We start from the raw sequence: 72,089 nt of genomic DNA, 5'->3' as shown, positions 1-72,089 counted from the left end.
TTTCCATGGTACACCAAATCATAGATGGAAAAAAAACATGGGAAAATATCACATAATATCTTATCTTGATTCTCTCCAATAGAGAAATCAACCCAAACTTTCTCATTAACAAATAAATACATTTTGTCCTTTGTTCACCCATGTGACTTTATATGGGTATGCATGAGGGATCTTTATTAATTTGAGTTTTTGAACAACCTCCTCTAATATGATATCATTAATTGATCTTGAGGCTACAATGACATTACAAAATTTACCAAGTACCTTGCACTTCATCCTAAAGAGTGCCCTTCTTTGTTTAGGTTCTTCCTTGCTAGGTTCTTTGAGAAAAACCTTTCTAAACATCAAATTTTTCCCTCTTTTTGAATCTAGATTCACCTATAAATTTGTTGTGCTTTTGTCCTCCTTTTGGGCATATTTAATCTTCTGTCCACTTTGTGAGGATGATGCCTTATCAAGGCACCTATAAGCTAGATGACCAATCTGCCCACAATGGTAACACTTCATATTAGAAAAATGTGAACCTTTGCCAAAATTACATGATCTACCTCTATCACCACCATTAAAACACCTTCCCCTATTGTATTTACCTCTACCACTTGAATCACTTCTTTGTTCAATCATCTTGGAGTCTCCTTGGTTCTTGGGTTCTTTACTTCTACCACTATATACACCCCTATGTCCTCTAGAGTCTCTTCCTCTTCCTCTACCCCTCAATTTTTAATCTTGTTTCTTTTTTATTTTTCTCTTCCTCCCTTAGTACCAACTTAAAGCACTTATGAACAATAGTAGGGGTCCATAATATGATCTCTTCTTGGATACTCCACCTCAATCCACCTAATTACCTCACCACCTTGATGCTTTCCTCTTCTTGAACCTTAGATCTCAAGAAAAAAGTTTGAAACTCTTTAGTGTAGGAGGCAACATCCATGTGTTTTTCTTCAAGCTCTGACTCTTCTTATGTAATTGAATCTCATAGTCTTCATGTATATAGTTGTCTCTAATTTTAGCCAATATAGCCTTTCAATTTTTTATTGGCTTCTTACCTCCTCTTTCCCTCTCCTCTTGAAGGAATTTCCACTAGTTAGGACTGGTCCCCTGAACCTTGATTTGGAAACTTTCATCTTTTGGGGATCTGTCATTACCTCACATTCAAAGTGATTTTCCATTCCCTCAATCCATTTTATGACTAGATCTACATCCATTTTCAAGTAAATAGGGATATCCCCTCAAGATCCTTTCCACCCAATGCTTTGATGGCCTTAAGGAAGGGTTCTTCTTGTAATGGAGGATTAGGTTTAGGTACAAAATCCTCTTCATCCACTTCCTCACCCTTGTCTTCACTATCTTCTAATTTCTCTTTCACCTTGTCAATTGCCTATGTACCTTCATCAAATTTTGTCTTCATAGCCTCTAGGGCTTCCTCTATGAGTCTATTATTCTCCCTTTTCTATTTCACTTCTCTATCTAGCTCTAAATTTGTCACCATGGTGGTTTCTCCCACTAACTCACTTCCAAAGTCTGACATACAACTAGCCCAAACCTTTCAAGTTCTGATACCAATTTCATGGGGAGAATCTCAACTATGGTCATATTCTCCTCTAGGAAACTTCTAGGCTTCTTCCTAAGCATATTAGGGTTCCTTTTCTTACCTTATCTTAGGAGGAATCTTCTTTCTATTATCCTTCTCCTTTGATCCTCACCTATCAATTGTTCACTTCTTCAACTCTACTTAATCCTTAGCAATTAGTGAATCAACTCCATCATGTAAAAACCTAGGGTTTTTTCTTATGTGAAATGGTGTGTAATGGATTCTTTCCTAATCAATTCCATAGTTTTAATGGTCATCTTGACTCCAAGACCCATGGTTTCATTAACGATCTCTTCAAACCTCGGTAGAAGGCTAATAGTGTAGAAGTTGTGAAAACCAACTTCATAGATTGCCAAAATCACCTGCATGCAAATAACCTACTGAAGAGAAACCAAAAAATAGAGGAAAAAGCAAAGCCTGAAAAAATTCAACAAGATGAGATAAAAATTGTCTATCAAGATTGATTGAATGAATGCTTGAAAAAATAATTACAAGAGTTCAACCTTAAAGGTGAACGAAATCCCTAAAGCCTTAAAAAGCTAGGTTGCATAATATAATTAATATAAAATATTAATTATATGCACCTAAAAGCAAGCTTAAGAACTAGAGTAATAAATCACTTAATCAACTAAATCAAGATGATCTAATTAGTAAGTGAAATAAAATAATTACTCTAACTCCCCCCCTTAAGCAAAGCTCGGGAGGAAGCTAACCTATCAAAGCTATGAAAGAAGGAAAATGGGTCCCGACAACAAGGCCTGACCAGGTACCCAAAACAAGAAAATCTCTATAAACTAGAGACAAAGGAGAAAACCCGATGGGAAAAACCCCTCTCCAAAAAGAGATGGCAAAGAATGTTCCAGAAGATAGGAACAAAGAGAAGATCATGAAGAAAACCACTAAAGTAGAAGAAGCCACAAACCCTGTTAGAAAGAAACTATTGATTTGAAGATCCTCCACGCAAATAGAAGGCACAAATTGAGAATGTCTATATGGTAGGTGATCCATCTCACTGAAATGCATAGGTAGCCAGCCACTATAATCGACTAGTATATAGGATCAAATATTGAATACATAGCTCACTCCAACAAACCATCAAACCAAGGAAGCATTAGAACCAACAATATAACCCCCTCTTAATGTAGACAGGGTGAGGTGACAGGAAACTGAAAAGATAGGCCAAAAATCTCCTACAACACAGGAACCAAACACATTGAGAGTGAGGTATAGACACCTATAAAGGCATGTGTCACTGACACTACATGAGGCAAAAAGAGGAAGAGGGCACAAAACTGGCAAACAACTATCCCCCCCCCCCCCCCCCATGGCACTTTATAAAATAGTGTGAGTACAACAAACCACAATGATGAAAAGGATCCTAAAATGCAAGAGTGGCACTTTATCTCAATGTGTTTGTATAAAGATGCTTACAATGAATATCAACAATGATCAAAACTAAAAAAAGCTAATACAAAAGATAGTACAGCCCAAAAGAAGAGATCCCATTCCAAGAAAATGATCCCTAGACCTGAAACACCCAAGATATCCATCATAGAGAAAAAATGCTAAAAAAATGATAGAAAGGGGATGGGGTAGAATTTGGAAGAAATTACATCATTTCTAAAAATTAAACAGAACCAGCTTTCCAAAAATATCACGTTTTCAAAAAACGGAGATGGGACGCACAAGAAATGCTTGCCGGAGTCAAAAAATAGAACTTTGGGCTTCAACTAAAAAAATAGGAAATTAAATTGCATCAAAACCAAAAAACTCCTACACCACTATCTCCATCTCGAAACCAGCTTTTTGGTGCTTCTTTCAGATCAGAAAAAGACCTTTGTACGCTCAAGATATGGCCAAAAAATTGCAAGTAGGTAAAAAAGGACCTGGAGAGTGCCTGCAGGGTTGATGATGTAGTGTTGATGTCATGCTAACATCAACATCTCACGGCAAAAAATTTGACGACCTACTTTCCTTTGCAACAAAAAAATATGCCATGTGGCATCCACATAACAGTGCTGACTGGACAGCTAACATGGCAGGTGCCACGTGGCAACTGTACACATGTCAGCAGCGGATTAGTGTTGAATCTGCCAAAAATTCCATGCAGGTTGCGATGGTGGCAGGGCAGGGAAGTGTGGTGGTCATAGAGGCAGTAGATTCCAGCGTCACTACCTAGAGGGTGGTGGGCGGGCGATGCAACGGTGGCCATAGGGGCGATGGCTAGGCCGTGGTGGCATGCCGGTGGCGGTTGCGTGTGAGCCGAGCATAGGTAGGTCTTCGGTGGCACGCGGGTGGTCGCTGGGCTAAGCTGTCCAAAACAATTTTTTTTAAAAAATCATAATAAATGCGTCCGGACGGCCTCCCGAGGGGCAAAAAAAATTTTTTTGACACTACAGAAGCCAAAAAAGAAAAATTTTATATGGATCCTAATTGTAAACAGCCTTTCAGATCTAATGGCAGTGTCTGTTTGGGCCCAAAGTGTTCTGAAAAATTGCTCTTCCTCCTGATTGAAGAAAAAACCTTTAAAAAGATGGGGTTTCTAACTTTGAATTGTAGCTTCAAAAAATCTTCGAACAAGAAGCAACGAGGAGGCTCTGATACCATGTAGAAGTTGTGAAAAACAACTTCACAAATTGCCAAAATCACCTGCATGCAAATAACCTGCTGAAGAGAAACCAAAAAATAGAGAAAAAAGTGGAGCTTGGAAAAACTCAACAAGATGAGAGAAAAATTGTCTATCAAGATTGATTGAATGAATGCTTGAAAAAAGAATTACAAGAGTTCAACCTTAAAGGTGAACGAAAGCCCTAAAGCCTAAAAAAGCTAGGTTACACAATATAATTAATATAAAATATTAATTATATGCACCTAAAAGCAAGCTTAAGAACTAGAGTAATAAATCACTTAATCAATTAAATCAAGATGATCTAATTAATAAGTGAAAAAAAAAAATTACTCTAACAAGTAGGACTAATTCTCAATTATGTCTCCTAATTTACCTTTTCTATAATAACTCTTCAAAATCCTTAATGAGGGCCTAAATCTAACTATGGATTTAGATACCCTTTTGGATGCACTTTAAGATTTTGCTAGTCTTAGTTCTCCATCCTATCCATACACCCACTATCCAAAAAACCTTTATTTTAAAGGGTTTCTAAGAACCGTGAAAAAATAAAATCAAAACTACCTCAAATTGCATATGTACAAGATATTTATAGTTCTTTATTGGAACTCAAGTTAGAGAAATTCTTTGTTTGCTCATCCTAGACAAGGTAGTGAACCTATCACTGTGAAAAGAATTGACAAGCACCTGTCAAAACTTAAAATCTTGAAATCTTGAAACCAAATTGAAAGATAAGAAACTAGTAATAAAACTCTAAAAAATCATATAGACAAGAATCCCAAATTAATCCATTAATGTGTGGATGATGGCCTTTCAAAGATGATTGAGACAAGTTTAATGTTATATCTTATTGCTTCAAACATCAAATCCATATAATATCACCTCCAACCCTTCTCTTAGACTTGGAATAGGCTTATGTACCTATGACACACACATGCAAACTATTTCTATGGGCTCCAAGTGAATTTTGGGTGAATTACACTTGTTTGTGCAAATGTTGACAATGTTGTCATGACAACTTTGCAAAGTTGCAAAGTTGTCATGAGCAAGTTTACACTATTTTACATTTCAAGACCTCCAGACTTCAAACCCAAACCAAAAAAACCTAGTTTGATCAAATTCTACAATAAACACATTTTCACACATTTTTAACTCTCCTAGAGGTTAGGCCAATGTTTAACCAACTTGGGCCTTTACAAACTTGTGCAATTATAGCTCCTATTGATATTTTATTTGACACAAAATTTGACAAAATCAGACATGCCTATCAACCTATTAACATAGAATCATTAACACACTAGGGAATTTATCTTAGCCCTTATTCTATGGTAGTTGTCTATAACCACCTACAATCCAAATTTTTTTAAATCTTTGCTAAGATCCTAGGTGCTCATACACCAGTAAGTATTCCAATGTCCCTAGATCTTATTGCATAACCAAACTTAGGATCAAATACATTTAAGTAAAAAACTAAACACATTACAACATTGGATTTAATATGGTGAGGAATATTATTTAACACCTTTGTAAATATAGCATTCAAATCTTAAAAAATTTCAGTTGAATTCCTTTGTATTGTTGTAATCTCTCCCAATTCGTACTTAGAATTAATCTTATCACCATAGTTTTTGTTGAAAATTATTTGAAATTACTTCCAATTTTCAATATGACAATAAAATAGAACTTTGTACCATTTTATATTATAATCAATAAGTGACTACATAAAAAAAATCATTATTACATCTTCATGTTCAACTAAAACAAATCAAAGACATCTCAAATCTTCTAATGTGATCTTCACTAGATATACCATTGTTACTAGAAAACATAGGAATCTCATATCTCAAGGAATTATTAATATGATTCAAATAACCTATGATACCAATGAATTTAGTTTGAACATACATATAAAAATGCATCTAGGGTCTCATAAAAGAGTTATAAGTATAATTTTTTTGGTGGTGTATTATTTTTAAGTTTAATAAAAAAAGATTTATTAGGTTGTAAATCTTGTCACACAAGGGAAAGTTCAAGATTTAACTATTGAGAATTTAAGTTCATGAGTTGGTGCAATAATTACTGGTACTATTGTTTTTATTGTTTTAGATTACGGTAAAAATAGGTTTTGAAGGGACCCCGAAACCCTTTCACATCCTCAAAAAAGGAAAAACAAGCCATCCAAAATGAAAGAGCCCATAAACCTACTATAAAGTAGATCCAAAATTAGGTTTTACAAGGACCTAAAACCACTAAAAAAGTCCAGATAAAGTACCCAGGTTTTACAAGGACCTGGAACCTACAGTACAAGATAAAAACTAAAAGCCAAAAAAAAGGACCAAACACAAGAACCAAAAGTGCTAGCTAGCAAACAAGACCTCAATAGGAACTCAACCAGAAAAGAAGACTTGAGAAACTATTGCAGTTTCATTATCATCTTCACATCCTCCTTACCAATCTTAGCCATGTCGTGGATGGAGTTAGCAGCCAAAGAAGTAGCAGAAATCAAAGCTTTCTTCCTCAAACTTTTTATTGTCCTCTTGCTTGGGCCCTCCAAAGATATGGTTCCTTCATTAACTCTTTTTCCCAATGTCGATGCAGCTACACAGATGCTTGAGGTTACTTGCTCAATTTTTGTTCCACTTTCCCTGATGAGCACTCTAAGATTCTACTCATAATCCTTTAGTTTTTTTGGGATGTCTCCCATTTACACCTCCATGTTTTTAATAATAGCTCGGTCAGTGTCTTGGTTTTTTTGCAAGGTATCCACTTTCTTCTTCAGCCCCATTATTTCATTATATAACCAAGAATTGACTTGAAGGAAAGAATCAACTTTTTGTTTAGTAGAGTGAAGAAAGGAGAGTTTGGTTTCCCTCACCGAGGAGTCACCCTCATCATCAACAGTGGTGTGTGGTAAGAGGCCAACTTTATCTATATGAATCCCTCTATCCAACGGTTCCTCCTCACTAGACACTACTTGAATATGGTGGCTCTGGCCCTCCTTATCATGTCCCTTAGTCTCCTTAACAGGAGTGAAAGCTTTCCCCATGTTTTCCTCCTCACTCAAGATGGCTAGATCATCTTTTAAATTTACTTTCTCTTTATCACCTCCCCTAGACACGATATGAGTGTCCTCATTTTCAGACTTGCTCTATTCTGAATTCACCTTAGCAGTATCCTCCTCTCTCCCATCCTCATTTTTTTCTTTCAAATCCAGGTAACCATCTAGGTTAGAGCTAAACTCCCCAACATCCATCCCCTCCTCTTCCTCAGGGGCATCCTTATCTAAGCCTTCGATGCTCTCCACCTCTATATCCTCTTCCTCAATTTGTCTTTGAGAGTTGGAGGGTTTCAATTTAGCCTTAATTTTCTATTTACCATTCTCATCTGTTTTACCTTTTACAAGATTAAGACTCTTATGCTTACCAGTGGATGGAGATGAAGCAATGGACTTATTTTTACAAAAACCCTCAATGAGTAAAACCAAACCTTCATGTAATATAGGTCAAGACCGTTTCTTTTTATGGGCATTCAAACTTTGGAGCAAAGAAAACTGCAAATAGAAAGGGAAGGAAATTTTTTCCTTGTACTTGAAATGGTTAAGAAAGACAAAGTGGAATTTATACACCCTTTTATTTCTTCCATCAAGGATGAAGTACTCATGAACACAACCAAGCACATCATGGCATATACCTTTTATTTTTTGCACATCATAGAAGTTGCCATTCTTTTCCAATAGCAATTCCTCTTCTTCCATCTTCAAGAATTTTTTGTAGGCCACATTGGAAATGTTGGTCTGCTTCAAAAAATTGATGCCATTCATGAGGAGGCTAGTGACCTTGGCAATGAATTCCTCCATAAGCTTTACACACACTCCATGTAAAGTAACTTTTTGTCCACCCAATTTTTAAAGAAGGCAGTGGTGACATGGGGTTTAATCCATGCAACCACTCTAGGTAGCTTACCACCTTCCATTTCTGGAGGATCTTTCGAACGTCCTGCCTAGCCTTCCAATCATCACATTTTTTGGGTTCCTGCTTCCTCGGTTCACCTCTCATATTGTAGAGCAAACAAAAAACCAAAGACACCTAGATATCAATAGTAGAGAGGTGGAAGTGAGACTAGTTATTTGTGACACGATATCGAGGATGCCTTTTTGAGGATATGTGTAGAGAGTGCATAGCCTTCACATGAATGTACCTCCTTGGGAATGGTAATCTGATAGTCATAAGGCCACTCCCACAAATCATTAAATTTCTAATCCAAGCAAATCTTTCCCACTCTAGAATGAATAACATCATAATTAATAATTGCTTTAAGATCCACATGTTTGTTTAAGTCATCGAGCCACCTCATCTTTTTCCCCATTTGAACTGTGTGATTAGCTATCCTATCAGCAACCTCCTTGGCTTCTCTATAAGTATGGAAAATGACCACCTTTTCAAAATTTTGAAATAGGGTTTTGATTTTCATAACCGTTGCCTCTATAGAACAAGAGATAGAATTTTTATTATTAAGAATATTTATAATTTTTAGAGAATCCCCTTCCAACCATAATTTGGAGTACCCCAAATCGACAGCTAAAATAGTGGTATAAAGGGCAGTAGCAGCTTTAGCAATATGACTATTCGAGTGACCAATAGGGACAGCAACAACATCAATAATATTTCCCATATGATCTCTAAGAACACCTCCACATCTTGCTCTTCTCGGGTTATCCTTAGCTGCTCCATCAAAATTTCCTTTGATCCATCTACTAGGAGGAACAAACCATTTTATAATCAATCTAGGATTATCAATTTTCAACTTAAATCCTTGAGATCTTAAAGGGTGATCAAGTTGGAAGGTCTGAGTAGGCTCCCTCTAGGACATAATATTCTCCTTGAAGGCTCTGATGATATTCTAACCAAGCACCCATCCTGGAATATCTTTATTTCTGAATATCCTGTTATTCCTTTCTTTCCAAATGCCCCACCAAAAGTGGGGTAGGGTAAGTTTCCAAAGAAATTTGGCATCAGGATCCTTTGAGGGGCATCTCCAACTCTTGAAAGCAAGATCCACATTGTTTTGAAGTACCCATGTCATGCCCCAAAAATTCAAAATCTTAGTCCAGACTTCTTGGGTATAAGAGCAACTCAAAAACATATGATCTCTATCTTCAAGTCCCTTTCTACATAAAGAACACCTGTTAACCAAATTTATACCTCTTTTTTGTAAGTTATCAAGAGTCAAAATTTTGTTTTGGAGAAGATTCCAAAAGAAAATGTTAATTTTGGGAATGAGACCCTTAATCCAAGCTTGAGACTAGAGGGGTTGGTTATTCTTATCCTTAGGAGCAAAGATAGAAGAGACTTTAAATTTCCCACTAGGGTCAGCATGCCAGATAATCTCATCCTCCATATAAGGGTAAAGAGAAATAGCATTAAGGGATAATTGGATATTACTAAAGCCATGACTTACATCAGTTAAATTCACCCATGAATCATTCTGCTAGTAATGAAAAACAAGAAGGCCAAATCTCTGCTTGCATCAATCAATTAAGGCCCTGTCATTAAAATCTTCAGTCAAAGGGTGATCCATAAGCCAGATATCTTCCCAAAATTTAACTTTAAGTCCATTACCAACTTTCCAGGATCATCCTTTTTTTAAAGTTTTCTTGGTCCCCTGAACAGCTCCCCATATGGAGTAAGAGTGAATAACATCAAGAGATTCAAGGAAATTGGGAAGGGAGTAAGCATTGAAGAGATACTTATCTTTCCAAATGGAACTCCATTCTTTATTGTCATGGTAAACTCTCCACCCCTATTTAGCTAGAAGGGCTTTATTCAAACTACTGGTTTTCTGAATTCCTAATCCCCCTTCACTGTGAGGTTTACAAACTTGGTCCCAAGCAGTTAAAGGCATTCTCATTTTATCCTCTGAGCTAGACCATAAGAATTTTCTTTGAATTTTATCAATTGACTCAGAAAATTTAAAAGGAATTCTGAAAAGACTTAAAGCATAAGTAGGAATGCTTTAGAGATAGGCTTTGAGAAGAGTTAACTTACTAGCTTGGCTTAAAAGAATTCCTTTCCATCCTGCTAACTTTTTGCTTAATTTTTTAATAAGATCTTCCCAGAAAACATCAGGGACCTTCAATCCTAGGGGGAGCCCCAAGTAAGAGGAATGGAGAGAACCAATAGAACATCCCAAGATTATAGCAATTTTAACTTGTTTGTGGATAGGGGTGTTAATGAAGAACACATCACTTTTTCTCTAGTTAACCCCTTGTCTGGAAGTTATAGAATATAAGTTAATAGTCTGCTTTAAAATCCTAGCTTCCTTCACTTTAGCCTTACCCATGAAGATGGTATCATCAACAAATTGTCCATGGGAACAAGTTAACGGTTAAGAAGAAGGTTGTAAACCCTTGAGCAAACCTCTTTGGACCAATTCCCCAAAAAATCTCCCCAAAAAATCAACCATAATAACAAAAAGGATGGGGGATAAAGGTTCACCTTGTCGTAGCCCTCGAGAAGGAAAAAAGAAGGGAGAGGAGCTACCATTAACCAAGACCATAATTGAGGTAGTAGATACCAATTGGTGGATCAAACCCACAACCTTATGATGAAAGCCAAAAGCAAGCAAAATATTACATAGGAAAGACCAATTCACTCTATCATAGGCCTTAGCAATGTCCACTTTCATAATGAAGCCCTAATTGTTAGAACAAGATAAGGAATGAATATTCTCATGAGCAGAGATGATAGAGTTAAGGATTTATCTACCAAGGACAAATCCATTCTGTTGATCAGCAATAATCAACGGGATCACCAAAAAAAGTTTGGAAGTGAGAACTTTGGAAATAATTTTATAGAAAGAGTTACAAAGGTTGATCAGATGAAACTGATCCAGAGAATCAACCCCAACTTTCTTAGGAATAAGGCACAGAAAAGTGGAGTTGATTTCTTTGAGCAATTGTTTAGCTCCATAGAATTCCTTAACAGCATCACAAACATCTTTACCAACCACTTTTCAAAGCTTTTGGAAGAAGAACATAGGGAATCCATTAGGGCCAGGGGCTTTATCTCCTCCCAGAGAGCTAACAACCTTGAGAATTTCATCATCCTTAGGAATTGAACATAACATTTTATTTTGATCCTTAGTAATCAATGGAGGAATCACTTTGAGGAATTCAGCATGACTTTCCACATTAATGTTAGAATCAGCCATCATAAGGGAAGAGAAAAAAGTCACCATCTCATTCATGATAGCCTTGTCTTCAACAATTTTCACATCACCCATTTTAAGATATGAAATGCAAGTTTTGGCCCTGTGCTTTAGAGTGGAAAGATGGAAAAACTTAGTATTTTTATCCACTTCTCTCAACCATAACAATCAGGATCTCTGTCTACAAAAGATTTCTTCTTTAGTGATGATGTCATGGTATTAGACAAGCTTTTCATTCTCTTCAAGGAGGAGTTCAGAGTTATAACCTTCCTTCTATATTTTTTCTTGTATATTGAGAATATCCTCCTTAATAGAAGTTTTGTTCTCAAAAATGTTCCCAAAGCTGTTCTTATTCCATTTTTTGACTTCCCTTTTAACATATTTGAGCTTGGAAGCAATTCTAAAGAGGGCAGTGCCTTCATACTCTATATTCCACCATTCTTTCAATTTGGTTTCAAATTGAGGGTGTTGCATCCACATCTTCTCAAATCTAAAAGGAAATTTCTTCTTGAGATTAATCTTCTCAACAATGAATATAAGGGGAAAATGATCCGATCTAATTTTTTGACAAGCCTCTAGTTTACAAATGAAGTCTTTAGTCCAATCAAGAGAAATAAGAGCACAGTCAAGCCTAGCCTGAATACATTCATTACCAACTCTCTTGTTGCTCCATGTGTATTGGATACCATAGAGGTCCAAATCCATTAAGCCTTCATTATTGATGAATTTCTTTAGATCCAATCTTCCTTCCAACTAAGTAGCATTCCCTCCCATTTTCTCATGGTCATAAAGAGGGATCTTAAAATCTTCCATAATGATCCATCGACCAGAATAGTTTTTTCTTTTAAAATTAGAAACAAAATCCCAGACCTTTTTCCTTGAAAGCTTTGAGTTTGGAGCATAAATATTCACAATATACCACTCTTCCTTCTAGTCTGAACTAGAAATTTTGGCTATCATAAGGTGTTTACTAGCAAACAAGATTGTTCCAGAGAAACAGTTCTTCCATAACATCAAAGTTCCCCCTAATGCCCCTTTTGAACTACTAGCTTTTAAAGAATAGTTATTAAAAGCTTTAATTTGTTCCGCTTTCTCTTTATTCATCTTAGTCTCTTAAACCAGGAGAAAATCAAGCTTTTGTTCTCTAACAAAATTCCTAACAATGTCCAGTTTATGAGTACTATTCAACCCCCTAATATTCCAGGTCATAATCTTCATATCCATTTTTTAGGATAAAAATCTAGAATAGTTGCATGTCTTCCATCAGCAATATTCTGCATACTTTCTAACTCTCTATTTTTCTTCATAGATCTTCTTCCAGGATTACCTAGGGATCCAACATCCGGTTTTACCTTAGTGTGTTCATCTGTTCTTTTCCCAAAAAAATTTGGATAAGAAATAGGAGGTTTTGCCTTGATATGTTGATCTATTCTGCTGCTTCTAATCTCTACCCCCTTGATATTGCTCTTTTTTTCAACCCTTTTCCTTTGGATTGGTTTATGAGTTGAGCCATTTTCTTTTGCATCATTTAGAGGAGGAGGTTCCACCATAGAAGGGACTTTTTCTATCTAGGTTTGCATCCGAATTGCCCTAGATTAAGAAGAAGGAAGAATTTCTTCCTTAGATAAATTTCCAATATCAACCAAGATTTCACCATCCTCAAGTACAGTTTTATCATCAATAGCTCCCCATTGTTCTTCTATCCTTTGGTAAATAACAATTTGTTTAGAGATATTTTCTTGATTTTCCAATTCTTTTTCAGGTATGCTAGTTTTAGATTCTAAACTGGGACCTTCTTTCTTAGAGTTGGTTTCCTCAGAAGCGAGCTCTTTCTCTACCTTAGCTTGTGGAGTTTGAAATTTTTTATTGATTTTTTGTTCTTGGCTTTGGCCTTCTTTGGGTTTCCAAACTTTCTTGTGCTGAAACTTGTTCTTTTTCCTTTCCAAACAACTGCTAGCCTAATTTTTACTTTTAGAGGGACAATTTTTAACCAAATGCCCCTGCTTCTTACAAGCATAGCAAGAATTAGGCAAATCTTCAAACAGGATTTCTTGAGTTCTTTTACCCAACTTGGAGATTAGATCCACCTTTACTAGGAGGTGGTTCAAGTTTTCCACCTTAACAAAAAGTCTAGCACAATGAAGTTTGGATCTAGAAGCCGTAGCATTATCCATAGCCACTAGTTCACCAAAGGAACTAGCGATGCTCTTAAAGATATCTTCATGCCAGAATTCAAGAGGGAGACCAGGGAGTCTGGCCCAAATGGGAGTGGTTAAGAAGAATGAGTCTAAAAGATCCATATTGGGTTCCCATTTTTTAATGGTAAGAGAACTTTTGCCAAAAGACCACGACCCTCCACAAAGAACTCTATTCATGTCTTCTTTATAGTTAAAGATAAACAAAAAGAAGCCATTCAGCATGGGGGCAACATCTACCTCTCCTCTAATAACCCATTTCCTTTTCACCATCTTTCTAAGAGTTTCAATATTAGGTCTAGTGCCTAAAAATTACCCACCAAAGTGAAATCCATGGAAGACACAAAAAAATCAACTAAGGGGTCTGGGATAAAAAGTTGAAACTCACCTTTCTCCTAGCAGGTCTTCATAGTCACCGGTGGAAAGAGAAACTTTCCAGTTAGTTTCTTTACAAACAAGGATGACCAGGATTTTCCCTCCAAGGCCCCTTGCTTCTGTCCTCCAAATGTCTTTTCCTTGAAAGAGACAACATTTTCTTTTTCCTTCTCAAGATCCTGTCCCGACACATGAGAGGCAGAATGGGATCCCAAAGGTGGGACACGAACCCCACACAAAAGTTCAAAATCTCTCAAAGACATTCCATTGTCCTCCTCAACCAAAGATTCTAACCTCATAAACTTCTCAACATTCTTTGTCATTCCCCTAGGGTCAGTACTGCTAGCCAGATTCTCCCCGACTAGTTTCCCACCTGCAAGTGATCCAGCTAATTCAAATTCTATGAGAGCTACAAAACCTATCATGACCCCATTAGTTATCACTATTTTTTTTATTGTTGCATCTTTTGATACACCATATTTTACATGGGATCAACTAGTTGAAGACTATACACTTGATTTGTGTCACACTCTAAACCATTCTATCCAAACGATTCCATGAGTTGGAATGCTCGAATGCCAGCTTAGAGCTCCCTATCCATGGAGTGCAAGAGATTATATTTCAAGAATAAGAAGGCTCTCATATGAGCCTTAGAGATACTCTTCTTGCTAGTAAACCATGCAATGGGAGGTTCCAAAGACAAGATGCAAGAATGCAAATGTCCCAAGGAGTTCCTCAAGAATGCAATGCAAATGAAAATTAAGATAGAATGAGATGCAAAGTGCAGCTATTCTAAGCATGGATGAGAGTGTTACAATCCAAATATTAAGCTATGTGAGATAGATTATTGTAAAATAGAAACTAAACTAACATGCAACATGAATCTAAGCTAAAATGCTATGGTATGAGAGAATGTAGACAAGAAATAGAAGTTCTCCACAAAGCTCCAAAGAAACCTGTTAGAAAACCTGCAGCATAACAATGTTCAAAAGATGGATCATGGATGGGGAAAGCTCTCTCCCTTTTAAAGATGTATGGACGGTGGAGATCAAGATGAAGATGGTGGATGATCAATGGTGGAATTTGAAAATCGGAGTGATCCATGTGCACACACAAATCAACCAATAGAATATAAGTTGACTTGTCATATAAGACAAAAAGTCTCACAAGCCTTTTCTTTTAATTGTAAAATAGAAAAAGGACTTTATGTGTGCACTTTAAGTGGGTTAGAAGAATGGGGTCTTTTATTTAATTAAAAGGGGACATGTTCTTTTAATCAAATAATGAACTTAGGATAGCATAGTCAAACTATAGGTTATAATCAAATAAATTGATTATTAGCAATTTGGTCTAGGTAAATGATTAAATTAATTTAGCCAAAATGCTGAGAAGGGGGCTAATAGTCTAGATGACCATTTTTAGGTGATTACAAAGACCTGGCATGGGAATAGAGAAATTTGAGGGATAAAAATATGTGGGATTTGCAAATGTATAGGTGGCATTCGAGGAGAAATATTTGTTTTTAATTTTGGGTTTGGTACATAAGCACCATCACTCCTAGTTAATATTTCAATTACATTAGGCTCACAGCTTTGTTGAGTGATTGAATTTGACATCTTTTTCTTTGCCTTCCATCTTAGGTAGTTCTTCTAGTTCCTTTATTCTCTTATTGATTTTTTCTTTCATTAGTAACATCTTGTGTATAGTATATTCCACCTCAATTTCCTTTAACTCCTCCTTAAGTTCCTTATTAGTGAGCTCCCTAATTTTTATTTTTGGGGTGGTCTTGAAGGTCCCCCAATATAATTTTTCATTTAACCTCATAAAAGGAGACAATACAAGAATCCCTCACTTTAGGTTCTCATTTTCAATGTTATTTAGTATGATTTTATATATTTTCTTAGGTTGAACCCCTAATTTGGTCATCTCCTCATCTTTAGATGTTCCTTTTGAGTCTTTAATGCTTCCCCATCTAATTTAGCCATCAGTTTTAACCTAAGGCTAAACTCACTAACTGCCCCAACCTAAGACTCTAAAATATTTAGGGGTTTTCAGGGGTTCATTATGAGAGTTAACTTTTATACCCCATGATCTTATTGACATAAACTTGATTACCATCATCTTCATAATAAATTAACCATCCCCTCTTTGTATATCAGAGAATCACTTATGAGCTTGAGGAGATAACTCTTCACTAGAAGAAATAGAAAAACTAATATCCTCCATTAGACGGACATATTTAGATTCAACAAAGAAAGACATGTTTCTACCACTTGCAAGAGGGATTACCTCTTAATTCTTACTATTTTCATTTTTGTGCATCACCATCAATCTCTTTGTGTGGTTTCCCCTAGTAGGAAGACCTTTTTTCACTCATCACTGCTTCTATGAAAAAAAAGATTTTGAAAAAAAAAAACCTTTTCACTTTTACACCAAACTAAACTATTACTTATGTCACAAATTCATGTTTTAGCTAGAATTGAAACCATAGAGTCATCACTGACATGTAAAAAAATAAATATTTGAAAACTTCACACATAGAAAATCAAAGTCTTTCCTATGATTCTAAATCTTTGCATAGACTAAACCAATAGTAGAAAAATTGCAAAAGGAAACCAAAGATACACATTCACTTTTTAATGTGTTATCATTTCACCTAGAAAACTTTTCAACACATCTCCAATAGAGCCTCCATTGATGTTGATGTTTTTTCTTGCAAACCCAAATTCTAACATATTCTCAATATTCACTATGACTACCAGAGAAATACGATGTAACCTAAAATAATTTATCCACAAACAAGGGACAAGTGAATTGTAAAAATATAAATTTTGCTAACCTTCTACACTTTGAGCTACATTAAAACATGGGTGTACCTTCAAAACCATCCACTATTCCAAATAATAATCTTAAAATTCCTTGTAGATATAAAACCATGAATAACTTTGTAAGACTTCAAATAAATTATTTAATAAAATAACTAATAGAAAAATATATAGATTTTGATGTTTCACGCCTAATCCAATTGGGAAATAGAGTCATTTAAAGGAAAAATATATATTCAATGAATCGATAGCCAGGCTTTCTTTCAACACATCACATAACAACCTACACATAACATGCCTTGAATATAAACTCATTAATTCTAGAGACAACTATCATCAATTTTGTAATAAATTTAAACCCTCACAATTATTATTCATGCAAATTTAATTCCTTTCTTGAAAGATAGAAAAATATAAGAAATTTGTCACTAATCTACAAAGACAAATTTAAATAAATCCTTTATTTATATTCAATTCATAAAGAGTTTATATTTGATAAAAAGAGATACTATCAAATTTTAATTCTCATATGACTATCAAAAATCACACATGCTTCTTACAAAAATATAAAACATTGAATACATATGACTCGATTAGCTTGATTGACTTTGCATAGAAAAAAAAATGGGAACCTTTGTAAAGTGGTATTGGAATTATTTTATAGGAAAATGAATGCAACAAGCTTCATACCACTTTATAATAAAATTTAAAAATAACAAAAAATAACCCATGAGTGATTAGAAAAAAATAAATATTCAACTTCATATGTCATACCAATTGGAAAAAACTTGAAAGGTTACTACAACTAGAAATGGGAAAAGGACATAAAAAAATACTTTAGATATTCAAATCAACTTGTCTTCTAAAAGTGTTGTTCATATACAAGTGTAAAACAAAACTCAAGGTTCCTAAGGTTTAAATTAATCTCCTCTTAACAAACCTCATGTCATGTCACCAAAATAAATAAGAAAAGACAAACAAGTGTTGATCAGTTATCATTTTGGACCTTCTTTCCATTAGTTAATATCTCTCATTTACAAAACCTCTTTATTAGAAGGCTGGTCAAAAAATTTCAAATCTTTAGATTGACTAACCAATTCTATCCATGCGGTATTTGTAATAGCCCTTGTATATTTACTAAACTTCATGAAATCTACCTCAATTCTAAACATTGCATCCAAAATTAAACTTAGAAATATCCACATTATTGTCTATATTGAGTATTATTTAAGTATTCATCATAATTTTATCAAAATCTCCTCTCCACATCATAATAGTCTTTAAATCATTTTCTTTTACATAAATTGATGGCACTAAATAATGATATCCCTCAAAAATTATTTGCAGCTTACTAAAATTCTTTTAAATTTAAAAATGGAAAATAAAGAATGAAAAAAAATATCTTTTCTTTGGTCTCATGAATCTTATGAGGTTTATCATCATTGCATACCATTAAAAGTTCTAACCTTTCCATCAATAAACTTATCCATAACCAAATATTGAACATAGGCTCAAGAGAAGTAATAATCTCATAACAAACCTTTCTTTTTGTTATAAGGACACATGGTGTCCATATACACTATCCAATTTTCTTACCAAAATACAACTCTATGTTGTAAGACCTCCATTAAAACAAAAAATCACCTAGCCTTAACAACCTCTTAAAAATACTCAATTTTACCTACATATACCTCTAACTTCAAATTAACATTATTTAGGAAAGAAACACTAGTGGAAACAAGTGGAACATTGCTTGGTGATTCAATAATCTCAATGATAGTAGAAACCCTCTCACTTAACTGTAGATGCATCTCGAAGTCAATACTTATCATTACTTCTTCTTCATATTTTTTGGAAAGAGTGATCCATCACTTGATACATCTCTACATGCCTTCTCTTAAGATCTTAGTCTTAGACCTATTCAAAAAAGAGAATTGTGACAACATGTTGGGTACCTCATAATTTGATGAGTTCATAATGTTGACAATGATTTGGTTACCTCTCCTCTTACCCTCAATATTTACCATTTGAGATTTCCATGTAGTAGGGGCCAAAGACCATATAGAAAAAAAAATTGATTTAGGATCAAACCCTAGTCCCCTCATGAGATTTTTGATCTGATTTTGGTTTTAACAAGGTAGTGACAAAACACTTAAGTCATTACCTAGCAGAAACTTAGTGCAAGCTGAGCACACAGTGTATGCCAAGCATAAAGTTCCAAAAAATTCATGTTGAGCAATATGATAGTTAATGTCAAGCACTAGTATGTGCCAAGCAGTGTATGTGTGCTGAGTCATTCAGGTGCCAAGCCAACATAAGGAACCAAGAAAACTAGTATATGTGCTAAGTGATTTAGGTGTCATGTAAATAGTGGATGTCAAGTTGTTTAGAAGCTTAGTTACAACATTAAGCATATAGTAAAGGCCGAGTATTGGAGCCTTTGGATGATGAGTGAATAGTCAAAGACATAGTTATTTGCAATAACATAAACTACTATGTAAACTATTTTGGGTCGATATTAGCATTATTTTGTGATTGTAGACAAAAAAAATGCACTTTCAAAAAAAAAGAACCTGAAAAAGTGACTAGATGTGCCCGTACGGAGCTTCTGAAGTTGCAAAATGCAGGATTATGTAGGTATAGTCACCAAAAACTACAATTTCTGCAAAATCTATGCACCAAAACTAGAAAACAATACCACCACTAGAAATTTAGGGAATTCTACCTGATTTCAAAAAAAATTGCACCTGAATTGGAGTCTAGATGTCCAAGATACGAGCTCACAAAGTCAGGCTGCCAAATTGAAAAGCAATCTGGAGAGGGGTCTGAAGGAGAAACTGCAAGTTTAAATTTTATGATCAAACAGTCATCAACATAGTTAGAAAATGCCTAGAAATGATGGTCAAATGATTGTCAAATTTAATCAGGTGTTCTACTAACGTCAACAAAAATTTGCGCACTCGAGTGACTGGATACATGGTAGAACAAAACTAATGTGTCAAGTCTTATGTGTTTGCATGGTGAATGTGGAATGAGAACTTGGCTATGGGTGGGACATTAGGTTGTAGTTTTCCAAAAATGTCTACAACTTGCGCCCGAAAACCAGCGGTGAGTACCGAAAAAAGTACTGCGCGCGAGCGAGAAAATCCCTCGCCGGGAATTTGGGCAGCTGCCAAGAGAGTGAAAAATGGATCTACAATGGAATATCTATAGGATGGGTGGAATAACTACTACACTAGGGACTTCAGACCATCGTCGGAAAGTGCAAGCATGAAAAATGAGACAGGGTGCTAGAAAACGTAAAATAGGCACCTTTTGCCGAGAAGCTTTACAGGTAGTAAAGACAAAACCATAGCTACTAGATATGTTGTGCACGACACCAAAAGACTCTATATACAGCGATGGCCAGAGAAGGTAGCATTTGAGCCAAGAAACCCACGCTGATATTACTGTGCGAGCCAGAGTTTGGAAAGTTTAGTCCCACATATTGTGGGTAGGCACTCTCAAGGTTATAAAAGAAATAGGTCACGCTCATAAATCAAACAAGCAGTGGCTCATGGACCTACCTATTGATGCCCTCACCAAAAATGTTGTTTCAATCGCTGATGATAAGGGGGATAGTCACCGGTGGAGGTTTAGTTGCCCGATTTGGTAGGTACAACCTTTGTCGATTTACAGAGGTATGACCAATATGGTTTCAAAAGAATATACCCTGCAACATAAATAAATTCCTCCAAATTGGCAGATTCAGGGTGTCACTACCTGGGTCTGTCAAAAAAAATTTCTCTGATGGGTGCCCGAGGGAAAAATTATTTTTTGAAAAATGTTGACAAAAATTAAATTGCAGAGAAATTAGAAAATGCAAATCTGAATAAAATAAAATAAATTTGCGAAAAATGACCATACCCGTACTGCAAATCGAAACTTCGGGTTTCGATTTGCAAAAAAAAATTTCCTCATGATTGACTTTGAGCCAAGGTAGCCAAGCTTATAGTCAATTTTCACTAGTTCAACATTTTGAACACAATGGAGAGGTCAAATTTGATGTTGGACACTCCCAATTTCTGCAGCACTCCAGATTTGGGCTGAGATGATGAAGCAAGTGGTCTTGAATGGCTATGTGATGAGAAAATCTCCAAGTTGCTCTAATACCATGTAAGAATTTTTCTAAGGGAAAATTTCACCCAGGAACTAAGAACTCAAACATGAGCACATAGTAGACTAAAGAGAGAGAGAGAGAGAGAGAGTATGATTAGAATAACAATGTATTCAATAATTGATTCATTAGAGTACACTAGGAGTGACTGAATATAAAGGCCTCAAGAGAGCTTCTAGAATGCATAGAAGTTAGCATCATGATGTGTCATACAACCAAGCACATGTCCACTAGATATGGTTTATCCTCCATTAAGCATGGAAGAAAGTGCGGTGATGAGAGGATAAGCCTACAAGGGTGGGATACGCAAAACAGTGTTGTAGACACCATGTGCTTAAATAGAGTTGCATACTCCTGTGTTGTCTACATGACAACTCAAAAGGTGTGCAAACTCCTAAGTGTCTCACAAATAAAAATAATAAAATAATGCATTAACCTAAGTAAACTTAAGTAAGTGTAATAAGTGAATACTTATTTACACCAACACTCTTCGAGTGACTTGATGATGTCTCCTTCAACTAGAGAAGTGAAGACTAGGGGCATGATCTAGTTCCAATGATCCAAAGCATCCATATAAAGAGGGGTTTCCACTATAAGAGCCTCCATATCATATTGGATAGCCATGTGTACCTCATTACTTTTATATGGATAAATTGGTATGATTGGTTCTTCTCCTTGCTTGTTGGACTGAACTCTTTATGCTACAATAAACACTGATACTTGTCCTACTAAGTGAATGTATGGGTCACTGTGAGTATACTTAGCACACTTCTGTCTTAGGTTATGAATGCAAGATTTGTTGCAAATAGAATACTTACCAATTACTTAGCATAAGAAGGATCTCTTGTGTGTCTAGTGTTTTTGCATGCAAGACACATTATGGTCATCCTAGTGTTTATTCTTTGATGCTCATGTTAACTAGCTACATTAAAAGGGACAAATGTTTGGGTCATTCTGGGTTCTTGTGCCTTGAATTCTTACATTTAATCCTAAAAAAACTAGAACATGTGTCATACTCATATTTCTATTATTACAATGTTAGTAGGAGTTGTATGACGTATGGGATTTAGCTAAATTCTTAGTGATGATAATTGTTGAATTTTGGTAATTAGACCTCAAGTTGCATCTAGTCTAAGGTTGCATCTAGCATAAGGTTGCATTGCATAAGCAAATGGTCCAATTGTAGATCTACTTGCATCCTTTGTGACAAGGGATTGCTAGCTTCTTCAAAATATCATGCTTCTCCTAGCTACACAAGTGTTTGGTTCTTTAGTTTGTCCTCTCTATCTTCATGGAATACTTATCACTATCAAACAAAAAATAAAACATTACATGAGATGTTATTTTTTTCACATTTTACATTACGTACATACTATCATGATTAATCTCATATACACTAGATTCATACATTATATCAAATTTTTATTCATGCATCACATCATATTTGTATTCATAATCATAGCATAAAACATCTCATGCACAAGAGACATGGATGGGGTTAGTGCATGCTTGTATATTTTCTTCACATATGGGCATGGGAGCACCTGCTAGTTACTAGACCAATTTTTGTCAATGATTGATAGTCTATGGAGTTGTATATTTGTAGATATAGAGGCCAGCTGACCCAGACAACTCTGGGGAAGACTAAGCAATGGATGGCATGGTTGGATGATTTGGTGGCCATAGTTTGGAGACCATGGAGAGAGATAAAGGTCTCAAATGATGCATAGGTAGAGCTTAGATACATGTTTTCCTCCCAACCATTGATTGGTCATTCAATATTAGTCATTGAAAGGTTTCCCTTGACTTGTGGGTGGTGACAATATGATCATCCATAGGATATTTCATAGGAGTATTGTTCATACATGTAACTAGTGATAGATGTAGATCATGGTTGGTCACCTAGATTAGACCAAGGAAAATTGATGATTGACATATGCACCATAGTGGTTGTCTAGTGGAACTATCTACTGGTAATAATGCATAGAGGGATGAGTCTCACATATCAAGCTTATTTTATGATTCATCCTTTCCCTAGGTTCATAGATCTAGTGGGGATGGCCACACTGATCTAGCTTGTACAAGTACCCCATGCACCACCATAGTAGCCCTAACAAGTGGGAGTGAGACATAGGATAGGCTAGGTGTAGATTCTACCTCAGAAAATGAGAGTAGACCCACATGTTGGTGGGAGTGGGACTAGGCAAAGGAGACATGAGGAGAGATGGAATCTCTAGGACCCATTAGAGGTGAATTGTAGAGACATCGCATAGAGGAGCAAAGCATGGTTGAGTAGCTAGCTGAGTAGGGAGGTGAGGAGATATAGGACTAGCCTAATGTAGGGACCCAGGGTAGAGATGTCATAGCATAGATACAAGAGGCCCTTAGGACATCCAGAGAGTGGATACAGACTACGCAGTGGCACCTAGGAGAGCTACAAATATAGGTGGCTATGAGAGACTCTTGGATCATGGATTGAGAGTGTAAGATATGTGGGCTACAAGAGTAGTTAGAGCTAGAAAATAGAGATTTGAGCAGTAGTAGGATGAGATCTGGCTGCAGTTTTCTAGGGCAACTTACTATTTTGTGGCACACATGATAGTTGTTCCAAATGAGGTTGAGAAGGTGCCTTGATTTTGTAGCAAGACCTTATATGCTTCCTCCTCCTCCTCTACCACTAGGGGGAGGTGAGGGGGAAGGAGAGAGTTAGATTCATTTTTCCCTAGTTTTGGTCTAGCTATGTATCAATTGGTGTGCCAGCATTGTTTTGTATCATTTTTTAGATTGATAGCACTTAAGTAGCTTCCAATTTTGCATAGATGTACACTTTATATATATATATATATATATATATATATATATATATATATATATATATATATATATATATATATATATATGAGATTTCAATTTGAATACCTTCACATGTGTCACTTACTATCTTTTTAACTTGTTGTGCATGAGATGTTTTATGCTATAATTATGAATACAAATATGATGTGATGCATGAATGAAAATTTGATATAATGTATGAATCTAGTGTATATGAGATTAATCATGATAGTATGTATCTAATGCAAAATGTGAGCAAACTAACATCTCATGAAATGTTTCATTTTTTGTTTAATAGTGATAAGTATTCCATGAAGATAGATAGGACAAACCAAAGAACCAAACACTTGTGTAGCTAGGAGAAGCATGATATTTTGAAGAAGCCAGTAATCCCTTGTCACAAAGGATACAAGTAGATCTACAATTGGACCATGTACTTATGCAATGCAACCTTAGACTAGATGCAACCTTAGACTAGATGTAACCTAAGTTCTGGTTACCAAAATTCAACAATTATCATCACTAAGAATTTAGTTGAATCGCATATGTCATACAACTCCCACTAACATTGTAATCATAGAAATATGAATATGACACATGTTCTAGTTTTGTCAAGATTAAATGTAAACATTCAAGGCACAAGAAGCCAAAATGACCCAAACATTTTTCCCTTTTAATGTAGCTAGTTAACATAAGCATCAAAGCATAAACACTAGGATGACCATAATGTGTCTTGCATACAAACACACCAGACACACAACAGATCCTTCTTATGCTAAGTAATTAGTAAGTATTCTATCTGCAACAACTCTTTCACTCATAACGTAAGATAGAAGTGTGCTAAGTATACTCACAGTGACCTATACATTCACTTAGCAGGACAAGTATCAGTGTTTATTGTAGCATAAAGAGTTCACTCCAACAAGCAAGGAGAAGAACCAATCATACCAATTTATCTATATAAAAGGAGTTGAGGTACACATAGCTATCCAATATGAGATGGAGGCTCTTATAGTGGATACCCCTCTTTATATGGGTGCTTTGGAACAGTGGAACTAGATCATGCCCCTAGTCTTCACTTATCTAGTTGAAGGAGACATTATCAAGTCACTCGAAGAGACATGATAAAGAAAAAGTAGAAAAAAAAAGAAGAAAACGTCAGCATATCCCAAACAATTTTATCATTTTGAGTTCAATTTTTATGTTGTAGGATTGATGTCAAGTGTCAATGTTTAGAACATTGTATGAAAGAAATCTCTTTAGTAGGGTGACAATAGTAGATAGATGTATTTAGAACAACTGGTGATTGAATTCAAAGAGGAATCTACAATAAGAAGAACCTTGGTAGGAACTGAGCGATAGTAGATAGACACAATTAGGATAATTGGTAAATGGTGTGAGAGAGATCTCTCATGAGAGAAATCTCAAAAAGTGATATGAGTGCCAGTAGGTAGATGCAGTTAGAACAACTAGTGACTGACACTTATGAGATTTTCTATAAGAGGAATCTCAAAAAGTGACACTAGCAACAGTAGGAAGATGTAGTTAGAATAACTCGTGACTAATGCTTAAGAGATTCTTATGAAATTATAGGGTGTTTTCCCCAAGTTATTACAAGATTCAATCCATGAATACATGAGAAAAAGCAAAAAATTAAAGTAGGAAAGAAACTATACATGAGCCAAAAGATGGGTTGCAAGATATAGCATTGGGAACAAGAGGCGACTATTCACCAGGTTTTCACCTTCTTGGCAGGAATTCTTTTTTTGCTACCATGATGCCGACATATTTACCATGTTTTCATCAATGGCATTTTTTTCCTTTTTCAAATTTTTAAAATATTTTTCTCTTTTTTATTTATTTTTTATTTTTTACATTTTTTATTTTTCAAATGTTTTTGGTATTACCAAGGTGCCTATTGCTAGGTTTTCACCAAGATAAGGTTTTTTTCAGGACTTTTGTCAATTTTTAGATTTTTTTCAAACATTTAAGTATATATAGAGACCTTTGGAAACTAGATCAACTATAGAACTACTTTAGATGGAGAGTTTTGATAGGCTCCTTGAGCACCTTGATGTCGGCTATAAAAAGTTGGTAAGCACCAAATCTTAACACTATAGTGACTACACAAGGACCAAGCTAGTTGGGTTCAAACTTCCCTTTTTGTACCTATTGTTATTGATTGCTAGGGTTTTCTCTTAGAATGAGATCACCCAATTGGAAGTTGTGTGGCTTAACTTTCTTATTGTAACTTCTAGACATATGCTCCTAATAAGCTCAAAGATGATCGCATGCCACTTGTCGATGTTCATCTGATAATTCTAGCTCTTGAAGTCAAGATATTCTATAGTCATCATTAGTAATGAGGCCTTTCATAGATATTTTCAAATTAGGAATCTCAACCTCAATTGTAAGCACAACATCTGCTCCATATACTAACACAAAGCGCATTGTACCTATTGGAGTTCTGATACTTGTTCCATAATCCCATAAAGCTATATTAATCTAGAGATGCCAGTCCCTTCAAGATTTGTTAATTGTATGATGCAAGATCTTAAGGATCACCTTATTGCATGCCTTTGCTTGACCATTACCCTAGGGGTAATAGATAGGAGACCAATGTTGCATGATTCTAAACTTTTTGCATAACCCCTTAAGGTCCTTATTTTTAAATTTCCATTCATTGTTAGTAATAATGGAGGAAGGTACACTATACCTACATATGATGTAATTCATGATGAATAGAGCTATAATTTTTCTATTAGCTATAGAGAGAGGGACTACATCTACCAACATTGTGAAGTAGTCTGTAGTTGTAATAATGAACTTGTGTCCATTTGAAGAAGATTGGTGAATCTGACCCACAAGATCAAAGGCCCATTGTTTGAATAGCCATAGTGTGATAGATGGAATTAGATCCCTAGTTGAAGCATGAATTAGATTCCCATGGAGCTGGCATTATTTATAGAACTTGGCATATTTTATTGCCTCTTGCTCCATATTCAACCACTAGTAACTAGCTCTAATAAGTTTATGAGCTAGTGTCAAGCCATTAGAGTGAGATCTATAAGTACCCTCATGAATGTTGATTAATGTTCTTTTAGATTCATTAGGTTCTAGACACCTAAAGAGTGTTCCATTGAGACCTCTCCAAAATTATTTTTTAGTAATAATAACATACCATGAAGCATTGTAGATGAGGTGAAATTTTTCCTTCTAGGTTAGACCATTTAGAATTTTTTGGTCATGCAAATAATAGTATATATGGTGGTAGCAGGATGAGTCATGTCTTATAATAGAATAGATCATCTAAGAGTCATAGGAGTTATAGGCCAAGTAGCATAATTTTTCCACCAAGAACTCATGTCAAAGATCATTATCTGGCATCTATAACATAGAAGCAAGAGTAGCCATGGTGTCAACCACTTTTTTTTTTGCCTAAGAAACTTATTGAAAAGTGATATGAGCAAAGTATTTCTTCATATCATCCACCATGCATTTATATAGGATCAATTTCTCATCCTTTATTTGATATACATCGTTGAACTGGTTAATTATGAGCTAGGAATCACCAAAGATGTTCAATTGTTCTACTCTCCATTCAACTACAATCTTCATGCTATTAATGAGGGCTTCATGTTTAGAAATATTATTTGTAAAAGGAAATAGAATCTTGTATGGCTTAGGTAGTGAACACCTCTAAGGTATTATGAATAGTGTCCCAGCATTGGATCGCTATTGTGTAAAGGAAACATTAAAGAACATCACCCAAGTTTGGTTTGTAAGCATTAGAATTAATTCATCAAAAAAGTTAATGTGTAGTAGAAGAAGACTTTGCATTGCTACTTCTACTAACTGATCAGCAATTTATTTTCCTTTGATAGCCTTTTGTTCAACATAGTGAATATCAAACTCATTTAATATCATGACCCACTTAGCCCTATTAGAGCTACCTTGTTGAGTAAGTATTTTTGTAGATCAATTTTAGCAACTAGTCATGCAGTATGAGCAAGTAGATAGTATCTCAATTTTTGGGAAGTGAAGATGACTGCCAGGAAAGCCTTCTCGATGGTACTGTAATTCATTTCATAGGAGATCAATGTGAAACTCAAATAGTAAATAGTTCTTCCCTTATTATCATTGTCTTCTTGAGCTAGCAAGATACCCAAAGATGTTTTTGTTGTTGAGATGTACAAAATAAGAGACTTCTCACGAATAGGAGGTATTAAGATTGGTGGATAAGTAAGGTACTACTTTATCTGAGTTAGACTTTATTTGTGATCTTGGCTCTAATTATATTTCATACCCTTATGCAAAGTCTTGGTAAAAGGTTATGACCTATCTACCAACTATGAGATGAATCTACAAATGGACTGAAGTCTTCCTTCTAAGCCCCTCATCTAACTAGTATTTTGAGGTGTAGGCATATCAATGATTTCTTGAACTTTCTTAGGATTAACCTTAATTCCTTTTGTAGAAACAATGTAGCCAAGTAGTTTCCTAGATGTTACACCAAATGCACATTTCTTGGGATTAAATCTTAGACTAAATTTCTCCATGTGATCCAGGATAGGTCCCAAAACTTGAAGGTGAGTGTTGCATTTGTACTCTTAACTAAAGTATCATCCACATAGTCTTCCATTGTTTTATGCATCATGTCTTGAAAATTTGTAGTGAATAATCTTTGATATGTAATACCAGCATTTTTCAAGCCAAATGGCATCATGTTCCAATAGAAAGTTACCCATGCACAAATGAAGGTAGTCTTTTCTTAATATTCTGGTGCAATTTTAATCTGATTATAACCAAAAAATTCATTAGTGAGTGAGTACATTTCATATCCTACTATCATGTCCACTATCATATCAATGTTAGGGAGTGGAAAATTATCCTTTAGAAATGCCAAGTTTAGATCTTAGAAATGTGTACAAACTCTAATATACTTGTCATGATTGGAGATTGGAACAATGTTTGATATCCATTCAGCATAATTAATAACACATACAAAACTAGCTTTCAAAAGCTTTTACAATTCAACATTGAATAGTAATGCAACATGAGGATGTATTTTCCTAAGTTTATATTTGACTAGTTTAACCCCTAGTGCAATAGATAAGTAATGAATTATGAGGTTAGGATCTAATCCTAGCATGTCTAAGTATGTCCATGCAAATTTTATCTTTTTCTCTTGGAAGAAAGTAATGAATTCATCTTTTTCTTTTGGAGATAGTGATTGTGTAAGATGTATCATGTGAGGTTGTTCTTCTATTCCCAAGTTGATTAGTTATGTTGGTTCTATCATCACTAATGATCTTTCCTAAAAATGACTAGGAAGTGCATCAAATATCTCATATGTAGGCACCTCAGAGAGGTTTTCACCCTTGGATACATCTTTTATTTTTACTATTCTAGGTTTTGACACTACCACAATGTGGTTTTCACCATAAAACCTTCTACCTCTTTTCTTTTTGATTGTATGACTGAGATATTTGATGTCAGCTTCAGTCATATTGACACTTTGTTCACTAGTGGAAGATGTTACCGGTTTGATAATGTTTAAGTAGCAGGCAAGAGCATAGTCATTCTAGAATGTAGGGACTTCACTAGATGCATTAGAATTCTATTTTATGAGCTTGGGATAGGTGAGTGGAAGAGATGTGATAAGTCTGATTGCATTCATGGTATAATCATTAAGTGCTTAGACAAGCAATTTGAGACCTAGAGCAGCTTTGTCCATAAGTGTGCTGACATTCCTTTGGGCACTAATGTCATTAATCAAAGACTCAAGGACACTAGTTGGATAGGAATAATTTGACCTAACCCTAGATGATTCACCTACTTTGAGGAGGTTTCCATAGGCATGAAATATTATGCCCCAAAGGAGAATTAGAGAAAAGAAGTAGAGTGAAAGTGAATGGAAGGTAGAAATTTGGAAGATATGGAAAGAAATAGAAAGAAGAAAAGAAAATTTTCCATAAGAAATAGAATGCCCCAAAATTAATCAACTATTTAAGATAGAAATTTTGATTGAGATCACAAAAGAAGATATGGAAATGAAGATCAAAACATGACCATAGTTGATTAAAATTCCACAAGAAAGATGAAGGGAAAACCCTCTCAAACTCATAATGTAGCCTAAAAATGCAAATTAACATGAAGTCTAATAAAGCAAGCTACATGAAAATGCAAAGGTGTATTTGCAATTGAGCAACCGTAACATAGGATTTTGTGTTCATCATTCATTAGAGAATGTTAAAGAACTTATTTTCATCATTGGGTCATTATTAATGAACATCATAAAATCACACAATCATCACTAGTCACAAGTGCAACTATGAAGATATACATGTGATTTATATCAGATTGGAATGTGGAAAGATTCTAACATAAGCATCAAAGACATAAAGGTCAAGATGACTTTGATGTTAGATTACCCAATTTAATGTAGCAAAACCATGCTCGCATCAAGGCATAGATGTTAGGATGACCATAAGAATGGTTGTGCAAAAGTAGTCAAGGATGATGCCTAAATCTCTTAAGTGTTTCAAGGGGACAACAAGAGACACTTTAGAGTTTCAAGACCATACCCACAAGTAGAATACAAATAAAAACATGCCCCATGCCCCAAGTCCTCTAGCTATACATCTCAAAGGGACTTATCAAACAAGGACACTTAACAAAAATCAATAATAGTTAGCACACAAAGAAAAGATCATGACATAGGTCAAGCATTAAGTGTTTGTGTTTAAATAATTTAGTGTGCTATCTGATACCAAATTCTAAGGATAAGGATTGAATGCTTGCAAGCATGTAAGATCACTATTGGAAATGATTGAGGAGTAATGGAACTAGTAAAGAATGTTTTCAATCATTTTTTTGTCATTGATGTCAAACTTGCTACTTTCAAGAATGACAATTGCTTTAGTGATCCAAATACTATCAATTAGTTGATTGACAAGGAGGTGGCAATCAAAAAGATGTAACTAAAGTACCTAGAGAAAGGTTGAAGTTATGATGTTGTAATGAAGTATAAGGAACAACTAAGCCATTGATAAAATAGTGTATTGATGATATACTCTAAGATATAGAGGATGGACACACCAAGACATATCAAAGATCAAGAGCCAACCAAGCTAGTTAGTGCTGAACAGATTTTTAGTTGAAGCCAAGCAAAGTTCAACTTAGTGTATGCCGAGTGGTCTTTAGGTGCCGAGCAGTCTTCAGGTGCTGAGTGAAGATTAGGTGTCGAGTAGCAAAAAAGAAATAGGTGTCGAGTAAGTTTTCAAGTGTCGAGCAAGATATAAGTGCCAAGTGATATTGAAGTGCCGAGTGATATTGAAGTGCCGAGTGAATTTCAAGAGTCAAGTTTCATAGAATTTCTTCAAGTGTTGAGCATTAGTAAATCAATAATGCCGAGTTGCTGCATTATTTTGACAATTGAAGATTTGCCATATCTGAGCCGACATGGTTGTTATCTAGAATTTTGTGAATCAAATAGAAGATAAGAATGATGAGCTAGTGACATAAAACACTATGTAAATCATTTTTGAAAAATACAATTGGATTCTAGATGAAGTTTCTAGCTAAGAGCAAAATATGGGATAGATACATTGTATCTTACCTAACCTATTGAAACCCTAAAGTTGGAAAGGGAGAATTGAGCAGGAAATGTATTCCAAATTTCTATTTAAGGAGTCATAAGGTCACGAAGCAAGTGTGGTGGTTGAGCATGAAATCATGAAGTGCTGAAGAAGGTGCTAAGGTGGAAGAGAGCACAGATACTCTGCTTTGATAGGTGACCATATATATGATTGCATTGGTATGATGAGTAAGAAGACTCAAGGTGACAAAGCTTGAGATGACAAGCTTATAGAGCTACTATGATTAAAGCCAAGCAAAGGATTGAACTAAAGTGTGATCTATAATCTACAAGATATGTTGTAAGTTGTATCAGATCAAAAGTCATTATTGTTACTCTCTAGCAATTGTAACAGTTAAAATAAATCCTATGGACTTAGGCTAGTTTAATAGCCATGTTGTAAATCCTTTAATAGGGTGATATTCCAAGTGAATGTTCCAAAGTCCTTTAACCAGGCCCATTCCTAACAGTATGGTGAAATCCTTTAACAAGGTCACATTTAACAATGTATTGTAGCCTTTAACAGGGCAGACCATCAGAAGTGGTTGAAATCAATTGCGCAGTTATTTTGTGGGTATCATCTCCACTCCAGTTTTACCTTCTTATTCCTAGAGGATTTCTGGGTTATCAAATTCTTAGTTTTATGGTGTGATGCATGTTTACTTTTCATAGTTGTTTAAATGTTCAAATTGCATACATGATAGTTTCAGTTATGTGCTATTGACGATTTGGAGAAAAAGTGGCATTGGACCTTGGATAACTGATTCACCCCCCCCCCCCCCCGCCTCTCAGTTATTCTAAAGACTTATAATAGATCATATGATGAAACTAGATAAGAAAAAATCAATAAGTGTTGAAAAACACTCGATGTCAGGGGTTGTATTGAAAAATATAGTTGGGGTGGGATTGAAAAACACCATTTGTGAGGTGTCTTAAAGACTAACGTAGCCAAGAGACCAAAAATAACATAGTTATACCCCCTAGACAAAGACCAATTCCAAACCAAAGCAATAAGGACAAGGCATGATGGAGAAAGGCCAAGTGTTGAGGACATAGGCTAAGAAACAAGGGTTTAAAGGCCTCAAGTAGCACTTATTTCTAGGCTTTCATCACTTGGATTATTATTTATTTTTTAGTTTTTTGGAATATATAATTTTTTTGGAGATACATCAAAGTGCTTATTACTAAGATGATAATTTTTCTAACATTTTTCAAATTTTTAGAATATTGACAGTTTATCATTTTAATTTTATTTTTGAAATATATCATTTTTGTATTTTTTAGGATCAATAAATATGTACAAAGATGCCTGCAGATAGAATGGGCATCATGGATAGAACTTCTTCAAGTGAAAGACATTGATAGGATCAAAGAGTTACTCTCCCTCTATTGTAGATAGTAAATAGGCGTGAAACCCTAAAGTCATTGTAATAATATAAGGTCCTAGCCAATTAGGTTCAAATTTACACTTGTGATCTCTATTCTATTGATTCGTAGGATTTTCAAGTAGGACAAGATCTTGCACGTAGAATTCTCTAGGGTGAACCTTTTTGTGGAATGCTTTTGAAATATTCTTTTGATAGACCCTCATATGGTCAAATGATGCTTGGCATTTCTCATCTAGAAGTTCTAACTCTTGAAGTCTCATGGCATGGTAGTCTTCATCAATAACTAGACTTTTGAGGGAAACTCTGAGTGAAAGAATCTCAACCTCTAAAGGTAACACTTCTTCAGCACCATATGTAAGGGGAAAAGGAGTAGCCCTAGTAGGAGTATGAATACTCATTCTATAGGCCAACAAAGTTAGATTTATCTATAAATGCCAATCTGTACCATTCCTATGAACTGTTCCATGTAAGATTTTGAGAATGATTTTATTTGATGCTTCTGCTTGATTATTTTCTTGTAGGAATCGAATGGAGGACCAATGTTGTGTTATCTTAAATTTCTTAAAAAGTTGTTTAAGGTCCTTATTTTTAAGCTAGAATCTATTGTTAGTAATAATCTCATAAAGAAATCCATATCTATAGATAATATGATTTAGAATAACACAAAGAAAGTGTCTTGCCTGAGGTAATAGAAAGTGGGATAGCTTCTACCCATTTAGTGAAGTAATTAGTAGTAGTGATCATAAACTTGTGTCGACATGATGAGTTGGGATGAATCTACCCAACAAGATCAAAGGCCCAACGCTGAAATGGCCAATGAGAGATAGAAGGAATGAGTTCCTTGTCTAGAGCATGAATTAGGTTACCATGTTTTTGACACTTTTCACATGACTTTGCAAAACCTACTACATCAATCTGCATCAAGGGCCAATATTACCCTACCCTAAGTAACCTTCAAGCCATACAAAGACCATTGGAATGTCCTCCACAGATGCCCTCATGGATGTCAACTAACACTTGATCACATTCTTCCTTTTCTAAGCATCTAAGAAGTGTTCCATCTAGACCCCTCCTATACAAATCTCTAGAGATAAGGGAATGGTGAGAAGTGTTTCAAATAAGGTTTCTGCATTTAGATCGATTAAATTTTTTAGGTATAATGCCATCATGAAGGTATGAATAAATGACACTATAAAGGGATGAATCATAACCAACAAGGGTACAAATAACATGACTTTCTTGGGAATCATAGATAGGGTGATGTAGCTCTTCCACTAGAATATTTATTCATGTTTCTCTAACTAAATAAGTGAAGCAAGTATAGCCATAGCATCAGATGCTTTTTTTATGCTCAAGGGATCTACTAAAATGAGACAAATATGAAGTAGCATCTCAAGGAATCAACCATTTTCTTGTAAGGTACCAATTTCTCATTTTTTCTTACATAATTTTCATTGACTTAGTTGATTATTAGCTATGAATCCCCATAGATGTCTAACTCTATAATTCTCCATTCTATAACCATCTTAAGTCCATTTATTAAAGCTTCATACTTAGGAATGTTATTTGTACATGGAAATAATAACTTGTAAGATTTAGGAATCATGTACCCATGAGGAGAAACAAACAACAAACTAGCTCTAGAAATATATTACATAAATGATCCATCAAAGAACATCTTCCATGTTCTTTCAGTCATATACATGAGGTGCTCATCTAAGAAATCAACTTGAATAGGTGCATCATCTTTTAGTGGGAAATCAGCAAATTGATTTGCTATGACTTGCCCTTTGATTGCTTTATTCTCAATGTACTCTATGTCAAACTCTAAAAGGATCGTCATCCATTTAGCAAGTCTACCCATGAGGGTAGCCTTACCTAGTAAATACTTAAGTGGATCAATTTTTTTTATGAGGTGTATAGTGTGTGCAAGGATATAATGTCACAACTTTTGGGAAGCAATCACAATTGCAAGGAAAGATTTCTCAATACTGGTGTAATTAACCTCATATGAAACAAGAGTATGACTAATGTAGTATATTTCTCTTTCTTTCCCATGTTCATCTAGTTGAGCTAACAATGCCCCCAAGGAAGACTCTATCACTAAAATTTATAGAATAAGTGGTTTCCCTAGCATATCTAAATAAGTCCATGCAAAATTGATCTTATTTTCTTGTAAGAACTTAGTGTAGGCTTCTTTTTCTTGTGATGGCAAAGACTAAGCCAAATGTACCATTTGTGGAGCTTCATCCATACCCAAATTGATTGCTTGTATTGGTTCAATTAGCACTAAAGATCTATCTTGAAAATAACTAGGGAAACAATCAAGTACCTTATCCTCAGGTGCCTCAGAGAGGTTTTCACCCTCAGATATGTCCTTTCTTTTTACTTTTTTTGGTTCTAACACTACCACATAGTGGTTTTCATTGTCAGAACTCCTTTTTTTTATTTTTTATTTTTAATTTTATGACTAAGGTACTTGATGTCTAGCTCTATCATGTTGGTAGCCAGTTCACTGGTGGAAGAGACTACAAGTTCAATGGCATTCAAATAGTAGGCTATCTCATAATCATTTTGAAACATTAAAAGCTCAAGTTCATGATTGCATTGGAACCAATCAATCAAATCAAGATGAACAAGGGATAAATCAATGACTGGTTCAAGGTTATGAATATGAATGATATCTCTAGTGACCAAAGAATCAAAGTTTGTCAAGTAACTTCCTAAACTACCCAAATCAAGATTTTTCCTAAAAAGCAAAGAATTGTCCACTAAGGTAACATGTGAGTTGAAATCATCTAATCTTACACATGAATCATCAACTACTTGAGTTGAGAACTATATGTATGAACAACATCAATATCCATATCAACTATAGAAGGCTCCAAGAGGGAGTCCCATTCATACTCATTGGAATCTATTTTTGAATCTCGACTAGGATGCTTACACCATGAAGGCTTGGGACACCTGGACGTGGAAGCCTCAATATCATAAAGGGTCACACTCTCTTGTTCTAAATTTAAAATTGTCTAATGAGATACTAGACTATCTAAATCTCCTCAAAGGAGATTAGTAGAAGGGACCCAATCTTCACATATATCTTGTCGATTCTCCAAATTAGGTATGTACACTTGTTCTTCTTCACTATCTAATTTATCAAGGATAGGAGCAACATTCTTATTGTGATTTCCATATCCTTGGCTGATTGACTTCTTAGACTTGGGTCTGAAAAGACCATGATCAAGTAGTTCAACTCTAGGATCCAATCTATTACTAAGAGGGCCATGAATAGGATAGCCCATCTTCTTGAAAGAAGTATACCCTCTTCCATAAGCTTTAGGAGAGGGAGTAAAGTTATCATTGTGCATATACTTCTATTCTCTATAAATCCAATCTCTAATAGCCACATCTTCTTTCTCATCTTAAATAGGCACTGACAACTATACAAATGTGTCAAATAATGTCATAGATGAAGATTAAGGTTTCATCTCTTGTGAAGGTTTTCCATAAGACCTAGGTAAAACTAGTAATGATGCAAGGGATTTGAATAGATATTTTCCCATGCCAAGGTCTATGGATTTGAACTTGTCTTTACATTTAGCTAAAGTTGCATCAAGATCATCTACTTCTCTATTGAGGGGAACATGAGTACTTGTTGAAATTGAGTCAATAGACAAAGTATTATCTATAGGTATAAAAATATTTGTTCCATTGTAGGGGAAATTAATACACTGATGATAGGTAGATGGAACTACTTAGATATCATGAATCCATGGTCTACCAAGTAAAATATTGTATGCAAGGGGTGCAACATCAACTATTTGGAATAAATTATCTTTTTCAACAGAACCAATCCTAACAAGAAGGACGACCAACCCCTTTGAACTTCTCTCTACCTCATCATAGGCTTTAATAACAATCTTCCATTTGGTATCAATAACTTGTTTAGAATAACCTAATGTCTTTAAAAGACTCAAAGAACAAATATTAAGCCCAGCACCCCCATATATCAACACACACCTAATATGGGTTCTATGGATCATGACTACAATATAAAGGGAAAGATTGTGTGGATGGCTCAAAGATTTATCATCTTCCTCTAAAAAGGAAAGGTAATGAGGGCTAGCAGTATGATTAACCATGTTTTGGAATTAATCGACATCTAAATTTTTGGGGGCATTCACCACACACAAAGCATCCTCAATGACTTGTTTGTGTCTCAAAGACAACTCTAAAAGCTCAAAGATCAAAATTTGAGTGGGGGTTCTTTGCAATTGATCAACAAGATTATCATTTGACCTAATATTAACCACTAGTTTTGAAAGAACATACTTGGATTGTACTTAGTTTATCTTGGTTGGTTTGAACTAGGTCCTTTGACAACAAGGGGAACTTGACTTTGCATGACAGCATTCAAACTTTGGGAAGACACTTGCTTAGGTTTAATTGACTAGTTTGAATTGGATCTTCTAATTACAAGGGGACCTTGAGATGACTCTCTAGTGTAAGCACCCCTTACCACCAAAATGGGTTTTTCACCAAGAATATGAGAGCTCAAATTTAAATCATAACCACTGGGATTTTTATCTTCCATAATATTGACACTTTCTTCTTCAACCTCATATTGACAACATTTTCTAGATTTTCATAATTGTAATTGATTTCAGCCTTGCCATTCTTAGGTTGGGAAGCTTCCCCTTTCTCATACTTGGGAAAAGGCTCTTTGAATGTTGTGTGATCAAAATTGGTATTTAATCCATCTATTTTAAGTTTTCCATTCTTAATAAGATCTTGAACAATATTCTTAAATCTCCCATAGTTTTCAATATCGTGTCCAATGCCATTATGAAGTTTGCAATTGGCCTTCTCATCTCATCACCATGGCTTAACTTTAGGTATGTGGAAATTTGTAGCACCATAAGGGAGCACAAGATTATGAGCAAGGAGCTTCATGAATATCTCTTTATATGACTCACCCAATTGTGTAAAGCTCTATTTCTCTCATTTAGGCCTTTCTTAATATCTTGGCTTGTTGCTTTGTTGATTGGCACTAGCCAAATGGAGAATAGCTTGGTCTTTAGGCTTAGAGGAATGCACAACTCCATCATTAACCACTTGTTTGTTCTTATTACAATATGTGTTCTTTCCTTTATCCTTGTTATTATTGTTGTTATTTTAACCATTGTTGTTGTTGTTTCCATTTCTTGTCAAAATATCTTACTCTTTCAAAACATTCTCAATTCTAAATGTGGCTTCAACCATGGTATCAAAGGACTCAAAAACTATCTTCTTAACCTTGTACTTCATCTCAAGAACCACATTACTAATGAGGATTTCAATCTTTTCTTTCTCAAGGATAGTCCTAGAATAGTGAGAGCATTGTTGTCTCCATCTTTGCAAGAATGTAATAAAGGATGCTCCTTGATTTTTCTTTATGTGACATAAGTCCAATAGTGAGACAGATTGTGAAAGATTGTATGCAAAGTGATGAACAAATCTCTAAATAAACTTAGGGAATTTCTTAATGGGAGGATTTATATTCATAAACCATTCCATTATTTGACCCTTAAGACTCCTTGGAAAAAATCTCATAAGGTATGAGTCCTCATGATGAAACTCAAAACTCATAGTATAAAACTAGCGCACATGATCATTCAGACCCCCATTTCCATCATATTTGTCATATTGGGGGATCTTTTTTTTTCTAGAAAAATATTTAATGTCTACAAGACTCTTATCAAAAGGATTAGGACAAACTAAATCAAGTGAAAAAGAACTCTTGGGTGCCAATATTTGCTTCAATTGTTTCTTCAATTGGTCAATTTCTTCTTTCGTAGAGGGATCATGCTTTTGAATCTTTTTGTCTACATCAAAGTTATAAAGGACCATAGCACCCTTGTTGATTAAATATTGAAAGCATGAATCTCTGTTTTGGTCCATATATGCTTCCATATGTTTCTAAAAGTGTGGGCCTTGTTGCATATCCATGAAATCATAATGAAATTTTAAGCTACCACCTCCATATTGAGAACCATGATGAGCTTGTTGTGAAGGTTCTCTTGAAACTCTAGGAGGTGTTGCTTTCCTATAATAATCATGTCTTGAAGCTCTTCTTCCTCTAGGGCTAGGAGATCATGAAAGTGTTCTTGAGTGTCTTCCACTTTTTGGAGCCTTAGGAGGGCTGGATGGAGGAGATTTGTTTCCACCACTAATGTGCACATTGTTGAATTTATTGTCAAGTTGTAGAGCCATAAGAAGTTCTTGTGCTTCTTGTGGGTTTTCCTTTCTATCTTAATCATAACTTTCCTTTCTTCCTCTAGGAATCTAAATTGTTCTTCCTTCTTAGCTTGTTCTTCTAGAAGGGATTTTCTCTCATGCTCAAGTATTTTGAGTCTATCACTCACATAACCTAAAGGTTTCATGAGCAGTGTACATAGTCTTGAGTATCTAAATTAGTTACTAGTAAATGTTACATTCACATGAGTGTTAGAAGGCTCACTAATTTGATCATCATATTGGGATTTCTCTTCTTGATAGTTATAATTCTTACCTTTCTTATCCCTTTTGTGTGCATCCAAATATCTATCCTCGATATGGGGGTGAGGTTGGTCTATTTTCACGAGTGGGATCACCACTCAAAAGGTTAACATAGTATTCACCACTTTGATTCTTCTTTTGTGGAACCGTTCTAAAATTCATATCCATATCTAAGTGAGGTGATGCTAAGGGTGTACTCAAGTTAATAGGGTCACTACTAGGGTCAAACAAAGTTTCTAGAATATTCTTAGGTGATTGAACAAAAAAAGGTTATTTTCCCTTACATCTTTGACAAGTTTGAACTAAAGGTAATTGTTTAAAGATGACTTGAGGTCACTTTCCTTGATCTACTTGATATCTTGGTGTAACTAGCATGAAAGAAAAGATACTAGGTGATAGGATAACCCTAAGAAACATTAGTACCAAACAAGTATAGTAAAAGCACTCAATTTTCCAAAAGAGATATGATAACATAAAATTTTGCAATAGGCATAAAACAACACTACCGCAGAGATGCCCACAACTTTGGGTGAATACCCTAGAACATATGGACTAGGAAGATGATTTACCCAAATTATAAATAATTAAATTTATTTTTAATGAAAGTGGATGGACAAGAGATTACTAAGACTTTCCAAGCATAATACTAAAAAATTGAAAGTTATATCTTTCTCAACAAGGACGGTCTTTAACTCACCAACTCCAAACAAGGTCACTTGTGAAATCAAAGATCACTAATTCAAGAGGTCAAATCATGATAATCCAAAGTGCAAACAAGCTTCTAAAAATAAGGTAAGTAGCCTAATCTAAACTGGATCAACCTAGGGAGACTCAAAATAATAATATAGAAAAGTGGTTTGATCATAAAGTCTAGACTCAGGAACTCAAATTTTATTCATTTTTAAACATCCAACTAGGTGTGATAAATTTTGAATCATGAACTAGGCACACAAGATAGTAATCAGTAAACATCCTCAAACAATGATCAAGGGACAAAGAAACCTTGCACATGAACAAGAATAGTGTCGTAGTATTAGTCTAATCCCTAAAACTATCGCTATGTATATTCTCAAAAAAAAATTCCAATCACATAAATAGTCCTAAAAAATAAAATTTGGTAGCACTATGGTTCTTAGTAATGTTCAACTCTAGAGCTTTTGCAATCTAGAGTGGGTGAAATCCAATCCCAAGGCACCAGGGTTTTGACATATTCCAAGAATTTAATCAATCAAAGATACTAAGGAGATCTAACAACCCAACATAAGAATACACACATGAGAATTTTCCCCACAAGGACATTTATATAGTGGTTGCTACTACCACATCAAAAATGGCTATTATTGCTTGAGGTTTCATCCATGTCATTGACCCAATAAAGGGAATGCGCACTACAGTTAACCCTTTCTAATAAAGGAAGACTCACAAATTTGTACCACATGGGGAATTGGTTTGGATTCAAGGGTTCCAAGTTTCTAATGTGCCCAAAAGGGACCAAAGCATACTTATCTAGCCGCTTAACCTTACCAAAAAATAGCAAACAAAATTATTTGACATGTTAATTGAAAATCACCTTACCAAACTTTTGGAAAAGCCAACAACAAACACCACCAATATCAAAAGAGATAGTGAGATAGTAATAAGATCCTTTCCTACCTACAAGGGGATCTATCATTGAAAAGAGCTTCACATGTAAGGAAAGAAAATGAAGCACATTCACTCAAGAACTCCACAAATAGTATTCATAGGGCCTAATTACAATGTGAAACACATATGCATGAAACTAAATCTAGATTCAATTTTAGAGCACCAAATGAAGTGTGAATCAATGAAAGCATGTAAAAGCACTCAAGCCAAACACATGAGATGGTTCATTTTATTTCCAAATCTAAATGTTATAGAGATCCAATAAAATACTTGATAATCCTTCCAACACATCTTTTCTCTATTCTACCTTTTTTTTATGTTTGAATACTTGCTTGCAATGAACAAAGAAACAATCAAACAAAAGAAAATACAACATATGCAATATATATCCAACTTATGAAAAACTAGGGTTAGATATGAAAATATAATTTTTAAGAGTGATAATATCTATCAAATAACCCAAATGAAAGCTTACATCATGTATTGATCCATGTGAAAATTAAATGCAATCTATTCATTAAATGTCATTTTTTTAATATTGATTCTTGACCTAATCAACAAGATTGGATGCAAAAACAAGATAGATATGAGAAAATCAAGATATAGCAATGTCCAAGATGACTAATAGATGATTAGAATGAAAGAGTGACTATTAGGGAATGACAAAGTGCCCCAATTTGACCAGAGTTGGCCATGAAAGCTAAAGCATGAAAATTAGGTCAAATCAAGTAGAAAGGTGATTTTAGACATGAAAAGTTGAACTAGAGTAGATATGAAGTGCAGAAATGATGAAGACGTGAAGAAATGAAGATTCAAAGATTAGACCTCAAGTGGTCAGCTAACTACATAGAAGAAGGTAGAATTTTAAAATGAGATTTTGATTATCAAGATGAAGTTGGATTTCAATTTTGATCTTAAAAATGGATCTAGGATGTTGAAATTATGTAAGAGGTCAAAATTTTATATAGATGTGATGATAAGATAGCAAAGAGATGAAACAAAATATCAAGAAGGTGAAAAGACATGATAAATAAGATATTAAAGCACTTAGCTAACAATGTTCAAGAAAAGATGAAGAGAGATCTCTCTCCATATGTAGGAATGCAAGACTAAGCTATAAAATGAACCTAAAATGTAAACTAATATGAAAAGTAGTTTACCAACAAGAAACACATAACATTTAGACTCTAATTTCATCATTAAGCATTTATTAGGGACATTGTGAGACCATACAACCATCACTAGTATAACTATGAAGATATGAATATGATCGATATTAGATAGGTATGTGGACATCCAATCTAAGCATTAGAGACATTTTAGTCAAGATAACTACGTGATTAGATTCCCTAAGTTTGATATAGCAAGATTACACTTGTGTCAAGCCATAAGCACTAGGATAATCCCCGAGTGTGGTCTTGTAAAAAAATCAAGGATGATTAGTTTGTAAGTCAAAGTGTCAAGTAGGACAACCATGAATGCTCAAAAACACCTTAGACAAACAAAGTATACCCACAAGAAAAAATCAAGAAAATATGCCCCATGCCTCTAGTCTTCTAGTCAATAACATCCTTGAAAGACTATTAGGGAGGGAACATATAGCAAAGAAACCATCATAGACAGCACATAAAGAAAATAAAGATCAACATAGCCTATTCATTTAAGTGTTTAAGTGAATGTAAGTCACTTGGCCATTTCTTCAAGGCTTGATTCTGATAGTGAGAAATATAATGACACCTGAGACTATAGGTAAGCTATTTGAAAAGTGTTAAGAAACACTTGATGTCAAGTTGGGTAGGGTAGTTTTGAAAAACATTATTTCATGAGTTGTCAAAGAACCCTTAATGCACAAGGACACCTCAATAAGCTAAGTAGTTTTTCCCCTAAGATGAGGACAAGAAACAATCCCAAGCTAGGAAATGTGTTGCAAAGTGGGTGATTGAGACTGATAGACATATAACTTTTTTAGGATTTATTTTTTCAGCATCATATATGAATATTTTGGATTTTTAGAATGATTTAGAGATCACTAAATCTCAAGAAAGATCACATCATTTTGTTGCAATGTCTAGTAAGCTGTAGGACATGATGGAGTAGCAAGATAGTGGACAAGAAAAGATGGATTTACAAGGAATATGAAGCAAGTGAAAGTGATCCTCAAGGACTTGACTCCTCAAGAGTACCCAAGCTAGGGAAAGATATCCATATAAAGCAAGTTTTGGATAAGCAATGGAAGAAATGGGAAAGATAGTGTATAGGATAAGTGGTGAAGCCAACAAGTGAGATAACATATAGCATAAGTAGTGGAAGACAATAAGCAAGATAGCATGAAAGCATGTAGTCTAAAAGAGTAGCCATGTCAAGAGACCTATAAGAACCATGTTTTTCTTTGTGTGATGAAGATCAAGAGGTCAACTAGATAGGATAACAATGTGATAGAACAATAAGAATGAAGCTAGATATGAATGATATGAGCGAATGAGAAGGATGGGGTGATCGATAGATAAGATAGCCAATATGTAAAGTCCCTCTTCACACATAAATTTTAAATATGATTTCTCTATTAAGTCTGTTGTAGGAGATTGGAATGAATATGAAGAAACATTTTATATCATGAATGTCCTAATGAAATTTAGAGTAGTTGATATATCCATGTTTTAATACTTAGTGATTCAAGAACTACTACATCACCTTGACTGTTTAAAACATTAATTGTTACTAACAATGATGTGAGGTATTTTCACATGATAATGAGGTTGTCAATTTTGGTACCTTGATGATTAAGTTGTATGCTTTTAGATAGTTCATTTTGCCTTATTATTGATTTTTATGATGTTTAATTACATGCATGCCTAACGATGATTATTCTAGTATTTTAATCTGAATTAATGAATTAAGTTACATTGATTATGTAATTTCTAATGATTAAAAGTGTGTAGAAATAATAAAGGATTTCTTAAATGAAAGATTCATGCTTTGATTTGTGAGGCCTCACCCCGACCCATCATAGCATAGATGATACATTATTATTTTGATACTCATGAGTCGATATGTTGGGGCACTATTTGATGCACTGAACATTATTATGCAATTTTATGATGTGTGATGCTTTACTTTTAGATATTTGATTTCATCATTTAATTCTTTATGAACATGTATGATGATGAAGAAAATGAATGCAGAATTAACACTTTGATTATGCAATATTAATGGAAAATATGAGTAGAATGAGATAAACAATTGATTTTAAGAAAAAATGGATGTTTTTAATTTACATGATTTTTTTTCTGATACATAATTTACATATATGCATGAGATTTCTTGAACTATTGATGTGTGCAATGAGTGTGTAGGATAGTTAGTCAAGACACCTAATGGAAAGATGGAGTTGTACCCTTGCTAATTTGTGCTACTTTGGATTGTCTTTCTTTGTAGGTTGTTAATTGGTCTTACTATTCTCCTAACTCTTGTTTGGTTCCTATTAAGTCTTTAAGGCCTAAAAATATTAAATTTAAGTACCCTAGGGGTAAGGGTTTGGGTTGGGAGTACTTTCCACCCCCTTAGCCTCTTTGGTTGACTTTTAGGGTCATTCAAAAACCCTACTTTTGGTCGATTACAAAAATTGATCGTCTTCTTCATGAGTTGGTGACTCAAACTCCACCTTGGGGTTTACCTAAAGTCTAGTTGAGTTAGGATCATATTTAGATGCAGTTTGGAGAAGTTTTGGGGTTGTTACCCAATCTCTAGTTTTAGAGAGAAGTTTGAAGATTGAAAGAAAGGAAGGAAAAGCTCTTCTCAACTTGTCATTTTACCATAACTTTTTGTGAAGGTAGGATTTCTCCACTCCTTTGATCATGTTCTTCATATTTTTCATGCTTGATTTCATGCATAAGGCATTGTGTTGTTCTTTGTATTGCTTGTATGTGTGTTGAGGTTGTTTGGAAGGGATCTTGACTTGTTCTTGGATGTCATTCTTATGCTTTTCTTTGAATTTTTGAGGGGATTTCATGAGGTTGTTTTGGCATTACTCACCCTTGGATAGGGAAGAAGTGGCCACGTACGGGGAAAAGGCCTTAGTTGGACCTCAATAGTATAGAGTCTCCACTCATGGTGAGAAGAGAGAAAGAGGGTAGGGTGTTATGGGCCCCTACTTCTCATCACATACCATGTTTAAAAATTTGAATTTATGAAGAAGTGAAGGAATGAAAATCCTTGCTATATTGGCCTCAAAAGGGCATTTGTAGAAGAATGGAAGTTCTTGAGTTTTAGCCCCAAAAGGGCTATGTTATGGTATGGTGATTGACATCTCCTATTGGAAAAATCCACCTCCCCCCTAGTTTGGTTCAATGTTTGGACCTATTGTGCAAAATCGGGATGGGGATGCATGCTTGAACTGTTCTTCATGTTGTGTTATTTTACCTCTGGGTCAGTTCTCATCTTCTCCATGTTTTCCCTTAATGCATTGAAGGTATTGGAAGGAATCTCTTTTGAATGACCTAGAAGAGAATTCATTTGAAATGTAACATTATGCAAAATGTATTTAAATTTTGATGTATTGGAAAGGATGTTGGGTTTTCTTACTGGTTCTTTCCCAATGGAGCCTTGAACTAGGTGGATTAATAATAGATAAAAAGATTGAGAAACTTTCTTGCATTGTATCTTATGTTATTTCGGTTTATGGATTTGAGTAATGTGGAATGGATAGCATGGTGATGTTTCAATTATGAAATGTTCAAGTTTATTCATGTTAAGGAAGAAAATTCGTTATGTTGAATTCTCAATCCAATTTCATATATATTAGGGATACAATGAATCTCTCATTGATTGATAATACAAACTTTTCAACCATCTTGTAAAACCATGCAAATGGTAAGTTCAATTTGAAAAAATATATATATATATACACCCCTTGCTAAAAATTTAATTTGCCAAAAAAAAAGAGACACAAATCAAAATAATAGCTTGAAAGAAAAAAAAAAATGTGCACCCCCAAGAGCAATATGCTCACTAGATTTTGTATGGAAAAAAAAATTATGTCATCTTCCTTTTTCAACAAAGAATCTAAGATTCTTCTATTAATTCTTGCTTGAATTTTTACTATTAAATAATTAAATAGATTAAACAAATATATATATATATATATATAGAAAAAAAAAGGAATGCATAGCATATAAATCCATCCTATAAAGCCCACCTAATAAACTTTAAACTCTTAATACCCCTCCCTTTTTCTCCTAAGCCCTCACCTACCCCCACTCATCCCTTTCTCCATGTTTCCTAGTGCATGGAACAAAGACATCATGCCACTATGTGAAGTACACCATCCCAGACAGACTTGGAGGGAAGGAGAGTTATGATAGATTAGAAAGGTGTAGGTTTGACTTTATTAAAGTGCTTCCCTTACTCCTCACCCTTCCTTAGTCCTAGCACTCAAGGGGAAATTAAACATGTTCAAACTCACTATCTTCTCTTGTCCAACATATTCATATCTCCTTGTTCCATTGGCTTGCATGAGAAGTTTTGGCAAGTACTTATGTCAGCTAATTCAGACATATGGGAATGTATTAGATTTTTAATCTGAACATGAATGTAGGATTTCCTTTGAAACATCCTTCTTTCATCCATCCTTTGCAACAAATTTGTGTCACTTTGGGAAGTGTGGGTGGCTTTGGGAAGCGCTAGGTCTAGGGAGTGGGTAGTGTAGGCATGTGGCCAAGTGGCCTAGGGATGGTTAGATAGTTAAGTAGATAGGTGGGTTAATTGTTGATTATAGTTTTTTTCTTTTAAAGTTTTAGTTAGTATTTTCTTTCCTTGTTAAATTTATAATTTAGTTTAGAAAAGGGTTAGTGTATAAGTTAGCTTAGATTTTGGGTTGGTTAGAAAGTTATCTTGTAGTGTAAGTTAGATTTAGTATTGTTTTATTTTAGTATTTTTTTTTTAAAAAAAATATTATAGTTAATGGTTAGATGTTAGGAGATGTTTTCAAAGTCAAATTTTCTTGAAGAATTTTTTTTTTGGATATGTGAATATGTTTTAAGGTTTGAAGGTTAAGAGTCTAGGTTAGTATATGTAAGTTAGATGTGTATTTAGATTTAGTTACTCATTAAATGTTGAGTTAGGATTTGATTAGTAGAGATTGAAGTTGGTTACAATTTAATTAGTTAGCTAACATTACATGTCAATAAATCTTAGTTTCATTTCGTTCATGTTAAATTATTTAATTAATATGTTTTAGTTTAGGTTAGTAGGTAATTTTAAAATGAAGTTTTAAAGTTAATTAGTCTATGATTATACATTAAATGTTCTAAATATTAGTAATCGTAGATAGATAACTTTAGAGAAGTTATAATACTCTGTTAAGATATTGTATCAATAGGAATATTTTATTTTTAGTTTTAATTAAATTTAGTTGTAAGTGTAGTGTTAGCTTTTAATTAAGTGGTAGATAGCATAATTCATTAGTGGGAATTATTATTATTTTAAATGTTGTTTAGGATAGTATTTTTCCTTTAATTGTTATTTTAACTATTTAGTAATTTAGTGCTAGAAATAATTAAATAGTGGATCGTAATTAGAAAAGTTAGTAGTATATTTTTGGTCTAATATGTTGTTTTAAGCTAAGTTAGTTAATTTATTTAATTTGATAAGAAATAATTTAGAACCATTATGTTAGCAATTAGTGATTGTTGAGTTGAATTTTCATATTAATTAAAGTTAATTGTTTGATAAGTGTTAGGATAGTATTATATTTTGCTTTCCGATTTAGTTTGTATTAAAGTTGTTAGTAAGTTTAAAGTGTTACGATTATAATTTGTAAGGATTGGAAGTAGAACGTGATTAGTGTAGTAATGATGGATAAATTTTAGTGAATCATAATTAACCAGTATTATTTTTAATAATAGATAGCATTATTCGGGTGTAGGATATCAAAGTCATTTTCAAGGTTAGATGTTTTGTTTGTGTTAGATTTAGTAAAGTTTAATTATCGATGTAATGTATATTAATTTGTAAGTTCTTTCTATATCAAACGTATTAAAAATATTTAGATCAATATTTATTTAAATGGGTATCTGCTTGTTTAAAATATTGTAAGAGTGGAATTAGGTGATAAATCCTTTAATGAATGGAAATTGGATTGCTTAGATTAATTATTCATTTTTATATAAAAATTACGTGTGTTTTTGCCCTTGTATTTTGGGCATGACACAATACACAAGGATAGCTCAACATTGTCAAGATCAAAGAGGAAGAGGGAATAGATGGATGATGGAAGAATTATGCATAATGCTCACTTACCAAGTTTTCATGATGGTACTTGTCCAAGGTACTACAAGAAGTGGTTTTCACCATAAGACACATTTATTTCTCTTTACTTTTGCTACCAAGGTGCCACAAGAAGTGGTTTTCACCACGGCACATTTTTCTTTTTTCTTTATTTAAAATTTTGAATATTTTTTTGAGGGGCATTTAAAAAGAGCTCAAAATTTTTGAATTTGGATAGTGCTCCTATAGGAAAGATAAGTCTTGATAAGCCAAAACCATAGATAAGTATGCTCAAAGATGTTGATAGGGTAATGGAAGGGAGATGATAATAGGAGTATATGAAGGATAAGAGTTCATGCATTGAAAGAACTAAACGATCATGGATAGAAAGTAAGTGTAAGATTTAGAGGATTTCATGAGAGTAGCTAAAATATTGAGCAAGATCAACATTGACACACACCTTGAAGGGTGTTGGAATGATGGAGGAATCATAGATGAAATAGCTTGAGGTTTAGATGGGTGAGGTGGTAGGAGAATTTTATAAGAAGATGGAATGGAAATATTTGATATCATTTGAGGAAGACATTTGAAATAAGATGGAGTGGAAGCCTTTGGAAGCTTGAATGTCAACTTTGAAGTATTTTTAGTATTCAATTCCTTTAAGAAAGACTTGGGAATCCATATAGATATAGAGTCTGCATTGGATGTTTTAGAGCATATTTCTTTAGTAATGGATTTAGGAACTCATACTTTCTTTGGTTTAGGTCTTTGAGTAGTGGACCTATGCAGTCTCTTTTGTGCATTTTCTTTCTTAGTATTCAAATGTCAATTAAAGGAGACATGGTGAACTTTTGAAGATGGATTCATGCATTTGTGTTTGTTCTTAAGTTGATCATCCAAATTGCTTCCAAAACACTTGAGGTTTGTGGATGAATAAGGTTGATATGACTGATTTAGATGAATAGATGGCTCATCAAGGATGACTTTCTTTGTTGATCTTGAGGTATAATGGTAGAGCTAGGAGTGGAAAATGTAAGAGATGAAGGAACATGAGGTCCCAATATAGATGGAAGGTTTGAAGGCTTTAGCTTTAATGGATAAGGACCAAGGATAGACTTAGGAGATGCAAATGGATAGTGGAAAGGGATATCAACATCTTTAGAGTGAGAAACATGGTCAAAACCATTAATAAACTCATGAGTAGATTTAATAGGAGCAACATTTTTAATTGGAACAATTGGATCTTGAGCACAATTTTGAAGTGGATATGAAGAAGTAGAACATGAGGGGACACTTTGATCTTGACAAGTAGCATTGGATAGCATAGGAAGAGAAATTTTCTCATAATTTTTAGTAAGCTCAAGGGAAATAGTGGAAGTAGTATCTTCAACATATTTAGGAGGTGGTTAAGATATAGGATATGGAGGGTAAAAATCTAGAAAGAGATGACCAGCGCTTGATCTTTTTCTTTCTTGACATCTATAGCTTTATCTTTTTGAGAGTCCTCTTGACATGTAGCCACTTCTAAGGACAAGGGGGTATAAAGAGAGAATGGGGTAGTTGTCAAAGTAGGCATAGTAGCACATGAAGATTGGGGGTCTTTAGGCTAGTAGCATAGAAAAGATTTGCAGCCAAGTGAAGATTAGTTTGAGTTTCTTTTAGAGGTAGCCCTTAAGGATAGGAATAGTCAATGTGGAAAGAATTAGGTTCTTTATTTGACAGAGGCATGTTGGGAAGCTTTGAAGTGTTGGCAAATGCATGAGTGTTAGAAGAAGTGGAAGATGTAATGGAGCTACTACTAGACATAGGGTCATCAATGTAATCTTGCTCAAGAGAATTATCTTCACCACATGAGTCACTAGAGGTTCCAAGATCAAAAATCTCATCATCAATGAGATCTTGCACTTTATGTTTCAGCTCTTTACAATCAGAAGTAGTGTGGTCATTAGATCAATGATAAGTATAATAATCATCCAAGAAAGGATTTACATAGGAATTAGAATTAGGAAATGTTATGAGCTTGGTGCCAAGAAGTGTTCTCAAAATGTCATCATAAGAATTTTCTATGGGAGTAAAAGTTATCTTAAAAACATATACTGAATCATTTTTTTATTTCTCAAGCAAATAACAAGCTATCATGTCTTCATAATATTGGTCAAAGAAAGGCTTTTTGTAAAATTCTAGCATATGCTCCAAGGATGTATCATTTTCTAGCTCTCAAAAAAGTCCTTTAGATCTAGTAGGCGAAGACAATTGATGTCTTGAATTAGAGCATGTAGCCCTAAAAGAAGAGGATGACCTTAAAGAGGGTGACTTGTGTACATATAGAGAACTAGAAAGAGAATCATCTAATGATTTTGTTTGTTCCTCAACCATTTTCTCAAATCTAGCATATGTTTTTATCATGCCCTTAATAAGACTAGTGTAAGCAGGGTCTGGGGTCTCTTCAAGTTTATTTTATTGAGTAAGTAAGATTTGTAATTCCCTAAAGAGCTCAAATGACTCAGGATCATCCAAACTTAGTTGAGATATGATAGCACAAGATTTAGACCCCATAGTTGTAGATATGAAGCCAAGCATAAAAGAGACTAGAAGATAACTTCTTGTTCAAACTATAGGAGGTAGAGTGTCCACTTGCCAAATAGAGGGTAGAAATGAGAGAATGACTTGTCAAATAATGTGTCCAAAAACTTATGAGATGAACGACTCAATTTAAGAGTTAGACAAGAAGCCAAATAGCCAAATAGATAGAGCAAGTGAGGTGACAAGTGAATAAACTTCCCAACCCAAGAGTGTAGTAATGAAATCAAGGTAACCATTTCAGCAAAAAGATAACTAGAAAGTAGACCATGAAGATAGAAAGACCAAGAGCACTAAGACCAAACATCCACTTTAAGCATGTTCAAAAACTAGAGACATAGCAAATCAAAGCCAAATGATGAAACTCCCCTTAGTAAGCAACACAAGAAAATGTTTGCACTTCATTTTTTGACTTCATTGACAAAGTTTGACAATAGTTGATAGCATAGAAAGTTTGATGTTCAAAAGAAATTTATTTTCAAGCAATATAGTGACACATAGAGTATTCTTCAAACAATAAAGCAAGGGGTAAAGTAACATTGCATGATACAAGAATATGTGAGGTATCAAAATTAATTCCTAGAACTATCATCATGTGTATACTCAAAAGATTTCCATAGGTCTAGCACATTTGAGAACACATCAAGCAATATCTACCTAAATGTCATGGTTCATTACTCAACAACTTAGCCCATGCTAACTGCTCCTTCACCTCACACCAAGTGGTTTCTCACAAGAGATATTGGCTTTGTCATCGAAATTTCATAAGCATAACCAAGAGAACATAGGTGGTGAGTGTAAAATCTTGGGGTGATCTAGGTAATCCACTATAATTGATCCTTGCACCAAGAAGTTGAGTGGAAAAATAAGGTAGCTACTAACCTAGGGTGTTTAGAAATGATATTTTTTTATATCACTCCTCTTTCTCATGATACAAGACACCTCACCTTGTGGTGAGTAACCAATCTCGTGACCACAAGAGTACCTTAAGCATTCCTCCTTAGTGATCTCGGCATGGTTGCAATCCCACAAGAAATCACACTAGGTAAGACAAGTGCTACATCTACCAAGGTTTTATGTCCTTGATAGCCTTGAGATTGTAGTGGGTCATAATAGTTGGGTTTGCTTGTCCCCACTTGGGTCATTCCTCTTGATTGCTTAAGAGCAGGCCCACTAAAGGATTCTAACTACCACAAATTGGATCCACTTTCAAGAGTCAAGATTTTTGATTTACCATGTGAGTGAAGAGCATACTCTCCTATCTTGATTATTTCTCCCAAACATGCCAAAAAGCTTCAATTAATCCTCTTGTTCTCAAAATTCAAAGGTGAGTCAAGATTTTTGATTCACCACAAGGGTGAAGAGCATACTTTACTATCATCCAAGGATCCCAATTACAAGTTTTATGTGCCTAGAAAATCAAAAAACTAGTAAGATTCTACATATAAAATGAAATAAATACAAGAAAGTGTTTAGCTTTTATGCGTTAGGAAGCCTTGCAAACAAGTGTTAGTAGCCTTTGTGCATTTGAAGCTTTGACATGCATTCTTTTTAGTAATGAAATGAGAAACTCCCTACAAAAAAGCCTAGGTTAGTACATAATAACTAAGTAAGACCTGCAATAGAAAGTGGTTAGTTTCCTTAAAGATCCAAGTTATCTTCCAACCAAGTGTATGCAAATAAGTGCAATCTAATCACAAAATGATCTCTCTTTGATTTTGAGCTAGTTAACAAGATTCAATTTTTTTGCTATGATTTTGGATCCAAATATAGAAATGAAAAGAAGAGACTCATACTAAAAACTAGAGAGCTTTCCAAGAATATAAAAAATTCAAAAAAATCTCTTCATTTGTGCCCTAGGGAGCCATTTTGTCAAAATAGACTAGATTTATCAAATCATGTTATTGATCCTTAATATGACCTCTAAATTCAAAACACAAAGAACTAACCCCTTCTAAAATTGTAAATATTTCCAAAACATTCATTAATTTGCAACCACAAATGACTTTTTATGAAAAAAAAGAAAAAATCATAACAGACACAAATCAAATAAAAATTATTTGAAAATTAGACTAAGACATATTAGATGTATCCCTAACTTGCAAAAAAAAATTATATCTAAAATCAAAGTAGTTTGGAAGATATGCTCAAATCTTCCAAAACTAGGGTTTTGGCCTCCAAACAAATCTATACAAGGCTAAGCATTAAAACCAATGTAAGAAACCTACAAAACCACTTGATTAGATCCAAGAAGTTACTATAAAAAATCAAAAATGATAATGTAAGCAAGAAATGGAGCTAGAAACTTGGTTCTAGCCCCACGGTGGGTGCCAAAAATGTTTTTAGAAAATGCAAGCACACTTCCATAAACCATTATTCTTGAGAATACCCATGAAAGAGGGTATCTCAAGAGGTGGCTTATAGCTCTCTATCTATGACGTGCAAAGACTATGATATGGTGGCTCTAAAATGAACCAAACTATGTATCCCTTACAAGGTACACCATAGAATGAGATATTCAAAGAGTTGAGGCAAGAGTGCCAATATCCAAGAATCTAGAATAAAATGTAGTGCAAATATGAAGCAAGCTAAATGAAATGCAAAGTGCAGCTATGTTAACAAGAATGAGAGTGTTACAAATCCAACAATTATGCTATGTGATTTAAGCTATTGCAAAATGAAAGCTAAGCTACATGCAACATGATTCTAAGCTAAAATATTATGGTATGAGAGAATGTAGACAAGAAATAGAAGTTATCCACAAAAGCTCTCAAGAATATAAATGGTAAACCTACAGCATAAGAATACTCAAGAGTGTGGATCCTTTGAGGGGGAAAGCTCTCTCCCTTTTAAAGTTGTATGAATGATAGAGATCAAAGATGAAGATGATGGAAGATCAATGGTAGATTTTGAAAGTGAAGTTGATCCAAGTGCACACACAATTCAACCAATAAAATAGAAATTGACTTCCCATATGAGACAAAAAAGAGTCTTTTGCTTTAATTTGCAAAAATAGAAACAATGGTTTATGTGTGCACTTTAAGTGGGTTAGAAGAAAGGGGTCTTTTATTTAATTAGAAGGGGAATTTTCTTTTAATAAAATAATGAACTTAGGATAGCATATTCAAACTATAGGTTATAATCAAATTAATTAATCATCAGCAATTTGGTCTAGGTAAATGATTAATTAATTTAGCCAAAATGCTGAGAAGGGGGCTAATAGTCTAGATAACCATTTTTAGGTGATTACAATTAGTTTTCATACTTTTTATTGCCAAAATAATATAGTAATGAATATATTTTACTATCGACAACAATATTGTAGCTATTTTAGGTGCAACTGCTAGTTTTACTAACTAGTGTGAGGTAGTAACAAATCGCGAAAATCAACTCCTTTCAACTACCAATAATATTTTCTTCAAAATGTGGAGATGTAAAAAAGATAATATTCCTTAACCATTTCATCTTTAATCATGTCCTTGCATATGCTAGTATTTTATTTCTTTACTCAATGTGAGGGAGTGACAATTGATATTACTAACTACCATTACCTCAATAAATAGCTTGCAATCACTAAAATAAATCTTCAGTAACTATCATGATCACATGAGTAACATTACTTTCAATAATTTTAAACCTTTTTACCTCCTCACATCAAACTATTAAAAGTTCAAACTATCCTGATGTCATGACTAGAAATCACTTCACCATTTATGGTCACATCCACACCATGTGGTAGAACCACACACATTCACAACAAAGATCTAATCCTTTTCACCTAAAAACCACTCTATAATTTCATAAACAAGTGGCTTTTTAATATAATCTCACTTGCCTTCCCTTTTAACCTTCAAAATTAAAATGCAACCTTGCAACAACAAACTATCTAAGCATAAAACCATTGCAAGGTCATGATGACAGAAGACCTAGAATTCTCACAAGCTCATCATCTCTAAGCGTTAACGTTAAAAATATTGGCAGTGTCATGAAAAACATAAAATTTATACATGCCCAAGATTTCAACCACTAGACACATTGACTTAAACTAAGATGCTACAACTACACAATTGGCATATTATTTCAAAATATATTTGACCATCTTTGATCTATGGACATGGACGAGCACATACAATTTGATATGAATGACCTAAATTGAGAATATATGCTAATTAATTGAATATGAAGATAACCATGAAAAACCTTTGGTGAGGATGTGATAATTTTTTGAAAGGAGAAATAAAAACATACAAAGACTTGATGTAAAATAAGAAAAGTGGCAGAAGAATTAGCTAGATTTTCCAATACCACCAATATCAATACAACTTAGTTTAGTTTATAAAAATTATGTTAAATACAAATATATGCATATATACATATAAAATTAATATAAAAATTGATCTTATTTTAATCACCACCAACAACATTTATTCTTAATTCATCTAAGGATTCCCTACCTCTTTTTTGTTATATTTGGCATAATAGGGTACAATTTTTCCTTGCTAAGTCAAGGCATCCCAAGTTTGAGATACCCCCATAATTCACATCTTAAACATCATTAATCACCACTTTATCATCATCATTATTGATATTAAGCTCATTATTATTACCCTTATTTATATAATTTTTTCAACAATGAATTGATTGTTGATGAATACTTCCTCTTCCTCAATTCATTTTTATTATCTTTGTCCATATATAGTTCCATAAAGTTCATGAAGCCCCTAAAAAGTTATTATTTCTTAAATTCTTCACCCACTTGTAAGGCCACTTCAATGGTGATGCCTAACATTTCACATATATTTTTCAATTCCTCATTGTCCTCCTCCAATTCCATGTTAATATCCTTCCCTAATAAATTACACTCTAAAGGTTCTAGATTCATGGATTATTTTTTTATTAAAATTATCTTAGAGTTTCATACATCTCGTTGATTTTTTGAATGGATTATAGAAAGGTGAACATTCTTTGGCAACTATCAGAATATTTTTCAAGTTTTTCCACAATAGACTCTAAAATTTCTTATTGAACTCAATAACTACATTAAATAGTCATATTATGTTGATTAGTAGCCAATTTACAAGTTCCTTATTCTATGTAATCATAAAACCCCCATCTTCTTCCTTATATTTGAAGTATATATTCGTATCTACTTTCATACTCTTCTTCCTTTTTGGCAAGTGGTTTTATAATCCTTTTCAAAACATCTAATGATGTTTCATTATTCAATGTAATCTTGGAATCATTATTTATTCCATAATACAGTTTAGGGTGCATGTTGCAAAATATCAAGGGTTTTTATTATTATTAATTACTACTAGTTTTTTTAGCTCACCTTCATCAAAATTAAGGGTTTCATATCCAATAAATTGCCACAAGCTATTGCCTAGTATTGTGAAAGTGTTTGCATTTATAATTTATGTAGGTAATAAACCTAGAGTAATCTAGTTGGATAATCTCAATGGACAAAAATGTGTTTAAATTAAAATGAGGATACAAATAATAATAAAATAGAAGAAATAATCTTTAAATAACAATAGATGCTTAGCCAATTTTTTCTTTTTGATGTCCAAAGAGATGCATTTAATTCTAAAATATTTACCACCAAGAGAAAGTATACTTATTTAGTTCAAAAGGAGATCTTTCCTCCATTTAGTCATTTTCATCATGTGTAAACATGATCATTCCAAAAGGCTCATTATTCACAAGTTACCAAGCTTCTCAGGAATAGGAGCCATTAGTTCCTAATTCAAATTTAATTTTTTATTTTTTGAATACTTGGCTCTATCTTTCCTATCAAAATTTTTACCACGCGTTGAGAATTGGGTAGATAACTAACCGAATAGTTCCTTGTCACTACTTCTAGAAATTGTTGGTCCCTTTGGGGGCATTCAAGACTTGTTTTTTTGTCTCAAATTTCTTCTAATATAGATGCAGGGAGGGGGCCCATTTTACGAACCTTAGGGAAATTTTCCTTTTGTAAAACTCAGGTTTTTATATGATGCAAAGTAGGTTTTTTATTATCAAAAAACCTAGATTTAGAGTTTCCATTTGAGTTTATATATGTTCCCCTCATATTAAGAGACCCTGTATTTCTCCATCCAAATTCATTGGTATGACAATGAGACAAAGATGAAACTTTATTTTAGGGCATATAGGTTCCTAGTGGGATAACATTAGCACCACGACGACCAAAACCATTACTTTAGAAATGAGTCATGCCCTTTGTCTAGCCCTTTTGTTCAAAATAAATTATTATTCTCCTTACTCCTTAATTGGCTTTAAATATTTTGTTTTAATGTGGGCATGAATGATTCTCATATTTTTGTAATTTAGCAAAGCTCAAAATCATGTTAATACTTCCTATTTTGTTTTCAAGACTATCTAATTAATTAAGATGAGAATTAGTAAAGAATGAAACACAAATGATAAAACATTTTTTAGTGTCAACTATTACAAAATTAAAACCCTTTTCAGCTATATATTAAACTATACATTGATTGAGTATGCATGTTTACCCAAAAGTTGAGAGTTTCAATACAATGATATTTGTGTGAAAAGCTTTAAACGATAGCTACAATTTTAGAAATTTCTTGCAAATTTATTTTTAAATATTAATTTTCTCCTTGCTTTTTTTTGTCGTGTGTAATAGGATTTCAAATAAATAGCCTTTCTTCACTTTTATAAACATGCAAAAAAATTCAAACTATGTAATAAACTTAACACTCCAAAATTCTTTGATTCCATTGATCAATCAAATTTTTTTTTTTTTATTATTATAACTAATTTGTACAATAATTTATCTCCTTATAACAAGAATATAATAAAATGTTGTTTTTTGTTGCAAACCCCAACTCTACAACATTTTCAATATTCTTTGTGTATGTGAAAGAAACGCAATGAAACCAAAATTCTTTATCCACAAACCAAGGACAAGAGAATCTCGATAATGACAAGGTTGGTAACCTTCTAGACATAGATAGTTTTACTAATGCAGGAGCATCTTGGTTGTAAGGGCAATCTTGAATCACCCAAAAAAAATAAAAATTGGTCTTTTCTATTTTAATAAGGACTAGTAGACAAGGTGGTTACTATTTATGGTAGCTTGCCATTTTTAGTAAGTTTTTCATATGAACTTGAAATATTCTCATTTTCTAAATGAAGGTTCATTTTAGAGCTATAAGCCTACCATAAAAATCTCATTACTCCAACTTAAGTATCAAAGAAGTTATTACGAATTGCTGACAAAAAAATTTGGAAAAAAATCTCTAGGCTTACCATTGGAGGCATTAGAGTGCCCAGATGAGGTTCACAAACTTGATGGGATGGTGCTAGTGTCATTTCAAGCCTAATCAGGAGTTGGCATTTTTGAAAAGTGGTTATAATAGCGAATCAAAGCAATGGTTCAAGAGTTATGGTCTTTCAAAGTTGGGCTACCTAAAATTTCAAAAATAATTGTCAAAGATGTATTTGGCCAACTCTATATGTATTGTTAGGGTCTGTTGGCCCTAGGTATTAAGTTTCAATGTCTAGAACCTACTCAAGCAGCATAAAATTGCCTATTTAAGAAAGGCTCGAACATTGTCTAGCACAATTCTAGGTGATAGTTCGCAACTTGTCTTGCAAATTATTGTAATGAAGATGCCCATGTGGGTTAGCATATTGTACTTGTGACTATAATTCTACATTTATGGTGCAAATAAGAAGTCCATATTTTGTTCTTGCATTTTCTATTATTTCTTTGTTTTCTGTTATGGTTTATGGTATTAAGGGGAGCACCCTTCATCAAGTGGCATCAAAGCTAGAGTTCTTGAGTGTGTGGGCACATCACTAACTATGAGGTAGTTTGCACCAAGACCATGGTTTGGGCTAAGTGTATAGATAGATTGCCGATTGTGAGGTAGTTTGCACTAGGGTTTCAACAAAAGTGCAAAAATGCCTCCACAAAGAGAGCATGGTGGAAGAGTCAAAGGTGTTACACCTGATGATTTTAGAACCATCCAGAGGAAAAATAAGCTATGAAAGAACAAATTCATAGAGGAATGAATCTTATCGTAGGAGATGATCAAAATGAGGATGAAAGAAAAGAAGAAGGAAAATTGGACATAGACATGATAGAGGAAGTTCTTAGCCCAAAGAAGGAAAAAAATTTTTAGGGCCATTTCTAGTATTAGAAAAAGACCTAAGTTTGATGTTACCACATTTTCAGGAAATCTCAACCTAGAGGAATTGATCAACTAGATCAATGAATTGGAAGAGTATTTTGAATTTGAAGATATTGAAGATCCATATAGGGTCAAGTTTGTAAAGGCCAAACTAAAGGGACATGCAGGAGATCCAGTTGGATCAAAATAAAAGAGTAAAGGAAAAAATCACTAGACGAGATAAGATGGTAGCTAGAATGAAGCAACAGTTCATTCCCATAGATTATGACCTTGATCTATTGAAGAAAATGCAAGGGTTCAAGTAAGTGGGAAAATCTATTCAAGAGTATACTGAAGAGTTCTACCAAATTCTCATTAGAACTGATCATGCAGAAGCTAATAAGGAGAAATTCATCCATTATCTTAATTGGTTATACCCACGCATTTAGGATGAGATGATTCTCTTTTGAGTGACCAATATTGAGGAGGTATACTAGTTTTCCCTAAGGGTTGAGGAGAAATTAAGCAGGAAGTTTGATAACAAGAAAAGTAGAAGAGGTCAAAATGGAAGATCTGGTGGAAAATCTTATGGAGGTCATAATGATGATCACAAGAATAAGGATGAGGCTAGAAGTAATAGTAAGAACCAAAGGGGAAACAATTTCAACTGTTTCCTTGATCAAAACAATAGAAATCATAGACGAAGAGGCAAAGGACAAGGATCTGAAAGAGGAGGCTTTCATGGGAAATGTTTTCACTGTAGAGAAGAAGGGCATAGAGAATTTGAATTTACCCTATAGCAATGAAGGATATATCAAAGAATAGAAGGCTAGGTTACAGTTGCACATGTTGATGGACATGCCAAATCATCACATTTTGAAGATGCTAAAAGAGGAGAGGTCCTAGTTAATAGAAGAGTCCTATTGAGTGGTGAGAATGAACTTGATCAAAGAAGGAACTTATTTTGCACAAAGTGCAAATGTGAAGATAAGTTCTATGATGTGATCATTGATGGTGGAAGTACTGACAATTTGATGTCAAAAATGATGGTCACAAAGTTGAAGCTAAAAAGATAGAAATAGTTGTGTCCATACCATATCGCTTGGGTGCAAGATGACCACAAAGTCATGGTCAATAGGTAGTGCTCAGTGAAGTTCAAGATTGGAAGCTACAAGGATGAAGTACTATGTGATATCATACCTATGGACATATGTCATATGTTGTTGGGTAGGCCGTGGTAGTTTGATAGGCATCTTGTACACAATGGGCAAGCAAATACCTACACTCTAACCAAGGATGGAGTGAAGCATCAGTTCAATCCATTGAATGATAAAGAAGAAAAGGTATGTAGTGCTTCTAGAATATGTTTTTTTTATGGAAAAGAGTTTCCCAAAGGTTTGAAGCATGATCATATGTGTTTTTCTATAATTCCAAAAGATAGTAAAGAAGAAGTAGAGGAGGTGCCTATAGAAGTTGCAGATATGTTCAGAGAGTTTTTTGATATTGTATCAAATAATGTACGTGATGGATTGCCCCCACTAAGGAAGATTAGTCACCAAATGGATTTGGTTCTAGGAGCCAATTTTCAAACAAGGCAGTGCACAAAATGACACCAGCAGAAAGTAAAGAGTTGAATAGATAAGTTCATGATTTGTTGCAAAAGGGGTTGATTTGAGAGAGTCTGGGTCCATGTGTAGTACCAGTTGTTATAGCACCAAATAAGAATGGAGAATATAGGATGTGCATAGATTCTCATGCTATCAACAAAATCACAATCAAGTATAGATTTTCATTGCCAAGGATGAATGATATTATCGACTATTTGAGTAGAGCTAAGTATTTCACAAAGATAGATCTAAAGAGTGGGTACCATCATATTCATATCAAAGAAGGAGATGAATGGAAGATAGATTTGAAATTAATTTTATCACATCATCTATAGAGTAATAGATAGACAAAAGTTGTGAATCACAGCTTGGGAAACTTGCTAAAATGTTTGATTGGAGACGAGCCAAAAGAATGGGATCTAATTTTAACATAGGAAGAATTTGCATATGATAATTCTGTCAATAGGAGTGTTGGTAAATCAAAATTCTAGATTATATACAGGAGTAGTCTCAAAAATGCTTTTGAATTATGATATTTGGTCAAAGGAGAGATAAGTAGTGTTGAAGTAGAAGAATTTGTTGAACATTTGAAGAACATCCATGAGGAGGTGAGGAAACACCTCATAAAGATTAATACATGGCACAACACTAAGGTAGATGTAAAAAGGAGGTATAAGGAATTTCATATTGGGGATGAAGTTATGCTTCATTTTTTAGGAGAGAATTTTCTAGTTGGTACATATAATAAGCTAAAGATAAAGAATTTTGGACTATGAAAGATAGTGAAAAGTCATGATTTTTGAAATGCTTATGAAGTGGAGTTGCCTACTGAATTGAATATTTCACTAGTATTTAACATTTTAGATTTGACAAAGTATTATGAAGGAGGTGATGGAGATGAAGTTTCAAAAGCACAGTGGACTATTCTAGTAGCTAGTTCGACTACAAAGGAGATTAAGGAGATATTGGATAATCACATTGGAAAAATTATAAGGAAAAGAACTTATGAGGAATACCTGGTCAAATGGAAAGGGAGACTAGTAGAGGATTCATCATGGCTAGCAAGGGAGGAGGTTAACCATCTTGGTTTTCCTCTCAACACCTAAGATGTGATGGAATCACTTCTCAAATTACCCTAGGTGTCTGATGTAGGAGCATCTTGGGTGTAAGGACAATCTTGCATCACCCAAAAAAAAAATCGGTCTTTTCTATTTTTGATCTGATTAGGATCTAGGACTATTACAGAGGAATGCTTAACATTATTTCATAAAGTAAAATTTCAAAGCGTTAATTAGAAAATTAACACAACTTAAATGCTGAAATGAACAAAGCATAAAAAGGTAATGACTGAAAGAAAGAGAGTAGAGAGACATAAGGCAAAACACGATTGATAACGGAGTTCATCCGCGGGTCGGACTACATCTCCGGGTCCTGCTCCAATAGAGGGACCAATCCAATTTGCTCCAAAATCAATTACAAGTGTTCAAGATCTTCCCTTCAAGCACAATTACAGCATTACTCTCCAATGTGTAGGAATAATCATCAAGTCTCCAAAATCATAATCTCCTTCTCATCACCTGGATGCCTTTCGAAAGCCTACTACCCCCATTTTATACATCAAATTTAGCCAAAAATGGGTTAAAACAATTAACTAACAAAATCCCCCATTTTGGTTACATATTTCGAATTTACCCCTTTTACCATTATTTGGATATGATTTGACACCAAAATTAAGAGTTTGTTTTCAACAAATACCCCTAATTAAATAAGCTTGGGTGGATTTGTTATGAATAGATAACAACTCTTCCCTTAATATTACATATGCCATAAATAGCCCATTGGTTGGCCTTAATTTTAGGAGGCCAATGGTTAGGAGTTCAACTCCCATTATCTCATTCCTTTAATTCGAATTAAATAGCTATTTTAATTCAAATTTGAATGTTTTCCCTCTCTTTATGATTTTGCAATGTCATGTTGATGTCATCGAAATCCATACTTTTACTGGAATTTGAAACCATCATAACTTTTATATCTGATCTCCATTCTTGATGAAACAAACGCCATTGGAAAGCTTTTGACAAGCTCTTTCATTTGGAATCCATTGTCAAATACTTTTGAGATAATTATTTTTTCACCCTTTTACGACCTTTGGTCCCAGTTTGACCAAATTTTGACCAGTCATAATTTTTGCACTTGAACTCCAATTTTGATCGTTCAAGTTATGTTGGAGTCAAAATTGTGAACACTTGTAATGATGTTGATTCTTGGAGCATTGGGGACATTTTACTTTTCAGTAATTTTCATCCCCTGGATCAATTTTAATAAGGACAAGTAGACATGATCTGATGGACGGATCTAGACTAATTGTAGTATTGAATGCTTAACTAAAAACACAACTCAGCGAAAGTCTTAATACATTTAACATAAATGAAATTAAGCATCACAAACTCAATAACTTGAGGTGAAATAAATAGAATTGAAAGAGAGAAGAAGATAGAAAGTGCAAACAAAGTTTGATTTCGGAGTTTTCCACAAACGTGACTACGTCTTTGGATCAACTCCAATAGAGTACAACTGGTCTGAGTAATCTCCAGAAATCAATTACAAATATGCACCAAAGAAGACCATTTCTTCTAGCACTTTGATAGCATAACAATACTCTGAAGTACGAAAATGGCTCCAAAAAATCTCCTAGAAAAATCTCCCTATTCCTTTAAAAAAAGCTTCATCAAGAGCAATTTCTCTCAAGTCTCCCTTAATTTTCGTTGCCTCTAAATGACATCCTACCCCCACTTTTTATACAAAATAATTTTCTTAAATTGGCTCAAAACCAATTAATTTAATAATAGAGAATAAAACAAAACACCCCCTCAAAAATCTCTTTTTCCATTTTTACATTTTGGCATTTATACAATTTTGGTGGTTAAATAATTAACCAAAAAGGCTATTTTAAGGTGGGTATAACATTTGGTTATAGGTTAAATAAAACATTTGATATCAATATCTTTTGCATAAGTGGTGTGTTGGCACATGCTTATTTTAGAATCTACGGGGTTGGGGTTTCAAACCCCATGGGTGGCCATTTAGAAAGTCTTTGGCGGCATGCATGGTTGAAATAGAAAGTTTGAAAAATGTATTTTGAATACTCCACGTGGCCTAATGGAAAAGTCTTATTTTGGTAGAAGGGTGGTTGGGAGTTTGACCCCCACCAACCCAAGTCCTCCATCCACTTGCCAATGATGTGTAAATACCACCATGATGTCATGATGACATCATCAAAATTCAAGATGATGTTTTTTACCTCCAAAATTCAAATTGCCATAACTTTTACATATGATGTCTGTTTTTGACGAAATGAACGCCATTGAAAAGCTTGTGACGAGATCTTTAATTTGAAACCTATTGTTAACCACTTTTGAGGTGGTTTTATTTTGCCACTTATCTAGCCCTCTAGTCTACCTATTGACCAAAACTTTGACCAAGCGTAACTTGCACAAACGGACTCCTTTTTGCTCCGTTCAAGTTGCATTGGAATCAGGATGCTGAGATCTTTTTGATGGTGCAAAAATCTAGAGATTTGAAGACACTTCAATTTTCACTGAAATTATCCATCGGATCAAGACAGGATGGTTACTATTTATGGGAGCTTGCTATTTTTAGTAATTTTTTCATACGAGTTTAGAATGTTCTCATTTTCTACATGAAGGTTCATTTTAGAGTTATAAGCCTTCCATAAAAATCTAATTTCTTCAACTTAAGTATTGAAGAAGTTATTACAAATTTTTGGTGGAAACATTTGCAAAAAAATCTATAGGCTCACTGTTGGAGGCCTTAGAGTGCTCGGATGAGATCTAAAAACTTGATGGAAGGGTGCTAGCGCCATTTTGAACCTATAGATCTATTGGAATGTCTTAATGGGAAGAATGCTTCAAAGGGGGGGGGGGGGGGGGGGGTGGTGAATCAGAAGTACTGGCCTTTTAACCACTTTTAAACCCTTAATAACATATAACTGAAATTAACATGCATGCATATAAACATTAAACAATCATGAGAAAAAAACATGTATCACCATATAACACTTGAGATTTTGGTAACCCAGCAACCCTCCAAGAATAAGAAGGTAAAACTGGGGTGGGGATGATACCCACAAAATTACTGCAACAATTGATTTCAACCACTTCTGATGGTTTGCCCTATTAAAGGCCTACCTTGTTAAAGGCTACAACACACTGTTAAATGTGACCCTGTTAAAAGATTTATACACCCTGTTAGGAGTGTGCCTTGTTAGAGGACTTAAGAACATTCAACTTAGAATGTCACCCTATTAAAGGATTTACATGAGGTTGCTAAACCTACCTAACTCAATAGGATTTCCAAATTCCTAATACAATTGTGAGAGAGTATTAGAATAATACACCTGATCTAATGCAATCTCTGATGCTGATCTCAGGTACTTGATCTGCTCTACTATTAACTAATCTTTGCTAGGTCTAATCTATTGATTGTGTTCCTTGTTCTATTCTGATCAAATGTAGTTTCTACATTACTCAGCACTTGTTAGTTTTCTACATTCCTCGGCTTCTACTGATTTCTAAATTACTCAGCTCATATAGGATTACTATGTCACTTGGCACCTATTGAATTCTTGCTTTGCTCGGCTCCTATTGGATCTTGAGTTACTTGGCATCTACTGTAATGTGTTGTGCTTGGTAGAAATTGTAGTTTTCTCGACACATAAACAAATTCTAGCTCAGCTTCCATTGTATACAGCATGTATAGTGAAGATGACTAAGTGTGTTGACACTCATTTGTCAATCTTACTTATAGATCAACAATCTCCCCCTTTGACATGAGTGTCAAAAACACTTACTGTTCATTCATGATCCAATCCTTGTGTGTCCTTTCTTCACTTAAAAAATTTCAAAAAGATATTGTAATCAATAATATACCTTATGACTCCCCCTGAGTTGATTATGCCTTATTATCTCATTCTTCCAAAATTTGGCAATTGTGCTTGTGCTCCCCCTTAATATATTATCTATATTATTATCTCCCCCTTTCTGCATTATCTACCCCTTTTTTATACTTATGTCAAAGGGGTCTAAATAGTAATGGCATGCTTGGACAAAAATGTCTTGTTTACCTCAAGGAGTATTTTGAGAGCTGCATCATAGTTATTCAATGCAATATCCAATAACTTGTGTTGGATTGCAAGCTCTGCTACTAGATCAACAAATCCTTCATGAGTAGAAATATTTGGATCTTTCTTCAAGATTTTTTTTGCATGCATTTGCTCCTTATGTAATATCTCCAAGTGAGGAGTGATAGAGGCTTGTATTTACATCAGCTTTTCTTTAATAGTGGCCTCTTCTACTGATAGTGTAGCTAATTCCCTCTGAATGTGAAGCATTTGAGTAAAATTCTTCTCACTCTGTGCAAGATTTGAGGTTAGTTGCATACTGGAGAGCTTAAGGTTGCTCTCAAGGTTCAAAATTTTCTGATTTATTTCTTGTGTGAACTTGGAAAAATCACACAATTTGCTATAAAGGGAAAAGATATTCCCTAATACAATCTTTACATTATCTAGTTTCTTGGCTAGGTCAACCTATCCCAAAATAATGTTATTAGCTATCTTTTGGTTGACCTTGCCTACAAACTTCTTTTCTAACCATTCCAGGAGTTTCACATTTGTATCATGGTCTTCATTATTCACTTGGTCAACTATATCAAATAGTTGCTCAAGGATTGGCTTGCTTGAATCTGGAGGTTGTAGGCTGAAGGCATCCATGAATATATCTTTGATCTCATTCATTTCTCGCTTGTATTTGTAGTCTTTCCTCAATGCCTCTTGTCACCTTCTCTTATCCAAAGCACTTTTTATTTCATTCATCTTTTCTTCAGTTAGAGTGCTTGAATCATAATAGGGTATTTGGAATTCTTCATCAAGCTCAAGAATACCAAAATGAATGGTCCTAGCTACCCTAGTAGAACTTGAGCTTGGTATACTGACTTGTAAGGTCAACTTGTTAGTGCTCAGCTACTGAAAAAGTTTGGTAGGAGTACTTATTTTTGGAAATTCAACCAAAGTTTGTATTGCAAATTCCTTTGTATCATGTCTTTCTTCTTTATCCTCTTCTTCTTTCTTATCTTCTTCTTCTTGTGTCACTATTGTTGGGGGTGTACTTTCTCTCTATACTGTTATACATGTGACTTCTCCTGTTGTAGAACTTGGCTCCTGATGAGCTTGCATGACTATTCTTGGTGGTGATGGACATGGTAGAAATGTAAGTCCAATAGTTTGAGTTATTTGAGGTGGTTCTTGTGGTGGCACCTTGGCTTCTTTGAGTTTATCTATTGACTTTTGACGATCATCTACACTGACCAATATGGGACTTGTACACAATTGTGCTTGAAGAGTTGTTTGGTCAAGGATCTTAGTAAGATCCTCTACAGTTAATGGGTTTATGTTTTGACTTGATAACAACATCCTTAATTTTTATGATTTCTGGAGGTGTGGTAGTAGAGTGAGGAGGGCTGGGAGGTGGAAGTTCTGTGTCTTGGACACTTTTTTTCTCATCAGTATCTTTGCTTTCCTCCTCTTCAACCTTTTTCTCTACTTCTATCTTCTCTTCTCTCTTCCTTCTTTCTTCTAGCTGAGTGGTGGCCTCTTCTTTGTATTCTTCTTCAAATACATCTTCAACCCTTTCGTATAGATTCCTCCATGATCTTGTTGTCTTATGTACAACTTCTTCAATTTTATTCTGTAAAATGGAGAATGCCCTATATTTAGGTGTAAACCTTTTATTATGCCTCTTGACTACTTTACTTATTTGTTCCTTTGTCAAATTAGGTATTATACTTGCTAGGGTTGATTCCCTCATCTCCTTTTCCATCATTAGATAGCAATATCGTCTGTCCTCTACAATTTTAGATAATTCCTTTGGCAATTGTCCATCAAGTTCAAGAGGTGTATGCTTGAACTGTGCCATTAGTCCATACACTAATTCCTCTATGTTGTTTTGTTCCTCTTTACTGAACTTATTAAAATCAATCTTTTTCATATCACTTAAGTCTCCATTCCTAATCTTTTTACATAATATATCAACTAAAGACTTAGTAGGATGACTTACTTTTTTAGACTGATCTTCTTCATTAGTGTCAAGTTGAGCCACATATCTTTTTCTTTTCCTTGGCTCTTCATGTGCCTTCTTGGATGGTTTCTTCTTTGTGGCTTCCTCTTTGGCTTTTTGTGTGGAGGCCCTTCTTGTAGCTCTGGTTGTTGGCTTCTTGGATTTTGGTGTGGTAGCTTTCTTTGGTTTAGGCTGAGGAGTAGGGGGTGTCTTTGCCTTCCTTTTGATGACTTTTCCTTTGATGGGTGCTTCCTTGGCTTCTTCTTCCTCGGAACTCTTATCTTTGTCTTCTTGTTCTGGCTCATCTTCATCTTTCTCTTCATCACCTTCCTCTTCATCATCACTAATCTCCTCTGCTTCTTCTGCTACACTTGTTTCTCCAACACCAAACTTCTTCTTTATTTTCTTTACTAACTTTTCCTTTTTCTTTACTGTTGTGGCTGTCTTGAGTTCGATAACCACTCTTGATTTGACAGTGTCATATGTCCCAAATGCCTTTGCAATTTTTTCTATTTCCTCTGCAAGTAATGATGTGATGGCTATAGAGGCTTGGTCAACATCAAGCTCATATCCCAATGATCTAAGCCATCTTGCTCTTGGAAGGACTTCTTGGATGTAAGTGAAATCAATGTCAACCAAAAAGCATATGTCATTTACATGCTTTTCTACTAGTGAAACTAGTATCCTCATTCTTTTCTTCATTGCATTCTTGAAATCATCAAAATAGATAGACATTTGATCATCAAAGTTATCTCCTATTTGTGCAATGAAATCATTTATTTGATCAACAATTATTTTGTTCTAACTCAAGTTGACTTTGCCAAATGAAGGGAATTCCTTTATCACATAAAAGAACATGCAAACTAGCACTAACCCAAATTTACATTGTGCTCCCTTGGACTTTCTAATAGCTCCAAGATTTTCATTAATCTGTTGCAACATGAGCTCTGTAAGGTCACAGGTGTGGTCTTTCTTTACAAGCTTATATGCCACATCCACTGCTATGCAGGGTATACTATTCAACCTGCTAGACTAATAAAATTTGTGTGATAAGATCCTCACAGCAAAGTCTAGAAGTGGATCAGTTATAGTGTCTATGGTCATGCCTCTATTATTCCACTTTGCTCCTATGTTCTTTTCAATTGTTTCCTTTTTGTCACTTCTCAATGTCTTTTATCCGACTAGGGTTGGAAAACCTATGACCCTATGAACCATTTTCTTAGTAATCTTGACTGGTCCTTGCTCTAACCAAAATGCTCCATCATGGATTCTACTAAGTATTATGCGTATCCATTCAATTTTGAATACAATTGGAGAAACTAGGGCTTTGGTTAAACCCTTATTCTCTATGATAGAAAACTCATCTTTCAATGTACCATTATCATAGAGTTTTTCAAAGGCATTAAATATTTCCAAGTCTCCTATGGCTCCTATTTTGTAGTTGTAACATTTTCACACATCTTGAACCATAATAACTTTTTCAGGGATGGCGGATAGGGCACCAGCGAGATCATTTTTATATGCAACTTTTGGTATGGACCTAAACTCAAGTTGTTTAACCTTGTTACTAACAAGTTGAATTTCATGGCTTTACTTCCTTTGGGTCAAATTTGAACCAGACACCATTTTGACTGAACTAGGGTTTGACATTTAAAACAAACTTCACAAATTGTACAACTTGACACCTAAAGGAAATACATGGTTAGATGCTTAAAATCACTTGGGTAGATGCTAAATCACTATAAATCACTAGTTGAATGCTTGAGAAATCACTCAATCATGCTCCTAGTGATCGCTCTTCATTTGAATGACTCAAAATGAATCAATTTTTACTTTTAAGCAGCTCAAAAACCTTGCATTTAATGCATTATTGTATCTTCACCTATCACTCGACTTCCAAAGGTTTTTCAACTCGACATCCACTTGATAGCTATTCTCACTCGGCATCTATTAACTTTGTTAATAACTTGGCCACCACTATATTTTTACTTGACAACCAAAGACAGCTCAGCATCATCATTCAAGTTTTTTCTTAGCATCTTATATCATGCAAATTTACACTTTGCAGTGCTTCATCACAATTTGGGGCTGATGTATGATACATCCTTATATGTATAAGCCCTATAGACTCATCTTGTGATTAGTTGGATGAGATATGATCACTTGACCTTGTGGACGAAGTGACCCTTCCATTGGATGTACTTGGTCCATCCTTTTTCTGCCATGTCTTCTTCATGTCTATTCTAATGTGTTCCACATCAACCTTTTCTTTGCCCTTATTTACTTTAGTCTTGGGTGCCTTGGCCTTTGTTGGAAAATTCCTATTGACTTGTCCAGTTTTCAAGCAACTGAAGCAAGTAGTTTGGTTCAACCATATTTTGTAGTTCCCCTTGAAGTGTGTTCTTATGTAGTTCTAAGGTATATGTCCATACTCTTGACAATAGTGACAGATTTGCCTTGCATTGTAATCCCAATTGTAATGGTGTACATAGTTGTCCCTCGTTACATGTTGATTTGGTGTCCACATAGGCTTTGTTCTGCATTCAAAGGCTTCGTGTCCATACTTCTTGCATTTATGGCAGTGTCCATCAAATATTTTTGTCCTTGTGACTTTAGACCTGTACTCTTGTGTCATATGTCCTTGCATGTTGCACTTCTAACAATAACCCTTGCTTTTGGGTGTGTTTAGCTTATTGATCCTTCTACTCCTACAAATATTAGCAGTATGTCCCTTTTTATTACAATAATGACAAGTGGGTTTAGAATCCTTACCTTTGTCACTACTTTTCTCATCACTCTTTGATGATTCCCCAATTTTAGTGCTGATGTATCCAAGTCCTGATGTATTATAGGCTGATCTTGGGGATTTCAGCAACTGTTCAAAGTACTTGATAGCTTCACTTGACTTGTTGAGATTCTCTGATGTTTCGTTTTCTCTGTTCAATTCATTTTGTAGTTGTTCATTCTACATCCTCAAAGTAGAGATCTCAATATCTTTCATATTGAGTTCATGATGAAGATTCATTAGTTGGGAAACTGTATCCATCCGCATGTTTGAGATCCTTGTTAATTTAGTACATTTTTCTTCAAGTCTATTTGTAAGATTTCTTTTGTCATCTTCCATCATGACTCTATCCTCAACTACTATTTTCTTTTGTTCAGTGATTTCACATAGCATCATGGCATGTGATTCATTCTCTATCTTAAGAGTTCTTATCTCTTCTGCTTGAATTCTATTTTTCTCCATCAGTTTTGCTATTGCTGCATCAAATTATTTGAAATATCCTTTGGCAAATACTTGTGTGGTGTCAATCTCCTTGTAGTGAATATCATTTTCGGCTATAGCTATTTCCTTCCTTCTTTTTAAGGATTTTCTTAATTCCTCTCTAACTTCCTCTACCTTGTGTAGAGTGAGATGCACATCTATCACCTAGTTTTCAATGATCTTTCCAAGTTTGAAAACTTCCATCTTCAGATCTTTTCCTCCAAGTTGTTAGCCTTCTTCTTGAGAGAACTTGGCTCTGATATCAATTGTTAGAATGTCTTAATGGGAAGAATGCTTCTAAGAGGGGGGGATGAATCAAAAGTACTAGCCTTTTAACCACTTTTAAACCCTTAATAACATATAACTGAAATTAACATGCATGCATATAAACATTAAACAATCATGAGAAACAAACATGTATCACCACATAACACTTGAGATTTTGGTAACCCAGAAACCCTCCAAGAATAAGAAGGTAAAACTGGGGTGGGGATGATACCCACAAAATTACTACAGCAATTGATTTCAACCACTTCTGATGGTTTTTCCTATTAAAGGCTACAATACATTGTTAAATGTGGTTGTTAAAGGATTTCTAAACCCTTTTAGGAGTGTTCCTTGTTAGAGGACTTAAGAACATTCAACTTAGAATGTCACCCTATTAAAGGATTTACATGAAGTTATTAAACCTACCTAACTCAATAGGGTTTCCAAATTCCTAATACAATTGTGAGAGAGTATTAGAATAATACACTTGATCTAATGCAATCTTTGATGTTGATCTTAGGTACTTGATCTGCTCTACTATTAACTGATCTCTACTAGATCTGATCTATTGATTGTGTTCCTTGTTCCATTTTGATCAACTGGATGTGTAAATGTTGTCCTTTCCTCTTAATCTTTGACACCAGTTCTGCAGCAACCTTAATAGGCTCTGCTTTTCCTTCTTCTCACAATTTCTTTCTCCTCTCTTACTCTTGCACTATTCAATGGCATCAAGACTCCCTTATAAAGATTAGTGGTTTTTCATGCATCCTTGATTAAAATGTTCCTACTCAAAACCTTGAAATTCACCCATTGGTTGCATGC

Source organism: Cupressus sempervirens, chromosome 1 (assembly GCF_028749045.1).
Source record: "Cupressus sempervirens isolate cs-2001-9-10 chromosome 1, ASM2874904v1, whole genome shotgun sequence".
Lineage (NCBI taxonomy): Eukaryota > Viridiplantae > Streptophyta > Pinopsida > Cupressales > Cupressaceae > Cupressus > Cupressus sempervirens.
Note: the sequence above shows the minus strand (reverse complement) of the source record.